Genomic DNA, 71,686 nt, shown 5'->3' with positions numbered 1-71,686 from the left:
CCATGAGGCAGATGCTATTATACATATGTGGGAAAGCTGAGATACAGAGAAATTAAGCAGTTTGTATAAGATCATATTAGTGGATCTGGGGTTTCGATCCCATCATTCTGGTGTCAGTCTGTACTCTAAACCACTGTACTCTAATTGATACATAAACATATTGAAATCTATCTTCAGAAAATAGAGATACAAATCCCGTACCATCTTTGTCAATGAAACATTCACAATAATTGACATGTTCATAGGTTATGCCACAATGAAAAGTTACTAAATTTCAAACACTGGAAATAACAGACACGATTATATCATGTTGTTGTTGTTAGGTGCCATTGGGTCGATTCCAAATCATAGCGACCCAACCCACAACCGAATGAAACACCACCTGGTCCTGTGTCATCCTTACAATCGTTGTTATGCTTGAGCTCATTGTTGCAGCCACTGTCTCAATCATCTTGCTGAGGGTCTTCCTCTTTTCCACTGACCCTGTACTTTACCAGCATGATGTCCTTCTCCAGGGACTGATCCCTCCTGACAACATGTCCAAAGTATGTAAGACTCACCCTCACCATCCCTGCTTCTAAGGAGCATTCTGGTTGTACTTCTTCCAAGACAGATTTGTTCATTCTTTTGGCACTCCATGGTATATTCAATATTCTTTGCCAAAACCACAGTTCAAAGGCATCACATGCATATGATGCGATTGAAAATACCATGGCTTGGGTCAGAGACACCTTAGTCTTCAGGGTGACATCTTTGCTCTTCAACGCTTTGCAGCAGATTTGCCCAATGCAATGCGTCTTTTGATTTCTTGACTGCTGCTTCCATGGCTGTTGATTGTGGATCCAAGTAAGATGAAATCCTTGACAACTTCATTCTTTTCTCCTTTTATCATGATGCTGCTTATTGGTCCAGCTGCGAGGATTTTTGTTTTGTTTTTATTGTGCTTTAAGTGAACGTTTACAAACCAAGTTAGTCTCTCATACAAAAATTTATATACGCCTTGCTGCATACTCCTACTCATCAAGAGTCGGAATCGACACGATGGCACTGGGTCTATATACTCCTAATTGCTCTCCCCCTAATAAGACAGCACACTCCTTCCCTCCACTCTCTCTTTTCGTGTCCATTCAGCCAGCTTCTGACCCCCTCTGCCCTCTCATCTCTCCTCCAGACAGGAGATGCCAACATCGTCTCATGTGTCTACTTGATCCAAGAAGCTCATTCTTTACCATATCATTTTCTATCCCATTGCCCAGTCCAATCCCTTTCTGAAGAGTTGGCTTTGGGAATGGTTCCTGTCTTGGGCTAACTGAAGGTATAGGGACCATTAAGTCTAACCTTTTTACGAGAATTTGAGGCCTGCATCCCACTGCTCTCCTGCTCGATCAGGGGTTCTCTGTTGTGTTCTCTGTCAGGGCAGTCATCGGTTATAGCCAGGCACCATCTGGCTCTTCTGGTCTCAGGCTGTTGTAGTCTCTGGTTTATGTTGCCCTTTCTGTCTCTTGGGCTCATAATTACCTTGTGTCTTTGGTGTTCTTCATTCTCCTTTGCTCCAGGTGGGTTGAGACTTAGATGGCCGCTTGCTACTGTTTAAGACCCCAGAAGCCTCTCTCCAAAGTGGGATGCACGATGTTTTCTTAATAGATTTTATTATGCCAATTGACTTACATGTTCCCTGAAACCATGGTCCCCAAACCCTCACCACTGCTACGCTGGCCTTTGAAGCGTTCAGTTTATTCAGGAAACTTCTTTGCTTTGGGTTTAGTCCAGTTGTACTGACCTCTCCTGTACAGTGAGTTGTCTTCGCTTTACTTAAAATAGTTCTTATCTACTATCTATTTAGTGAATACCCTTCTCCCTCCCTCCCTCCCCGCTCTTGTAACCATCAAAGAATATTTTCTTCTCTGTTTAAACGATTTCTCCAGTTCTTATAATAATGGTCTTATACAATATTTGTCCTTTTGCAACTAATTTCACTCAGCATAATGTCTTCCAGATTTCTCCATGTTATGAAACGTTTCACAGATTCATCGTTGTTCTTTATCAATTCATAGTATTCGATTGTGTGAATATACCATAATTTATTTATCCATTCATTTTTCGATGGGCCCCATGGTTGCTTCCAACTTTTTGCTATTGTAAATGGTGCTGCAGTGAACATGGGTGTGCATATATCTGTTCATGTAAAGGCTCTTATTTCTCTAGGATATATTCCAAGGAGGGAAATTGCTGGATCATATGGTAGTTCTATTTCTAGCTTTTTGAGGAAGCGTCAAATCGATTTCCAAAGTGGCTATACCATTTTACATTCCCACCAGCAGTGTATAAGTGTTCCAGTCTCTCCACAACCTCTCCAACATGTATTATTCTGTGTTTTTTAGATTAATGCCAGCCTTGTAATGGACTCTCATTGTAGTTTTGATTTGCATTTCTCTAATGGCTAATGATCATGAGCATTTCCTCATGTACCTGTTAGCTACCTGAATATCTTAATAGTGAAGTACCCGGTCATATCTTTTGCCCATTTTTTAATTGGGTTATATGTCTTTTTGTAGTGGAGTTTTTGCAGTATTATGTAGATTTAGAGATCAGCTACTGATCTGAAATGTAACAGCTAAAAACTTTTCCTAACCTCTAGGTAATCTTTTTACTCTTTTGGTGAAGTCTGGATGAGCATAGGTGTTTGATTTTTAGGAACTCCCAGTTATCTAGTTTTTCTTCTGCATTGTTAGTAACGTTTTATATACTGTTTATGATATAAATTAGGGCTCCTAACATTGTCACTATTTTTTCTTTCATGATATTTATCATTTTTGATTTTGTATTTAGGTCTTTGACCCATTTTGAGTACTTTTTTGTGCATGGTGTGAGGTATGAGACTTGTTTCATTTTTTTGCCAATAGATATCCCATTATGCCAACACCATTTGTTAAAAAGACCGTCTTTTCCCCCATTTAATTGACTTTGGGCCTTTGTTAAATATCAACTGCTCGTATGTGGGACCTTTACATAGATCAAGAGGCAGTTGTTTGGACAGAACAAGGGGATACTGATTGGTTTAAAGTCAGGAAAGTTGTGCATCAGGGTTGTATTCTTTCACCATACCTATTCAATCTGTATGCTGAGCAAATAATACGAGAAGCTGGACTATATGAAGAGGAACAAGGTATCAGGACTGGAGGAAGACTCGTTAACAACCTGTGTTATGCAGATGACACAACCTTGCTTGCTGAAAGTGAAGAGGACTTGAAGCACTTATTAATGAAGATCAAAGACCACAGCCTTCAGTATGGATTGCACTTCAACACAAAGAAAACAAAAATCCTCACAAACGGACCAATGAGCAACATCATGATAAACGGAGAAAAGATTGAAGTAGTCAAGGATTTCATTCTACTTGGATCCACAATCAACACCCATGGAAGCAGCAGTCAAGAAATCAAAAGACACATTGCATTGGGTAAATCTGCTGCAAAGGACCCCTTTAAAGTGTTGAAGAGCAAAGATGTCACCCTGAAGACTAAGGTGCACCTGACCCAAGCCATGGTATTTTCAATCTCATCATATGCATGTGTAAGCTGGACAATGAATAAGGAAGACCGAAGAAGAATTGACGCCTTTGAATTGTGGTGTTGGGGAAGAATTTTGAATATACCATGGACTGCCAAAAGAACAAACAAATCTGTCTTGGAAGAAGTACAACCAGAATGCTCCTTAGAAGCAAGGATGGCGAGACTGCTTCTTACATACTTTGGACACATTGTCAGGAGGGATCAGTCCCTGGAGAAGGACATTATGCTTGGCAGAGTACAGGGTCAGTGGAAAAGAGGAAGACCCTCAATGAGGTGGACTGACACAGTGGCTGCAACAATGATCTCAAGCATAACGATTGTAAGGATGCCTCAGGACCAGGCAGTGTTTCGTTCTGTTGTGCATAGGGTCGCTATGAGTCGGAACTGACTCGACGGCACCTAACAACACCACCAACAACGTATGTGTATGGATTTATGTCTGGATTCTCAATTCTGTTCCATTGGTCTACGTATCTGTTGTTGTACCAGTACCAGGTTGTTTTGACTAATGTGGCGATATAATAGGTTCTAAAATCAGGTAGAATGAGGGCTCCCACTTTGTTCTTTTTCAGTAATGTTTTACTTATCCGGTGCCTGTTTCCCTTCCATATGAAGCTGTTGATTTGTTTCTCCATATCATTAAAAAACATCATTGGAATTTGGATCAAAATTGCATTGTATCTATAGATTGCTTTTGGTGGAATAGACATTTTTACAATGTTAAGTCTTCCTATTCATGAGCAAGGTATGTTTTTCCACTTCTGTTGGTCTCTTTTGGTTTCTTGCAGTAGTGTCTTATAGTTTTCTTTCTTTAGGTCTTTTACGTTTCTGCTAAGATTTATTCCTAAGTATTTTGTGTTCTTGGGGGCTACTGTAAATGGTACTAATTTGGTAATTTCCTCTTCAATGTTCTTTTTGTTTGTGTAGAGGAATCCAACCGATTTGTGTATGTTTATCTTGTATCCTGATGCTCTGCTGAACTCTTCTATTAGTTTCAGTAGTTTTCTTGAGGATCCTTTAGGGTTTTCTGTGTGTAAGATCATGTCATCTGCATATAGATACTTCCTTACAAATCTGGATGCCCTTTATTTCGTTATCTAGCCTAACTGCTCACGTTAGGATCACCAGCATAATGTTGCATAAGAGTGGTGATAAAGGGCATCCTTGTCTGGTTCCCGGTCTGAAGGGTATGCTTTCAGGCTCTCTCCATTTAGGATCATGTTGACTATTGGATTTGTATAAATGCCCTTTATCATGCTGAGGAATTTTCTTTTTTTGCTGAGTTTTTATCATGAATGGGTGTTGAACTTTATCAAATGCCTTTTCTGCATCAATTGATAAGATCATGTGATTCTTGTCTTTTGTTTATTTGTATGATGGATTACGGTAATTGTTTCTCTAATTTTGAACCATTGCTGCATACCTGGTATGAATCCCACTCGGTCATGGTGGATTATTTTTTTGATGTGTTGTTGAATTCTATTGGCTAGAATTTTGTTGAGGATTTTTGCATCTAAGTTCATTAGGGATATAGGTCTGTAATTTTCTTTTTTTGTGGTGTCTAGGAATTCACTCATTTCCTCTATGTTTTCAAATTTGTTAGAGTACGATTTTTCATAGTAATCTGATATAATTCTTTTAATTTCAGTTGGGTCTGTTGTAATATCGCCCATCTCATTTCTTATTTGGGTTATTTGCTTCCTCTCCTGTTTTTCGTCAGTTTGGCCAACGGTTTATCAATTTTGTTAATTTTGTCAAAGAACCAGCTTTTGGTCTTATTAATTCTTTCAATTGTTTTTCTGTTTTCTATTTCATTTAGTTCTGGTCTAATTTTTATTATTTATTTTCTTGTGGTGCCTGGGGGCTTCTTTTGTTGCTCTCTATTTGTTCAAGTAGTAGGGATAATTCTTTGATTTTGGCCCTTTCTTGTTTTTGTATGTGTGCTTTTATTGATATAAATTGACATCTGAGTGCCACTTTCGCTATGTCCCAAACATTCTGATAGGAAGTGTTTTCATTCTCATTGGATTCTCTGAATTTCTTTATTCCAACCTTAATGTCTTCTATAATCCAGTCCTTTTTGAGCAGGGTATTGTTCAGTTTCCAAGTGTTTGATTTCTTCTCCCTCTTTTTTCTGTTATTAATTTCTACTTATGGCCTTATGGTGAGAGAAGGTGCTTTGTAATATTTCAGTGTTTTGGATTCTGCTAAGGCTTGCTTTATGACTTAACATGTGGTCTATTCTAGAGAATGTTCCATGTGCACTAGTAACTTGACTGCTGTAGGGTGGAATGTTCTGTATACGTCTACAAGGTCAAGTTGGTTGATTGTGGCATTTAGATCTTTCGTGTCTTTATTGGTCTTCTTTCTGTATGTCCTGTCCTTCACCCAAAGTGGTGTGTTGAAGTCTCCTACTATAATTGTGGAGCTATCTCACTTTTCAGTGCTGATAGAGTTTGTTTTATGTATCTTGTGGCCCTGTCATTGGGTACATAAACATTTAATATGGTTGTATCTTCTTGGTGTATTGTCCCTTTAATCATTATATAGTGTCCTTCCTTATCCTTTATGATGGATTTAACTTTAAAGTCTATTTTGTCCGAAATTAATATTGTCACTTCTGCCCTTTTTGATTGTTGCTTGCTTGATATATCTTTTTCCATCCTTTGAGTTTTAGTTTGTTTATGTCTCTAAGTCTAAGGTGTGTCTCTTGTAGGCGGCATATAGACGGGTCGTGTTTTTTAATCCATTGTGCCACTGTCTCTTTATTGGTGTATTTAGTCCATTTATATTCAGCATAATTATGGATAGGTATGAATTTAGTTCTGTCCTTTTGATGTCTTTTTTTGTGTGTTGTAGACTGTTTCTTTTTCCTACTTAATTTTTTCTGCTGAGTAGTTAATCTTTATGTATTGTCTTTTCCTCTTATTCATTGTTGTTGATTTTGTTTTTGTTGAGTCTCAATTTTTTTTTCTTGTATTTTATTTTCATGTGTAGGATAGTTTGTCTCCTTTGTGGTTACCTTAATATTTACCCCTATTTTTCTAAATTTAAACCTAACTTCCATATCTTTATATTGTCTTGTCTTCCTCTCCATATGAAAGATCTACGACTACATTTCTTAGTCTGTATTGTTTAATGTTGTCTTCTTTTACATAATAATATCGCTTTTTCAAACCTGTTTTGAGTGTTTTTTTATCTTGATTTATTTTTGTGATTTCACTGTCTGGATTGACAGCTGATTGCTCTGTCCAGTGTTCTAGTCTTGAGTTGATACCTGATATTATTGATTTTCTAACCAAAGAACTCCCTTTATTATTTCTTGTAGTTTTGGTCCGGTGTTTTACTAATTCCCTAAACTGTGTATTTGGAAATGTCCTAATTTCACCTTCATATTTGAGAGACAGTCTTGCTGGATATATGATTCTTGGCTGGCAATTTTTTTTTCTTCAATTCTTGATATAAGTCATCTCTTTGCCTTCTTGCCTGCATGGTTTCTGCCGAGGAGTCCAAGCTTATTCTTATTGACTCTCCTTTGTAGGTAACTTTTCATTTATCCCTAGCTGCTCTTAAAATCTCTCCTTATGTTTGGTTTTGGCAAGTTTGATTATAATATGTCTTGGTGACTTTCTTTTAAAATCTACCTTTTGTGGAGTTAAATGAGCATCTTGGATAGATTTCTCATCTTTCACGATATCAGGGAAATTTTCTACCAACAAATCTTCAACAATTTCTCTGTATTTTCTATTATTCCTCTCTGTTCTGGTACTCCAATTTCTCATAGGTTATTTTCTCTTGATAGAATCCCACATGATTCTTAAGATTTCTTCATTTTTTGAAATTCTTTTATCTGATTTTTCTTGAAATAGATTGGTGCCAAGTGCTTTATCTTCAAGTTCAGAAACTCTGCCTTCTACTTGCTCAATTCTTCTCCTCTGACTTTCTATTGAGTTGTCTACTTCTGTAATTGTCTTGTTAATCTTCTGAATTTCTGATTGCTGTCTGTCTATGGGTTTGTCCAGCTTATTAAATTTTTCATCATGTTCCTGAATAACCTTTTTAATTTCTTTAACTGCTTTATCTGTGTGTTCCCTGGCTTGTTCTGCATATTCCCTGATTTCCTTCCTTATGTTTTGAAGGGTTCTGTATATTAATCTTTTGTATTCTGCATCTGATAATTCTAGGAGGGCACTTTCATCTAGAAGACCCCTGGATTCTTTTTTTTTGAGAGCTTGTTGAGGCCATCATGGTCTGTTTCTTTATGTGATTCGATATTGACTCTTGTCTCTGAGCCATGTATAAGTTAATGTATTAGTTTATTTTATGTTTGCTTACTGTATTGTAGCTCCTTGCTATGTTTTGTTTTGGTATGCCCAAATGGGTTGCATGAGTGAGCCAGCTTGATTGTTTTCAACTTTGAAGCTCTGACTCCTGTCACCAGATGGCTAGAGGTGTTATCAAGTATATCAGTCTAGGAGTCCATTCACTTTTCTTGTATGGATTCAGCTCAGGTGTTCAGGTGGCTGCTCATCAAGTGTGTGGTACAGGCTCTGTCCTACAGTCTTAGAAGGGCAGGGGTGATTGGTGTCGGTACTGGTATCTGGTTGCAGCAGGGGGTCACACTGCAAACAAGGTAGGGGGCTGAGATTCATCCCCCAAGTGTCTCTGAAGAAAGCGCTCCCTCTTCCTTAGATTGTACAGGTGGGTCGTTTTTGCAGATGGACCAAGGGCACCCAAAGTTTTTGGTTGTAGGGACTGGGAGGTACCCATTATCCTTGGGCCCCTGTTGCGGGTGGCTGGGTGACCTGAGTGGAGCCACCATTCCTTAGGCCCCTGATGTGGGTAGGTGAGGACCCTGTTTAATATACAAAGCAGTATCAAACATCAAACACCCACCTCTTCGCTGCACAGCTGAAACTGTTGTAGTCTGCCTACAAGGGCCTATTCTTCTGAAATAGGTCCACACAGGTCCGTACAGGGGGGAAAGTTACTCAAAGTCAACAGACTGTTTATGCCTGGACAGGAGCCGTTTCTGTCCTGAGCTTCCCATGTTAGTGGAGCTGGCAAATTATCTTTTCCCCAAACTGCGAGTTTATTCCTTCTCCAAGGTTGGGAATGCCGGGTGGATGGCTCTAGGCCTCAAAAGGGCCTATCTCAGGCCCAGGGAAATCAACAGCCACTGAAGCTGGCTTGTGAGCAGGGGGTACGGTAAAATATATGCAGGTGCTTAGCTTTTGCTGAGAGCGCTGTTCTTCTCTGGTTCCAGAGGTGTGAGTAGTCTGTATGGCTGGGCACTTCTGCCTGAGGAAACTGTGGCCGAATGCTAGTACCAGCCCACCACAGTTACTCCTGGGAATGGTGCCTGAGGGCTCCAGGCAATTCAAGGCCAGTAACTCCTCTCTGCTTCTGAACTGTCTCTTCCTCCCCCTGCCACTCAGTTCATTTTCTAACTTTGCCTTTGATGTTCAGGGCACCTAAAAAAAAAAAAAAAAAACTTGTTTCACTTGTTTTTTTGGGTCTTTGTTGTAAGAGGGCTCACTGGAAGTTTCTGTCTATTTTGCCATCTTGGCCCCGCCTCTTTATGTTGAGATGTAATCCATACTGAAGGCTGTGGTCATGGATCTTCATTAGTAAGTGCTTCATGTCCTCTTCACTTTCAGTAAGTAAGGTTGTGTTACCTGCATAACACAGGTTGTTAATGAGTCTTCGTCCAATCCTGATGCCCCATTCTTCTTCACATAGTCCAGCTTCTTGGATTATTGACTCAGCATACAGACTGAACAGGTGCGGTGAAAGGATACAACCCTGACGCACATCTTTTCTGACTTTAAACCACTCAGTATCCCCTGTTCTGTCCAAACAACTGCCTCTTGATCTATGTACAAGTTCCTCATGAGCACAATGTAGTGTCCTGGAATTCCCATTCTTCACAATGATATCCATAATTTGTTATGATTCACACAGTCGAATGCCTTTGGATAGTCAATAAAACACAGGTAAACATCTTTCTGGCATTCTCTGCTTTCAGCCAGGATCCATCTGACATCAGCAATGATATCCCTGGTTCCACATCCTTTTCTGAATCCTGCCGGAATTTCTGGCAGTTCCCTGTTGATATACTGCTGCAGCCTCATTTGAATGATCTTCAGCAAAATTTTGCTTGCATGTGATATTAATGATACTGTTCGATAATTTCCGCATTCGGTTGGATCACCTTTCTTGGGAATAGGCATAAATATGGATCACTTCCAGTCAGTTGGCCAGGAAGCTGTCTTCCATATTTCTTGGTGCAGAGGAGTGAGCACTTCAGCACTGCATCCATTTGTGAAACATCTCAATTGGTATTCATTCAATTCCTGGAGACTTGTTTTTTCACCAATGCCTACAGTGCAGCTTGGACCTCTTCCTTCAGTACCATTCCTTCCCTCCCTCCCTCCCCACTCTTGTAACCATCACAGAATATTTTCTTCTCTGTTTAAACAATTTCTCCAATCCTTATAATAGTGGTCTCATGCAATATTTGTCCTTTTGCAACTCACTAATTTCACTCAGCATAACGCCCTCCAGATTCCTCCACGTTATGAAATGTTTCATGGATTCATCATTATTCTTTATCAATGCATAGTATTCCATTGTGTGAATATACCATAATTTACTTATCCATTCATCCGTTGATGGGCACCTTGGTTGCTTCCATCTTTTTGCTATTGTAAACAGTGCTGCAATGAACTTGAGTGTGCATATATCTGTTCACGTAAAGGCTGTTATTTCTCTAGGATATATTCCAAGGAGTGGGATTGCTAGATCATATCGTAGTTCTATTTCTAGCTTTTTAAGGAAGTGCCAAATTGATTTCCAAAGTGGCTGTATGATTTTATACTCCCACCAGGAGTGTATTAGTGTTCCAGTCTCTCCACAAACTCTCCAATATTTATTATTTTGTGTTTTTTGGATTAATGCCAGCCTTGTTGGAGTGAGATGGAATCTCATTGTAGTTTTGACGGCATTGGTTTTATTGGGTTAATGGCTAATGATCGTGAGCATTTCCTCACGTATCTGTTACCTACCTGAACGTCTTCTTTAGTGAATTGTCTGTTCATATTGCCCATTTTTAATTGGGTTATTTGTCTTTTTGTAGTAGAGTTTTTGCAGTATCACATAGATTTTAGAGATCAGATGCTGATCAGAAATGTCATAGCTAAAAACTTTTTCCCAGTCTATAGGTAATCTTTTTACTTTTTTCGTGAAGTCTTTGGATATCACAGGTTTTTGGTTTTTTAGGAGTGCCCCGTTACGTAGTTTCTCTTCTGGTGTTTGTGCATTGTTACTAATGTTTTGTACACCATTTATGACATGTATTAGGGCTCCTAATGTTGTCCCTATTTTTTCTTCCATGATCTTTGTCATTTTAGATTTTATATTTAGGTCTTTGATCCATTTTGAGTTAGTTTTTGTGCATGGTGTGAGGTATGGGTCTTGTTTCATTTTTTTGCTGATGGATAACCAGTTATGTCTGCACCGTTTGTTAAACAGACTCTCTTTTCCCCACTTTGCCTTTTGCAAATATCAGCTCCTCATATGTGGATGGATTTATGTCTGGATTTTCAATTCTGTTCATTGGTCCATGTATCTGTTGTCATACCAGTACCAGGCTGTTTTGACTACTGTGGCAGTATAATAGGTTCTAAAATCAGGTAAAGTAAGGCCTCCCACTTTGTTCTTCTTTTTCAGTAATGCTTTACTTATCCAGGGCCTCTTTCCCTTCCATATGAGCTTGGTGATTTGTTTCTCCACATCATTAAAGAATGTCGTTGAGATTTGGATTGGAACTTTATTAAATGTATAGATTGCTTTGGTAGAATAGACATTTTCACAATGTTAAGTCTTCCTATCCAAGAGCAAGGTATGTTCTCCCACTTATGTAAGTCTCTTTTGGTTTCTTGCAGAAGCGTACTGTAGTTTTCTTTCTATAAGTCTTTTACATCTTTGGTAAGATTTATTCCTAAGTATTTTATCTTCTTGGAGGCTACTGTAAATGGCATTGATTTGGTGACTTCCTCTTCGATGTTCTTTTTGTTGGTGTGGAGGAATGCAACCAGTTTTTGTATGTTCATTCAAGATAAAATTTTAAATAAAAATCAAGGTGCAAAACAGTATGTAGTGTGTGCCTTCATTTGTGTACAAATTGGGGGGGGGGTGTATTTTTTTCTCTTTATGTGTGTAAGATTCCTCTGAAAGGATATACTAAAAATAGAGAAACCTGTGAGAGAATCGGAGCTTGAAGGGACTGCCTTGTTTTTCCAGGTCTTAGAAGCCTTCTGCCTTTGAAAGTGTGCTGTCTCGCCACTTTTCTATTCCTATTAGTTGAAAATATTTGAGTTTTCCTTCTCTGATAGGTTTCCACCTTTCACAGGTTTTACTGCAATAAATTAGATGTCGGTAGAAGAAAAACCATGTGGCTGAGGAGGGAAAAGTGAGGTTTCACTAAACAACTTTGTGTGTGTTTAGAATTATGACCCATGTATTGCCTATTCAAAAATGATGTTATAAAAATAATAAAAAAAATACGATATGACCTTCCTTTGGGTCTGTCTCACAGAGGAACAAGTGCAGGCAAGGCACACGGGGTGACAAACCACCCTCCTGGTAGAGGTTTTTACACTCTGGGGCAATGCACGAGAGGAAGATGTGAGACATGTTTTGGGTGTTTTAAATGTAAAGTGGAAAAAGCCATTTCTCATCTAGTATTTGGAAAGAGCACCTGTGGAAGCTGAGGGCCTGGAAATTGATTCCTTTGCTTAAACCTATCCATCTTAGCAGCATACCTTTTGCAATGTCCTCATGTACTATGGTTTATTCCATTTTGGAAAGCACTATGCTAAATCATAGACATCATGATACCTTCTTATTTTGTCTTTGTAATTGTTTTAGGTGGGGGGCGGGAGATGCCCAATTAGAGGCAATGTTTTAAAGAGACATAAAAAGAATTCTGTAACATGAGCCAATGAGCAATGAATCTCCCAGTTTTACTCCCTTGTCCTTGGCAATGTTGTTACAAAGCTACGTTATTCTACATAAATGGTATTACATACTAAAAGATTCTCATATTAGACAAAATGCTAGAACTAAAAGGAAAAGAATGTGCACCAGATCGTCTATTATGGATTCTGTACGTGTGGACGTTCAGGATATTTTTGGCTGTTTTGAAGTTGCAGAAATGGAAATAACTCTGAGTGCTATGCTTTTTGTAACACTTGTTCCAAATTTGAACCATGAGGGAAAGATTTTCCACCTAAAATTCTACATAGGGTGTTCCTGAGTATTAATTACCTCTGTATTTATAATAATAATAGCTAAACATTGGATGTGCATTGTGTACCATATACAGTGGTAGGTATTTTACATGGATTATCATACTTAATCTGAACAGTTATCCTATGAAGGTGGGAAATTATTATCTTCATTTCACAGATTAGAAGATAATGGTTTTTTCAACATAAACAGTGAGTATACAAGTGGACCTAACTGGATGGAAGACAGGATTGAAATCAACTACATCTGTGGAAAGAGATGATGGAAAAGCTCAGTATCATCAGTTAGAACAAGGCCAGGGGCCAATTGTGGAACATACCATCAATTGCTCATATGTAAGTTTCAGTTGAAGCTAAAGAAAATTAAAACAGTCCACGAGAACCAAAATACAACCTTGAATATATCTTACCTGAATTTGGAGGCCATATCAATAACAGATTTAATGCATTGAACATTAATGATCAAAGACCAGACAAGGACATCATATATTAAGAAAATAAAAGTTCATTAAGACACAGTGAGTAAAGGGAAGACCAAAATGCGTGTCAGAAGAGACTCTGAAACTTGGTCTTGAACATAGAGTGGCTAAATCAAATGGAAGAAATGAAGTAAAACAGCTGAACAGAAGATTTCAAAGGGCAGCATGAGAAGACAAAATATTATAGTAAAATGTGCAAAGACTAAGAGTTAGAAAACCAAAAGGCAAGACAACGCTCAGCATTTCTCAGCTGAAAGAACTGATGGAAAATTTTAAGCCTCGAGGTGCAAGTTTGAAGGATTCCATGGACAAAATATTGAATGACACAGGAAGCATCAAAAACAGATGGGAGGAACACAAAGAATCACTGTACCAAAAAGAATTGGTCAAAGTTCAGTCATTTCAGGGAGTAGCATATGATCAAGAACCAATGGTATTGAAGGAAGAAGTCCAAGCTGCTCTAAAGGCATTGGCGAAACACAAGTCTCCAGGAATTGACAGAATATCAATTGAGATGTTTCAACAGATGCAGCATTGGAGGTGCTTACTCATCTGTGCCAAGAAATTTGGAAGACAGTTATCTGGACAACTGACTGGAAGAGATCCATATTTGTGCCCATTCCAAAGAAAGATGATTAATATCATGTGCAAGTAAAATTTTCCTGAAGATAATTCAAAAGCAGTTGCAGCAGTACATCGACAGGGAGCTGCCAGAAATTCAAGCTGGATTCAGAAGAGGACATGGGACCAGGGATATCATTGCTGATGTCAGATGGATCTTGGTTGAAAACACAGAATACCAGAAAGACGTTTACTTGTGTTTTAATGACTATGTAAAGTTATTTGACTGTGTGGATCATAACAAATCATGGATAGCATTGTAAAGAATGGGAATTCTAGAATACTTAATTATGCTCATGTGAAACCTATACATAGACCAAGAGGAAATTGTTCAAACAGAAGGGGATACTGCATGGTTTAAAGTCAGGAAAGGTGTGTGTCGGGGTTGTATCCTTTCACCATACTTAATCTGTATGCTGAGCAAATAATCTGAGAAGCTGGAATATATGAAGAACGTGGCATCAGGACTGGAGGAAAACTCATTAACAACCTACGATACACAGATGACATAACCTTGCTTCCTGAAAGCAAAGAGGTCTTGAAGAACTTACTGCTGAAGATCAAAGACTACAGCCTTCAATATGGATTATACCTCAACATAAAAAAAAAAAAAAAAAAAAATCCTTGCAACTGGACCAACAAGCAACATCAAGATAAGTGGAGAAAAGACTGAAGTTGTCAAGGATTTCATTTTACTTGGATCCACAATCAACAGCCATGGAAGCAGCAGTCAAGAAATCAAATGATGTATTGTATTGGGCAAACTTGCTGCCAAAGACCTTTTTAAAGTGTTAAAAAAACAAAGATGTCACTTTGAGGACTAAGGTGTGCCTGACCCAAGCCATGATATTTTCATTCACCTCATACATATGCAAAAGCTGAACAATGAATAAGGAAGACTGAAGAATTCACGTCTTTGAATTATGCTGTTAGCAAATATTGAATATACCATGGACTGCCAGAAGAATGAACAAGTCTGTCTTGGAAGAAGTACAGCCAGATTGCTTCTTGGAAGTGAGGATGGCGAGGGTTCGTCTCACGTTCTTTGGGCGTGTTATCAATCCCTGGGGAATGACAGCATGCTTGGTAAGATAGAAGGTAAGAGAAAAAAAGGAAGACCCTCCAAGAGATGGGCTGACACAGTGCTGCAACAATGGCTCAAGCATAGCAACGATTGTGAAGGTGGTGCAGGACTGGGCAGTGTTTTGTTCTGTTATGCATCGGGTCACTATGAATCAGAACCAGCTCGATGGCACTTAACAACAACAAAGTTGTACAGCTAGTAAATCAGGGTTCTGAATTCTGACTCACTGCCTCGTGGTGTTTGAAATGAATTTTTAAGCAAGTATTTGTTCCATCCACCCATTACTTTCAAATTCGAAAATTGGTATGTATTTCATTGCTCCAGTTTGGTAGAGTGAGCACCTCTAGGGTTAGAGTGAGTGCCTCTAGGGTAGACAAATATGCTTCCTATGACTTCTATTTTTCCATAGTAAGAGTTTAAATATTGAGATAAGAAGTTAAATGATAAAAAGTAGCAATAAAATATGTAAACATTATATTGCATGATCACTACAAATAAGATTACAAAACAGCCCTTGCTCATCCCTTTAGGTTGGGATTTGCTTTGTTTGTTTCACTTGAAAATTTTTCATCCATTTCTGATACAGGCATACCTCGGAGATATTGCAGGTTCACTCCCAGCCCACTGCACTAAAGCAAATATCGCAATAAAGTGAGTGACATGAATTGTCTAGTTTCCCAGTGCATATTCAAGTCATGTTTACACTATACTGCAGTAAGTAGGAATCAACCGCATGGCAACGAGTTTGGTTTGATTTTTTTTTTTTTTTTTTGGTAGACTATTAGGAGCCCTGGTGGTACAGTAGTTAAGAGTTTGGCTGCTATCCAAAAGGTCAGCAGTTCAAATCCACCATCCACTCTTTGGAAACCCTATGGGACAGTTCCATTCTGTTCTATAGGGTCACTACGAATCACAATTGACTCGATGGCAATGGGTTTTTTTTTTTTTTTTTTGGTAGTCTATTAAGTGTGCAATAGCGTAATGTCTAAAAAAACAATGTACATACCTAAATTTAAAAATATTGCTAAAAAATGCTAAACATCATCTGAGCCTTCAGATGTGGGGTGTTGCCTCAAAGTTGACGGCTGCAGACTCATCAGGGTGGTGGCTGCTGAAGGTTGGGTGACCGTGACAATTTCTTAAAATAAGACAACAATGAAGTTTGCTGTATCGATTGACTCTTCCTTTCACGAGAGATCTGTAGCATATGATGCTGTTTGATAGCATTTTACCCACAGTAGAACTTCTTTCAAAATTAGTCAGTCCTCTCAAACCCTGCCATTACTTTATCAATTAAGTTTATGTAATATTCTAAATCCTTTATTGTCATTTCAATAACATTCACAGCATCTTCACCAGAATTAGATTCCAGCTCAAGAAACCATTTTCTGGGCTCATCCATAAGAAGCAACTCCTCATCCATTAAAATTTTTTCATGAGATTTCAGCAATTCAGTCACATCTTCAGGTTTCAATTCTAGTTCACTACATCTGCAGTTACTTTCTCCACTGAAGTCTAGAACCCCTCAAAGTCATCCATGAGGTTGGAATGAACTTCTTCCAAACTCCTGTTAACGGTGATATTTTGATCTTCTCCCACGAATCACAAATGTTCTTAATGGCATCTAGAATGGTGGATCCTTTCCAGAAGGTTTTCAATTTACTTTGCCTAGATCCATCAGAGGAATCACTATCTACGGCAGCTATAGCCTTACGAGATGTACTTCTTAAATAATAAGACTTGAAAGTCAAAATTACTCCTTGATCCATGGGCTACAGAATGGATGTTATGTTACCAGGCATGACAACATTAATCTCCTTGTACATCTCCATCAGAGCTCTTGAGTGAACAGGTGCATTGTCAATGAGCATTAATATTGTGAAAGGAATCTTTTTTTTCTGAGCAGTAGGTCTCAACAGAGGGCTTAAAATATTCAGGAAAACCATCTTGTAGACAGACATGCTGTCATCCTGGCTTTGTTGTTCCATTTATAGAGTGCAGGCAGAGTAGATTTTGTATAATTCTTAAGAGCCCTAGGATTTTCAGAACAGTATGTGAGTATTGGCTTCAACTTAAAGTCACTGGCTGCATTAGCCCCTACCAAGAGCCAGGCTGTCCTTTGAAGCTTTGAAGCCAGCATTGACTTCTCCTCTCTAGCTATGAAAGCCCTAGATGGCATCTTCTTCCAGTATAAGGCTGTCTCATCTACGCTGAAAATCTGTTGTTTAGTGTAGCCGCCTTCATCAGTTATCTCAGCTAGATCTTCTGGATGAACTTTTTGCAACTTTTACACCAGCACCTGCTGTTTCACCTGGCACTTTTATGTTGTGGAAATGGCTTCTTCCTTAAACCTCATGAACCGATATCTGCTAGCTTCAAACTTTCCTTCTGCAGCTTCCTCACCTCTCTTAGCCTCCATAGAATTGAAGGGAGTTAGGGCCTTGCTCTGGATTAAGTTCTGGCTTAAGGGAATGCTGTGGCTGGTTTGATCTCTCCAGACCACTAAAACTTTCTCCACATCGGCAATAAGGCTGTTTTACTTTCTTGTCATTTGTGTGTTCTCTACAGTAACGCTTTCAATTTCCTTCAAGAACTTTTCCTTTGCATTCACAACTTATCTCTTTGGTGCAAGGAGCCTAGCTTTTGGTCTGTCTCGGCTTTCTACATGCCTTCCCCACTAAGCTTAATCATTTTTTGATTTAAAGTGAGAGACATGCGACTCTTCCTTTTGCTTGAACACTTAAAAGGCCGTTGTAGGGTTATTAATTGGCCTAATTTCAATACTGTTGTGTCTCAGGGAATAGGGAGGCTGGAGAAGAGGGAGAGAGATGGGGGAACAGCTGGTTGGTGGAGCAGTCAGAACACACACATTTATCGATCAAGTTTGCCATCTTATATGGGCACAGTTCGTGGTGCCCCAAAACGATAAAATTAGTAACATCAGAGATCACTGATTACAGATCACCCAAACCCATTGCCTTTTAGTCAATTTCGACTCATAGTGACCATATAGGACAAAGTAGAACTGCCCCATAGGGTTTTCAAGGAGCAGCTCGTGGATTCAAAATGCTGCCTTTTTGGTTAGCTCTTAACCACTACACCACCAGGGCTCCTAGATCAGTATAATAGATGTACTATTAATGAGTCTGAAATATTGCTAGGATTACCAAAATGTGACACAGAGACAATAGGCAAGCGCATGCTTTTGGAAAAACGGCACCGAAAGACTTGCTCGACGTGGGGTTGCCACAAACCTTCAATTTGTAAAAAATGCAGTATCTGCGAAGCGCAATACAGTGAAGCACTGATTAAATAAGGTATACCTGTATTTGTGTTTTAAATCCATTGCCATTGAGTCGATTCTGACTCATAGCCACCCAATAGGACAGCATAGAACTACCCTCATAGTTTTTCCAAGGCTCTAATCTCTGCAGAAGCAGACCGCCATGTCTCCTGCAGTGGCTGGTGGGTTCAAACCATCAACCTTTCAGTTAGCAGCCCAGTGCTTTTACCGCTGTACCACGGGGGTTCCTTAATTGCATATTAGTTAGAATGAAATATGTTTCTGTGTAGTTTCACATTAATGTAGTTGACTCGAATCTTCTACACCAGGTGAACTGGCCTCTAATGAGATAAAGGAATGTAAGGCGGGTAAGCCTTTAGAAACATTAGAGACTGCCTAGGCGAAGGCCTATCGGTTCGAAGACTTGATAGTGTTTTTCATACATTTCCCAAGGAAAATCTGACTTACCACAGGCATTTAGTAAATACCTAACATAAACTAGGATTAAAACACGCAGATAATCTGTTTGCTTGGATTTGCTAAAACAATTCTTCAGTTGACTTCTGGGTTCTAAAAGGGCTTCAATCACTATTATTTGCTTGAAAATGTCCTTGGCTTTTTGTAATCTTTCAGATTCTATCACTTTACCTTATTACATTTTATATTGCTATTTTACTCTGTCCCTTTTCAGTGAAGCTTCTGAAACGAGCCTAAACATACTTTTCTCCTGTTCTCACTCTTTCCTCAACCTCCAGGAAACAGACTTGTCTTTATCCTGAAATTGCTCTTGAAAAGGTCACGCGATGTAATGGATATTTCTGAGCCAGCACTGTTTCCTCAGATTTCTCTGTAGTGCCTGGAATTGTTGACCATTGAGCTCAGGAGCCAGATGGGCTAGGTTTGATTTCAGCTCTCCTGCTTACACCTGTATGGATGTGGGCAATCTACTCAACCATCCTGCCCTTAACACTCGGGGGTGATAGGAAGTACCCACCATGCTCTCAGTGGATAGCTGTAAGGCTATTACTACTATACCTAAAATTCCATGCCACTCTTTTCATTTTCTTACCTCTGGGGCTTCAACTCTATCCACTCCTTAAATGATTATTCCCTAAGATTCCATCCTTGATCCACTGCTCCTTATTCCCCCCATGGGTGTTTTTTAATAATACAGAATCATGTTCTGATTGAATGTTCTAATGTAAATTCATTGGATGCTGATCATTCCCAAATCTGTCCCCAGGCCTTTTCCTGAGTTTCAGGGTGAGATCACCCCCCTCTCCCCAGCAAACCTTTTGTCCTTCTTATAAATATTGATAACAATATCATCATTCATTCAGTCACAAAACAAAAAAAGCCCAAGTCATACGAAATTTCTCTACTCGCTCTAACCAATGAAGTCCTATAAAATCTACTTCCTAATATTTCCAAAGTCTGTCCCTTCTCTGTCCCTGATAAACATTAGTTTAAGCTCCATACTACTGATTCCAATCTTTCATTTAAAGCTGTTGTCTACTCTAACCAATATTTTATGTAGAACTCAAACATGACCATGTCACATCCTTTTATTGGTATACTATTACACGTAATAGGGTCGTTATGAGTCAGAATCGACCTGGCAGTAACATTTTTTTTTTTTTTTACAAATAAAATAGGTCTATTTTTTTCTATGGAAGGCACATAGAGCCGTCTGTTACCTGACCTTGGCAACCTTCCCAATTTCTGCCCACTGCCCCCATCTGCCCCCATCCAAACACCACCAAAACACTGTGCTATCCTAGATTCTGGCATAACTTTCATTGTTGATTATATTACGGTACAATTTAATTCTGTGTTTCTGGCTCTGCCACTAGACATTTTCCAGGGAAGGGTCTAACTTATCTTTGTATCTCAGATGCCCTAACACAGTGCCCAGAATATAGCAGGTAATCATTAGTGTTTATTAAGTGGAACTGCAAGCCTTTTTCTTTCTTCTTCAAAAACAACAAATTTAACAAACACTGGTCGCTTTAATAGATTTTTTTTCAAGGTTTCCCTCCAAAGTCCTACTTCTACCCCAAGTTCCTTCATTTACATTTGATGAGCATTGAATGATTTACTGTGGGAGGTCTCATGACAATAGTTATGTTTATGTAGCCATGGTTTTGCAGGCGAATAAGTGAGTTCAAACGATGACATGCATGCCTCCTTTAGTCAGTGATTTCAACTTTAGGGATACATTAATGTATACAAATGTGGAAAGTAGCACTCAACAACAACAAAAGAGTATTCTCGTGATTATAATCACACTAGTGAGAAATAAGAGAACAAGCAAGAAAAAAAGTCGTATATAACATTGGATACCCTGTGACAAGACATACATATCTTTTTCCCTGGGTAAATCCAATGGTCCTTTCTGTTAAAAATACCACCTGAATTACTTAATGGGAGACCATTAAATAATACACACACACATTTAAAACCTACAATTGTAATGTATTGAAGGTAGATTTTAAATGTGCGTGTGTGTATTATTTAATGGTCCCCAATTTTTTTTTCATTAAGAAATTTGGGTGGTATTTTGAAGAAGTGTCCAGAAGGGTAGAATGGGCGCAACCTAAAAAATCTTAAGTACAAGGATACAGGTGTTTTGGGCAGTGGAAAATAAGTACATATAGAGATGTTTCCCTAAGCAACAATTTATTTACCTCTATTCTATGTCCTGCACAGGTGGACACGAACTCAGTCTGAATCTAGAGCAAGAAATGAAAATGATGGTGGCATATTTTGAATGATGTTCATAAGAATGATGATATCTCGTTCTATTTCCTGGTAACAGGAGGAAAACAAAGCACTGAGTCCGTTTAAACAGACAATACTTTAAGATTTTATATGAAAAAAAAAAAAATCCCTCCTAAAATTTTTTTATCTTGTTTCTCCAAGAAACTCTACACATTCTTTACTCCAATAAAACATTATTCACTACAATCTAAGGTTAAGAATGTGCCTAAGATCAAGAAACATCTCCATAAAAAAATCTAAGAACTTTAATATAGTAAAACTAGCTGGTGGTTTGGAGTAAATATCCTTTTTCTACAGAACTTAATCTGTTAAAGAGGAGAAAGTAAAAGTCTAATTCATGGTTTCATAATATGGGAAAAAATGCAGTTTCAGGCACAGAATGAAGATGCAAATTTTAGAGACATCATAGAGAGATGTTATCATTTGCTTTCTAATATGCTCTAACTTGAAACATTTGTCAAAAGAATTAAATACATTCATCAGGTATATCGTGGAGTACATGGCTGTAAAACATTAAAGCAAAGGCTAAGGTAAATGTAAATACACTCTAGGATATCATTTTAAGGTATGAAATCTTGATCACTTTACTTCTAATAGGAAACTGCTATACACACCAAACATACCTATTAAGAGCATAAAGAAACCAGCACTTTTTAAAAATTTTACCTTTAGTAATAAAAAGCATTCCAAACTGTCTTCAAATCTGAACAGTTCAGACTAAAAATCTAATAAATTTTTGTAAAGTTAACAAAAAGACCAAGGCAGATTTAAAAAATGGTTTTAGCTATTAGAAGAATGTGCTTATCTCAATAAAAACAACAACAACAAAAAAATGCAAACCCAAACCCATTGCTGTAGAGTTGATTCCGACTCATAGTGACTCTAACGGACAGAGTAGAACCGCCCCATAGGGTTTCCAAGAAGCACCTGGTGGATTCAAAATGACTTTTTGGTTAGCAGCCAAGCTCTTACCCACTATTCCACTAGGGTTTCCGCTTATCTCAATAGCAAGTAGGATATTTTTAGTGGGAAGACATGAGTTGGTTCTTTAAAAAGCCTAATTTGGTAGGAAAAAACTCCACTATTTTTCTTTTTTTACAAACACATATTTATATTTTCAATTCCCTTACTCTTAAGAGGAAAGTCCTCCATTCTTAGGAAGAATGGAAAAACAAAACAAAATACCCAGAATCGGGCATAAATTGATCTATGCTTAATATGTGTAGCAATAGCGACACCCAATGGCCAGAGATGAGTAGTGACGTTTTCTAGCTATTACAGTAAAAGGTGGATTTGGAAACAGGCATTTTTTGAATTTATTTAAAGTTTCAGGGTAGGGGTTACCTTTCACTATAAATTATATGTTAAGTAAATACTTAAGAATCTTTGGGAAACAAAGACCTTAACCTTTATAAGCTTGAAGCAAGTGTCAGAAAAATGCAGTTAAAACAAGTAGCTAAAATAAAACTCAAACCACAGAGAGAACGTACAGATACTTTATTGCTCACCTTTCACACAAAGCACACCTCCAGCCATTTCTTTCACAGCTTGACAATGTTTACGTATACAAAAACCCAGCAAGAAGCGTCATGAAGATTTCAGTAAAGGAGAATGTAAAACATCAACTCAGCCAGGCTTTTGTTTTCTGCAGCAATAATAAAGGGCCTCCTGCACTAGGCAAAAATCCGTCTTCTTACTTGGTAGTGCATTTCTTTCATTACAAAAAGAGTCTCCTGCCCAAAGCAAAATAACTTGTATTTGCTGAGCCAGTGGTATTAACTCGTGCATAAAACAAAATTCAGCTTGCTGTTTCTTCTAGCAGATTTCAAGTAAAAACAAGGTTGAAGAAAGAACTTGTTTTGGAAGGATGCAGGTCAGTTTGAATTGCTATACTTAACTAGATGCCTACATGGACTATAGTTTCACAACATGGTTTGCCTGTATAATCTTCACGGTTCTGGCCGTGTTCAAGGTTTTCAGAGTTGAGCATAAGATACAGTATTCCATCAAGAGGATAAGGCTACTGAGTGTGCTATCTGCAGAAGAGCTCATTTAATAGGAACAGACCTAAAAGTCCTATCATGAAGATGTGGCAAAACCTCAGAATAAAACCCAGCCCGGGGCAGAACTGTGCTTGGAAAATAGGCATTAGAATACTTCAGGCAAAATACATACAAATGGATTGTTAATATGAGGAAGGCTTCCTAGCTGTAGATCTAAAAAAATCTAGGAAAATCCTCATTTCAAAACTGCATATTTAAAACAGGAGAGCTACTTATTCAAGTAATTTCTTCAAAAAAAGTAGCATTTTCTGATTGTGGAATTAGTCTACTGGTCAAAGATTAAAGGCAACTTTTACCACCTTTTAAAAAATTCTTTATACAAAGGAGAGATGCTGTATGTGTTTCTCAAATAAACAGCATTATGTAAGCCATTAAAAAAACTGACAGAACTGAATGATGACCTACAAATGCTTATGCTACACAGGAATCTGCCTGCCACCTGCGGTCTCACATTAATTCAAAATAGATTCTGGGTTCAGGGTTCTGAAACTAAGTTTCTATTACTTGAGCTCTAGCAAAATACAAAACTCTGTAGCCTCAACTAGTATAATGTCTTCCCTGTCCAAATCCAGAATGATTATACTGGTAACCTCCATGCTGGAAATGCTGTTCAAATTGACCCCCTTGGTGATAATTCTGGCTCCCCCTTCCTCCCCAACCTCCTCCCTGGCCTCCGCGACCACCTCGCCCTCCACGACCACCTCTACCTCCACGACTACTGCCTCGATCAACTTGGTGCCCACCATCTTGGTATCTATTGTCCTGCTGGTATCCACCACCCTGGTATCCACTTCCTGTATACGAAGATGTTTGGAAGCCACCATAACCACCGCCTTGATAGCCACCACTGTGGCCACCATGATAGCCACTGGACTGGAAACCCGAATCTCGATAACCACCATCTTGGTAGCCACCTCCTCCTCCACTCGCCCCATCTGTCCAGCCTCCTTGATGCTTATTTCCTCTTCCTCCCCCTCGACCACCGTGGTCATAGCCACCACGTCCACCTCTCCCTACTCCTTGTTCATGACTGCCTCGTCCTCCATATGAGGAATGTTCATAACCACCTCTCCCTCCTCGGCCTCCTGTTTGCTGCTGAGGGCCATCTTGCCTTTTCTGCCATGGTGGCATCTCTGGGGGTGGAGGTTCAATTTCATTGGGTCTACCACCTCTGTCAGGCACCCTGCCCATCAACACCTGTGGGAGAAGAAAGACATTTTAAACTATTTTATTTCATAAACAGAAAGAAATGTATTTGAAACAAAATTACATGTACTCTACCTTATTGATGGCACAGGCAGTCTTTTCTCTAATAGAGCCACTGCTTGTTCTTAAAATCTTTGACAAGTCTTGTCTTGCAGCCAAAAGATGTGCAACAGAAATAGTACTTTTAGGAGATAAGACTGAGCGTTTCGGCTGGTAAACTTTTGCTAATTTTTCTGTCTGACTCTGTTGAAAGAAAAGTGTTCAAAGACAAATACCAGTTTTCAAAATGATGTAAGAAACACTCACAGTAAATAAGTTGAAGACGTCCAAAATGTTTGATAATATTTGTCTGATAATGATAATGTTCACTAGATTCCAGTGACACCATGGACTGCCAAAAGAACAAACGAATCTGTTTTGGAAGTATAATCAGAATGCTCCTTAGAAGCAAGGATGGCAAGACTACGTCTCACATACTTTGGACATGTTGTCAGGAGGGATCAGTCCCAGAGAAAGATATCACGCTTGGTAAAGTAGAGGATCAGTGAAAAAGAGGAAGACCCTTGATAAGATGGACTGACACAGTGGCTGTAACAATGGGCTCAAACATAGCAACAACTGTGAGGATGGTACAGGACCGGACAATGTTTTTGTTTTGTTCTGTTGTGCATGGGGTTGCTATGCGTCATGGATCGAATTATGTCCCTTCCAAAAATGTGTGTATCAAATTTGGCTGGGCCATGATTTCCAGTGTTGTGTGGCTGTCCTCCATTTTGTGATTGTAATTTTATTTTAAAAAGGATTAGGGTGGTATTGTAACACCCTTACCCAGGTCATAATCCTGATTCAATGTAAAGGGAGTTTCCCTGGAGTGTGGCCTACACCACCTTTTACCTCTCAAGAGACAAGGAAAGGGAAGCAAGCAGAGAGTTGGGAACCTCATACCATCGAGAAAACAGCACCAGGAGCAGAGCACATCCTTTGGACTCAGGGTCCCTGCGCCTGAGATGCAACTCGACCTCGGGAAGATTGAGGACAAGAACCTCCCTCCAGAGCCAACAGAGAGAGAAAGACTTCCCCTAGAGCTGACGCCCTGAATTTGGACTTTTAGCCTACTTTACTGTGAGGAAATAAATTTCTCCTTGTTAAAGCCATCCATTTGTGGTATTTCTGCTACAGCAGCACTAGATAACTAAGACACTGAGTCAGAATCGACTCAACGGCACCTAACAACAATAGATTTAAGATGGGAGGAAAAAGTTAGATTCACCATTGCTCCTACCTAGTCAAGAACTATCTTACAGTACAGTTGCCAGACTTGCTGACACATCAAGGAATGACTGGGGGGCAGGAAGGGAGTGGAGGCGGGAGTGGGGTTAAGTGGAAGGCATGGGGGGTCTTCCTTCAGGATTGTGGGGCTAAACTGGTGAAAAGGTTCCTCCTGTCATTGATCTCAGTTCAAACACATTGATTTTATCTATTTAAATATAAGAACGGAAGCTTGTTTCAACAATTTTACTTTTTAATTTTCTCATCTTTGATTTCCATGAGATAATAAAATGTTGTTGTTGTGTGCCATCGAGTCGATTCTGACTCATAGTGACCCTGCTGTTAGCTGTAACTAGTTTGTACTAATTATATTGTTAGCATACATACTTCTTATCAAAGTGCTCCCCTCATTGAATACTTTGCTCTATTATAAATAGTTAAAAAGGATCTACTTTAACCATATACTAGGAGCATAAGTTAATGATTATTAGAGAGGCAGATCACTGAGCAATTAGGAAACTTGGGCAAGTCACTATACTTCTGTTTCTCAGTTTCCTGACCTGGGTAATGGGAGATACCCAAGCAGCTCACTTACAGGGTTGTATGAGAGGATCATATGGGACAAACAGTATAAAATACTTAGTAATACGTAGCAGTCAATAAAATGCTGACAGTTATTATTTCTCAACAACTTAATGAAAGTATGCTTGATGACAAAATTTGCCAAATCTACAAGTGGAACTGGTGAATGGTCAGTGGGATAGAATATCTGAAATTCAGAATAAGGAAATCTGGAATGTGTGATTACTAACCCAGTGATTACTAGAGGTATAGATTTATTTAAAATGCAGTTTGTTGAATTCAAGAACGTAAATCCAATTATAAAAATTTTTACTGGAAAAGGAAGCAGGCTAAATAGGACCTCATTTTCAATGTGTAAAAGAGACTCTTGACTCTCAAGTCATTTATCCATAACTATATCTAAAAAAATAATATCAAGAAACCTTATTGGGTTTTCTTGGTTATTTTCATCACCCTCTGAGCAGGCTTATTCTAGTGAATTGGCTGCAATGGTGGAGGTAAACTTCGTGCCATTTAAGACTAACCTATTTTATTTCATTTTATTTTATTAACCTGTTTTATTGCATAATATGCAATAATATATTTGGTTTAGGATAGTCTATTTAGTGGCTAAATAACTCTAATTTAAAAGCATATATAGCTGTATCACAGTGGTTAAGAGCTTGGCTGCTAACCAAAAGGTCAGCAGTTTGAATCCACCAGCTACTCCTTGGAAACCCTACGGAGCAATTTTTTACTCTGCCCTATAGGGTCACTATGAGTCAGAACTGACTCAATGGCAACAGGTTTTTTTTTTTTTAATAACTCTGTCAAAGATTACAAAAGGTTTGTAGTTACATAAAAAATTCATTTAAATGTATATGAAAAACAGGACCACAAAAAATAAATGCACAAACGGTATAAAGAAAATGTTCACATAAAAGAAAATATGAACAACTACAAAAAAAAATCCTAGACAGGAAACAATAAATGCAAATTAAAGTAACCTAAATTTGGGAGACAACAACAATCTTCTACCTATGAAATTCTGGAAGCAACATCTACAATAAAGAGCTAAACAGCATAAGAACAAAAATAACTGGCAAATTTGCTGGTTATGCGCAGGTCCTCAGATATTGATGGTGGAAGGCATATGTTGCTATAACCCATTTATACAATGTGTCTCAAGAGGCACAGGACTGTTAAAACTCTTGACTTAGTAATCTTACTTTTATATAACAGAAGGATGAAAGTGACCACATAAGATTAAAATTAATGTGCTCAAAGATTAAGAGAAAAAAAAAAAATCTGCATAAAAGTCTAACAGTAGGGAAAACATGATGGAATAAATTATGGTGCAGTCCTTAAATAACTGAAAATTATGACTGTGCAGAAACATGGAAAATGTTTAGATTATGTGAAAAAATAGAATGCAAAGTTATATTTACTACGCTTGTACATACAAAGTAAGGAAGAAAATACTAAAAATCAAACAGCTACTGTGATATGATGATAATGTGATTTTTTTATTTAAAAATTTTTTTTAATAATTGAAAGAATGAAGGGACTGTCATCACATAGCTTGTCTGGGAAATGTTTTCTGAGTATGTCTTACATTTCTTTTTACTGTAGTTATTATAGTACCTAAAATAAGTGATCAGTGCTTGTTCAATGGAAACAAAACACCTTTAAAAAATGGTTTGATATATACATCAAATAAAACTGAAAATTAAAAGGAAATTTCAAAGTCAGCTGTAAGTACTTTATTTTCATTACAAAAAACAAAAGATCACTTTGTGCATGTAAAAGTAATTTGTATAGTCTTTTCTGATTCCCCCCAATGTATGTTTCATAGAATCATTGCACATCTTGCTTTAAATGGATCTTAAGTACCATCTAGGCTAATCAGGTTGTTTTAAAGATGCTAAAAATGAGAGAATAAACGGAAGCACAGACACAGTGGTCCGAGCTGTTCAGTCCACTACAGGCAGTGCTGAGACCAGAACCTCCATCTGTTCACCCCTCATTCAGTACACTTTCATTCATCGCTGCATGTTTTTCTAACTGAGAGCTAAAGTTTATTATTTTTGAAGGATACTAACCATGCTAAGAGTGAAATAGTTTTTAAATTAAAGGTAACTTAACCCATGTGTGCTCATGGGTACCTCTAGGGACCAAGCACTCTTTCTGCCTCTGAAGGTTTACTAGGAAGGGGCTGCATTATGACAGTGTGTACTGCCACAAAACAGGGGCCTTTGTGGCTGTTTGAAACCAAAGAAACAGGCCTGTGCCACAAACTACTGTTTTTACAGGGTATTGTATGAGGCGTCTGAATTTTTGGTAGAAAAAATGGAAATTTTGAAAATTTTTATTTGTTACACATATGTACCAAGAGACTCCGGTAGAGACCTGGGAATATAATTAGCATACTCCACATGCACCACTAAATACTTGGTAGGCTTGTGGGAGGGGCAAGGAAAGAAAACCCACACTGCCTACCAAAAATTCAGACTCACTCAATGATTCAGCGTATTTCCATTAATGGTATCAACAAAAAATTCAAAGCAGAAATTAACTGGTTCTCGAAAGGGTTAAGAAAGGACTAGTATTTCCTAAATCACAGTCACAGAAGACAACATAATTTATTCCTGGTGTTTACTGTTACTATGTGAGATCTTAGGCAACGTCTCCATTTATCTGGGTCTGCATTTTCTTACATGCAAAACGAGGAGGGTAATGATTGATTTCCAAGACACCGTTCCAGCACAAAATATTTTAGCTTAAGTATCTACCCCAACAATTTAACAGATAACCAAATATAACTGAGCTAAGGCTTAAAAGGTTTTAGACGAAATGAACAGAATAGTAACATAATTGGAAAACTAAATACTTTTTTTTCTGAGTCAATTAACAAAAAATTCACAGGGTAAGTCTATTTTCAAAGATGCATGGATTATTAAGGGAACACCTAATACTAATCCATCTGGACCAACCTGAACATAAATTCAGGGAACAGTTCCATTACAGGGATCTAAGGCAATACAAGTAATGAAATGTGCCAATTAATTCCCACTTACTAATCACGAACAAAACAAAACATCAGCTGCTGTGGAGTCTATTCCAACTCATGGCAATATCATGTGTAGTAGGCATTTAATAAATATTTGTTGGATGAGCAAGGCCTCTACCTGGATTATCTTATTTAAGGTAAAACAAAATTTGAATCTTATCAAATTCTTCAATTCTCTATAAATAAATCCTAATATTTGGTCATACTAAATCCAGGATTTCTAACTTCATCAACCAAATTAAACTGTTAGCTTACAGTATAGTAAACAAATAATATGAAAACAGAATTTGTTATTTCAGTAACTTTCAGATACTGTTTCTCTCACAAATGGGTACATGTCTATTAAACAAAAAAAACCAAACCCAGTGCCATCGAGTCAATTCCAACTCATAGCGACCCTACAGGACAGAGTAGAACTGCCCCACAGAGTTTCCAAGGAGCGCCTGGTGGATTTGAACTGCCGACCCTTTGGTTAGCAGCTGTAACACTTAACCACTACGCCACCAGGGTTTCCACACTTCTATTCCCGTTGCTGTCGAGTCAATTCTGACTCACAGCAACCCTACAGGACAGAGCAGAACTGCCCCATAGAGTTTCCAAGGAGCACCTGTTGGGGACAATAAAATTCAGTGTTCTTGAAAAATACCAATAATTAAAAATGAATGTTTTTATTATTGCTGAATCAAAAACCCAAAAGCCGTTCAGTCGATTCCGCCTCATAGCGACCTTATAATAGGACAGAGTACAATTGAATAGTTGGAAGAATTGCTACGCAGCAACTCACTAAGAAAACATTTCTATGCGTGTCTTCTGTGTATTTTTCTTTTAGTCTCCACTGCACCTAAACTGTGCTTTTAAATTATTTAATGTGTACCTTAGCTCTGTCAGACCAGCCAAAGGACTGCACAGTGACATCCAAACGTTTTATTAGCAGCTTTCTCCGAACTTCATATTCATTGGCTATGGCTTGGTTAATTGCTTCAATCTTTTCCTGAAACAAAAAAGACAAGGTAGAAATTAAATGAGTTTGATTTCCCTGCTATAAAAACGCAGAAAAGGTGTCTGTTTTATTCATAATTGAGTCCCCAGCACTTTGCACACAAAATCCCTTCCACATAATAAATTAACAGTTAATGCAATGATAGGCAAAATAATGCTAAGTCTCAAAACATAAAAAAAGAACATATAAAGTACATAATTCATATTTAGCTTGCCTATAATGCACCACATGAAGCTCAGCCCAATGCAGTTTTTGGCTTATAGGCAACACATTTGGCAATTTGAGACATGCTTATACCAATCTTCAATTTATATTAATTATCTGTGTGAAATATTTATAAATTATAAGTGCTTCTAATCTTATAAAAATAAAATTATCCTCCATAAATCATTAGACTGGCAAAAACAATACTTCCTCTAAGAATTTGCACCAAGAAAACTACATATTAGAAAGCATCACTTAAGAAGAACAAATATAAATGTTGACATAAAAATTATGAAAAAAAATATGATTCCTTACAAATTTTACTGAAGGCGACTGATCACTACTTACCCAGTGGGCTGGTCCCATTGGCTTCTTCAGTAAAGGCTTTCCCACATGATTAGGAGGAACTTTTGCTAATGTCTCCTTTAACTGACACAAAACATAAATATATAAATTAATAACTCTAAAAATAAAACATATCCTCCTATCTTCCCAATTCCCATCACATCTTGCCATCAAAGGAAGATTTCTGACAAAGGCAAAGGTAGAGAACGTTCTGAAATGCAGAAGATCCACACAAAAAAGGCAGTCACTCGTCCCACTTCTTATGTGCCCACAGAAGCATGATTTCTTCACTACACCTAGAAGAGTGCTTAAAAACAGTAGGCACTCATGAGTATTTATTGAATGGATGGATGAACACACACAGAAAACCTGGACTATGGATACACTGCTGCTCCCTTGAGGTGGTCAGCCAAATTTGTGCATCATGGTGCTGATCCACCCCACAATGTAAATGTACCAATTCTTAGAGTCCAGCAGACGTGCACACGGAGAATACTCCATCTGCTATGGCAAATACTATTCTTTTCTACCCATTCTTTTTTTTTTTTTAATTGAGACTACTTGTTCCTAATCAATTATATAAAAGATCTTAACTGTTGATAATACATGGTATAAAAATAATTCTGATTTATTTTCATATACTAGATGATGTCAGTATTCAATAAATCTAGTTTGCCAAGTCAAACTATTAAAGATCTGAAGTGACTGAATTAAAAACCACAAATGAAAACATCATTAACATCCTTTTCTGTCTAGTCAGTGGGGAAGAGACTGGTAACATTTAATGCTAAAAACTTTAAAAAATACTAACTGTATTAAAGTTCAATGCTAAAATATTTTTTTAAAAGGATTGGAATCTTTTTTCTTTTTTTTACATTATATCTACCTTATTGGAGCTCATAAATCAAAACAGTAAGACTCGTTTTTCAAAAGGAAGCAGGCTAACATGTTTAAAAAAAACTAAAATATTAGCTTATCTTTAAAATATCTAGGATTTAAAACCCAAAACTCATTTTGTAACATAATATGCACATTAGGTTCCACTAAGAAAAATTAACAGAATTGTTTCATTTCAAACAAATGCAGGACTAGGCCTTTAATACACTACAATCTGGTACTAAAGGTCTTACTTTTTTTTCAATCCCGCTGAAGAATTGGAACATAGTTATATTGGCTGGAGGTTTGGACATTCCTAGAGCAATACATATGCCTTTCAACTCTTGAAAGACCTCACTACCGCCTCCTTCTTGAGCTTTTTTTGGAGGAGCATTCACACAGAGCATTCTGGCAGCTTCTAGTTCTGAGATGAGGTATGCTGAAGTAAACAAAATAAGATTTCAAAATGAGGTAAGTCTTGGGTCACAACTCTACAGATCTAACGATATATAATTTTTAAAGCTGCAAGAATGGCTAAAAACAAGAAAGTAAAACCACTGTTACCTGCAAATAGCGTTAACACATAAATCAATTCTATAATTTAGGTATTCAAACCAAGACATAGTCTTTTAGGACTGATTTAAAAATAATCAATTCTTTGAAACCAAAGGCTCATAACATATCATGTCTAAAAGTTTGGATTCTTGAATCACACTATTAAGAAACCTCCAGAACAGGGGGTGACATCTGTCAATACATTTGCTAATGGTAGAAGTTGGCCACTTTTCAGTGACAGTTATAAAGGCTACTTGTTTTAACTTGTAACCACTTGTGAGCACCAGTGATAAAACCATCCAGCCCTTTTTCCTCCTAATACTCAGGTAACCCATCTAGAGCTGGCTTGCAACAACATTTTTAAAATTTCACTGATGTAAGACACATAAAGAGAAATGGGAAGGCATTAAACTCCGAAAACTTCCTTTCCACAACCCAGTATCCTAATGTGTCACCCTCTGCCTGCTCCTTTTTCATTTACATTCTTCCCAGAGCTGCCTCCTCCCAACTGCCCCTTCCCCTTCCCTAAAAAAACCTCTCTTTGAAATAATTTCTTGGTAGAGTCCCTTTTTATCAGTATTATCCCCCTGGGTGTTGGTTTCAACCAGATGAGGGCTGCAATGTGCTTCGAGTAATTCAGTTTAAGGCTTAACTATTCAATCATATTCCTTTAACCTGCCCAAGGACATTTATATTTTTATAAAAGATTACTAGTCATTTGACTCTCAGAATTTCAGGTGATATGATAGAGTGAGATGATTCAGACAATACAAACAATATAGTTTTAGAAAAAAAATATTTTCCAGGCCCTTAAATTCAGTTCGAAGTACAAAAGTATAATCAGGTTGAATATCTCGTTTCCTACAACAAAGGTGTAATGCTCCTGGCAAGTGCAGGGGTCACAATTTTGGCAAATAATTTTTAAACAGCTGCCAACTCCTATTCTCAAATAATAAATATAGGTAATTTCTGGAAAGAGCATTCTATAATGGGTTTGACAAAATCTTAACATGTTTGATATAGCAAACTATTAATGAGTTAAAACAATACGTAGACATCAAAACAGTACAACCTCACTGGTTATGAAAATAAAAAAAAAACAAACCCACGCTGTCGAGTCGATTCCGACTCATAGTTATGAAAATAGTCACTGTTTTATCTGTAAGTAAAGTCTGAATGGAACATTGCCACATTCATTCATGTAAGCATAGTCTATGGCTGCTTCTGCACTACAATGGCAGAGTGAGTAGTGGGAGATGTGACAGAAGCCACATGTGGTCCACAAAGCCTAAAATATTTACTATCTGGTCCTTCAAGAAAAAGTTTGCTGATCCTGTTCTAGAACATATGAGATTTAATAAACAGGTTTTCTAAATTTGGAGCATGATAGCTCAGGCATTCACAAAATGACCGTCCAAAAATTTTAACCATAACCCACCTGACAATCTAGGTGAGAATAAAGAACACAGGCAGTCCTCAGGTTTCGTCTGACTTACATACAACTCATAGTAAAGCCTATCATATTAAAAATTTGAGGCACACACAATGATTTGTAATAACAGGCATTACTTTGTGCCACGTAGCAAAACATTATTATTGCTGCGTTATGTTAAAGGTGTTCTAGCGTATCTGGAAGTGTTTAATTCTTTTTATGCATAGAAAGGTACAGTATATACTATGATAAACATCTAACTGACATTAAATGTAAACTGTACCTAACTGTTCCAACTTACATATAAATTAGACTTAAGGACAGACTTAAGGCTAGAACTTGTTTGTATGCATCTGAGAACCACAAAGACCAGTGAACAGCTAAAACACAATTCTTAAACTGATGCACAATTTTTTCAGCTACTTGCTCAAAAAACTATTCTATTTTTCTAACAATTCTAATGAAGTTGGTTTATTATTTACCCAAAACATAATGTATTAAAAGAATCAAATTAGTGAGGTAAGGGTGCTGGAAGGAGTACAATTATAGCATCAAGATGTGGTAATGAACACTTGGATAGATGTGAAATATTTACACAGATTAAATAGAAAATGAGTGTTTATGTATGTAAATACTAGAATGAAAGAGAATACAGACTGAGGGAAATAATTAGAAAGCAAAGATGAAGAGGGGGAAAGAGGAGCAGTGTGGCTGTGTTTATGTATGAAGAATTTAAAGCACAGAGTAACCTTTAGTTGAGTTAGTCATTTGGTTGAGAGACAAATGGCTGCATATTCTTGAAGAGACTTTAAGATTATTAAAAACTCATTGCCGTTGAGTTGATTTCAACTCATAGCGACCCTATAGGACAGAGTGGAACTGCCCCATAGAGTTTCCAAGGAGTGCCTGGTGGATTCAAACTGCCAAACCTTTTGGTTAGCAGCTGTAGCACTTAATTCCTACGCCACCAGTTTCCACTTTAAGATCATAGTACATTAAAATAAAGTATGTAATTGTAACCCTGAGTGCAAAATAATGTTCAGTACAGTCTGCTTAAAAACAGAAAAGAGTTGAAGGTATTTAAGAAAGATTCACATTCAAACTGGTTTCAAAAATACCAATGCTAAAATGACTAAACTATGCCTTCTTCAGATGACTTAGCTATTCAGCATCATTTCTAAGAGTTCCTGACAGTTGATATCTGCCCATGTAAGAAAACATATTCCAAGTGCTAAATATTATTGTAAAGACAAGCTGTATTACATAGGAAGAATTAGTGAGCACACTGAGATGGTTATGGAAAACATATAATTTGAAGAATACTGAATGAGTTTAGAAGAACTATGAGCAGCATTCCCCAGAAACAATAATTTGACAGATACGGGGAAGTTAAGAAAGTCACCCTGGAATAACTCAGCCTAAGTATAATAGCTACAAACACAATTATTATTATTATTTTTTAGCTGAACTTTCAAAACGGGAGTTGGGTTTTTCTTCAGAAACGATAGTATGGTGATAAAGACAAACATTTAAAAATCCTCTGAATTGAGTATGTCATAAGGACTATAATATTTAGTTAATCAGAGCTTAATTTAAATATGTTTCAGAATGCTAGAAAAAATTCTGAGTCAAGACTATTGGAGTGTTTATGCAGAGCAGTAACATTTGTGAGTCTTACTGTTTTTCAAGGTGAAGAGAGAAAGTGGCTAGTGTATAAAGAGCATGGAAGAACTTTTCACAAAAATTTATTTCCCAGAATGATCAGTAAGTACAGAAACAATCCAAATATTATTCTAGAAAAACTTTAATTTGACTTTTTTACAAAATCAAGACCCCAGACAATTACCCAACCAAAGAAATATCAATAACACAACATGCTTTAAATAATCACATTTACCATTTACTGTCTTTAATAGATACTTATTCTCTTCAAAGAAATTAATTTAAAAAACAAAAAGCTTCATTATTCCCACACTATCTTCCCAGTTCATTTTAAAATATGCTTCTAGTCTGGACCCTAAGGTTTAATGATCACACACTTGAACAACACACCAGCACTACCATTGGTTACGTTAGGTGAAACTCAACAGGTGGAGTACCACCAAAGTCTAGTTACAGAAAACACACATAGAAAACAACGGCTACGCTCTTGTAGCCAGGAACTTACTGAGCAAAAGGAGGCAGTTCTTCTGGACAAGAAGGCGCTTGGTCACATCCCCTGATGTCAGTGAAAGATACGGACAGTTCATTTCCCCTAGAAGCCCACTCACCTCAAGCTGGAATTCTTCAGCTTCATTCGGGCCTTTTAAGAATTAAAATGAATCAATCTCATTTAATAATACTGATTGTTTCAATTAGTATATAATTATTATTAGATGTAAATTGAAAATTTTAATAGGATTTTCCTACCTGGAGTTCATTTCCCTTAATTTATTCTTTCCTACACCACTGCCAATTTTATTTCTTAAACACTGTTTTCATTACGGTATCCCCTTATATTTGGGAAACCCTGGTGGTGTAGTGGTTAAGTGTTACGGCTGCTAACTAAGAGGTCGGCAGTTTGAATCTGCCAGGCGGTCCTTGGAAACTCTATCGAGCAGTTCTACTCTGTCCTATAGAGTCACTATGAGTCGGAATCGACTCGACGGCAGTCGGTTTGGTTTTTTTTTGGGTATCCCCTTATTTGACAATCTTTAATGGCTCCCTAATTTCTACTTCATCTAATCTAACTTTTTCTCTCTGCCTTTAAGGATTCTTTACAGCCCTTATAGATTACCCTTCCCAGCATGTTCAATTACTGTCACCAACCACCATCATAAATATTCCCTCTATTCATGCCAGGTCAGTCAATCTCATTGCACTTCTGTGCCTTTAAGTTATTCCCTGTGATTGATATGCCCTCTGCTTTCTCCTTCTCTCTCAAATACCACCCATCCATCAAAGCCCAGTTGTCTTGCTCCATGACAAAACTTTCTCCAAGTACTGTTGCACTCACTGATTTCCTCCTCCTATGAACCACAAGAGCATTTAATCACCTTACTAACCTCAAGTTGCTTCATGTGTGCCTAATACTCCCAGTTAGGCTAAATCTAAGGACAGCAAACATGACTTATAGTTCTGTATTACTGTAACATCTAAAAACACACAGAGTTCATTAGGTTAGCCAAGGAAAAAACAACACTTATTTAACTATTTTCATGGTTCCTTATTCATTATCATAAATCAAGAAAACCAAGCCAGTTGCCATCGAGTTGATTTTGACTCATGGCAATCCCATGTGTGAAGAGTATAACTGTGCTTTGTTGGGTTTTTAAGGCTGTGGCTTTTTGGAAGCAGATCACCAGGCCTTTCTTCCAAAGCACCTCTGGGTAGGTTTGAACTGCCAATATTTTAGTTAATTAAAAAAACCTGTTGCCATCGAGTCGATTCAGACTCACAGCAACCCTATAGGACAGAGCAGAGCCGCCCCATGGAGTTTCCAAGGAGCGCCTGGTGGATTTGAACTGCCAACCTTCTGGTTAGCAGCTGTAATTCTTAACCACAATACCACCAGGGTTTCCTTTAGTTAACAGTGGAGTGCTTTAACCATTTGTACCACCCAGGGACTCTGGTTCAATATCAAAGAGGGTAAAAATGAACTGACAAACTTTGGGTGAGTCACCGACCTGAGTCCATTTTCTCATCTGTAAAATGAGAAGACTGCATTATCAACGTTTTACAAATTGTGTTCTGTGAACTTCAGAGTTCCACAGGGCTCCTTCGTGTGCAGGTAGGGAGGATGAAGAGGATCGAAATATGCTAAAGATACTTCCTCTCAACTTCAACTAGAACAGCTACACTTTTACCTGTTTTGTATGTTGGCTTCTATATAATGCTTCGTTTGAACAGAGAGGCCCCAGGTTAAAAACAGTTATCATCTAGTAGAGGTATTTTCAAAGGTAACTACCATCTTTGAACTGTTAGATCAGGAGCCAGTAGAACACAGTGGTTAAGAACTAAGAGCATCGGCCCCCTACCTGATTGCTGGGTTTAAATTCTGGCTCTACTAGTGGCTGTGTGACCTGAGGCAATGGATGTATTTAACTTCTTGGTGCTTCCTTGTTTAATCTACAAAAAGGTAACAAAATCTACCTCATAGGTAGTGCTTATAGTGAGTGCTCAATAATTGTAAACTGCTGCTTTTATTATGGAAACCCTGGTGGCATAGTGGTTAAGAGCTATGGATGCTAACCAAAAGATCGGCAGTTCGAATTCACCAGGTGCTACTTGGTAAGCCATATGGGGCAGTTCTACTCTGTCCTACAGGGTCACTATGAGTCAGAATCAACTCGATGGCAGTGGGTTTGGTTTTGCGGTACTCTCCGTATTATAATTAGATACAATAAAAATACACCCATTAAATACACCAAAAAAAAAAAAAAAAAAGTGGGGCTCTTCAAACCGGGATTATGTGTTTAACTCTTCTTAAGGGTAGGCTCACTCATAGTGACCCTATAGGACAGAGTAGAACTGCCCCATGGAGTTTCCAAGGAGCACCTGGTAGATTCGAACTGCCAACTCTCTGGTTAGCAGCCGTAGCACTTAACCACTACGCCACCAGGGTATAGGGTCATTATGAGTCGGAATCAAATCGAAAGCAAAGGGTTTGGTTTTGGTTTTTTTTTTAAGGGTAGGTTAACAGGTGGGCATTTTCCTTTCTCTCCTGTTATAGATTTATCTATAGTAGGAGGGAACCAGATGGTGGAGTGTCAGATTCCAAGCTTTTGTCTCTTTTGCAGAGTTGATAAACTAGTGTTAAAGTGATAACAAAAATGGCAAACTTTTAACCCCATCAATCTGGCTGTGTTTAAATTTCAGTCATATTCTCTATGTATCTATTGATAGATTCTTATGATACAGAAAGCTTTTTAACAAATCATTCTTTCTTTCCATGTACAACAGAACTGTAATGCATTTACATTACAGTCTATATATGCTTCTGGAATCTGATAGCCCTAAGAGAAAAACACTCCAATTTCTAGTTCTTGCCACCAAACTAGGATCTCATAAGCCATGTTTTACAAAGAATGGAAAGTTCATATATTCCATATTTGTGGCCTCCATTTTTCTACATCCCAAGGTTTTTTTAACCTCCAGAAATTTTTAATGTGACTATTTCAACTTCTGAATCTTCTTGTCTCCAAATACAGTGGAGGGAAAAAGGTATCTTAGCTTCTTTACAATTTTTTTTTTTTTATATTTACAGGAAGCTTGATATTTTAGCTTTTAGTAAGGATAATGTTGAATCAACAATACCCCAATTTTAATCAATATTTTGTACCTAAAAGTGAATGTTTACTTACTGTTAGTTGCTTGCACATTTTCCTCTAGTTTACAGAGCATTCTTAATTCAGACACCAGCCAAGCACAGAGTTTGGTAAATTCCGGGCAACTGGCTCCACCAGAGACGGCCTGAGACAGCGCACCATCATCTAACAATGGACCCTTGTAACTGGTGAGTAAGAAATCACACTTCAGAAGAACATAAAACCACAACGTATTTATTATAGATAAAATGCATCTATGTACTAGCTCCATAATTAAGCAATAATTTAATAAAGAAGTTATTAGGATCAATTTCTAGACTTACAAATATAAAGAAAATTTAGAACTCTACTAAACCATCAGAAAAATAAGCTAAATGGTAAATACATTTTAGCTATTCACAATATATGTGAATACATAATAGAATCATATACTACTAAATTATGTCAACTTCTACATATTTACTGAAACCTCTTATTATATGAAGGTTTATTTTCTTACTTTAACTGAATTGACTATTAGATCCAGATTAACAAATGATAGCTATGGCTTACTATTTCAGAAATAAAACTCTGGTCATCTTTTCTAGAATTTTTTCCAAAAATCAATTAGCTTATATTTTTAATGGCCTTCTTGAAAAGTGAAAACTTTCCAATTAATCATTTATTTGCTTTTACTATATTTGATGACATTTAGTCACTGGTATTTTAATTAAAGATTTTGTTAAGCTCTCGAAGTAATTTTAAAGTATATATTCTTTGGAAGATTATTTTAACTTCTTTTAAATGAAACCTTGATAACAATACTGTAATGAAAGATGACACATTAAATATATTTAAGATAATTTGATGTTCAGACGTACACATTATGTTAGATGGCAATACTCGGTCCTTTTAAACATCAATTAGACATCTAATTATGGAATAGAAAAAAATCATACGCCAAAAAAATGAAACTATATGTAGTCTGGCATTAAGATTTTAAAACCACATATTATTAAACACGGAAACCCTGGTGGCATAGTGGTTAAGAGTTCGGCTGCTAACCAAAAAGTCAGCAGTTCGAATTCTCCAAGTGCTCCTTGGAAACCCTATGGGGCAGCTCTACTCTGACCTACAGGGTCCCTATGAGTCGGAATACCACTGTACCCTGAGGGTAGGGTTACAGGAGGGGGAAAAAAATCCATACCACCTACCAAAAATTCAGACACACTCAATGATTCAGCATGCTTCCATTAACGAAAACCCATGGTATCAACAAAAAATTCAAAGCAGAAAATAAGTGGGTATTGAAAGGGTCAAGTCTAATATTTCTCAGTGAATCCTTCAAAGGTACACATCAAACAGCCACCCTTTAAAGCTGAATTTTAACATATGGTTGTCACCAAACTAAGTAGTTAAGGTTAAAATTGATAACAAAGTTTTCAGAAAGGTTGTGGTTTATATCAACCCATCTCAATTATTTATTACATTTAATACACAGTAATAATTACCTTTACAGTAGCCTAGAAAAGAAGGATGCAGTTAAAAGAGGGTAAAAGAACAAGAATACTGGGAAGAAACAGCATCCATCACCAATTCTTAAGTGACCTCTATCACGGTCTGGGTTTATCCAGAGTATGACATTAGTAAGTTCTATTTGGAAACCCTGGTGGCATAGTGGTTAAGTGCTATGGCTGCTAACCAAAAGGTCGGCAGTTCGAATCCGCCAGGTACTCCTTGGAAACTCTATGGGGCAGTTCTACTCTGTCCTATAGGGTCGCTATGAATCGGAATCAACTCGATGGCAATAAGTTTATCATTTCTTCCCGGAAGCTCCTAGGACTTCATTTCCTTTCCCAGTAAAGTGGGCCCTCCTCTGTGCTCCTCACGGATTATTCTCAGTGTGAATTTCTATTCTACCTCACCTGTACCTTTAATGGCCAGACCAATTCCAACCACAGAACAAATGGTCCTCAAAAATATTTGTTGAATGAATGGTATCATGTGTGAGTAAGCAATTTAGTCTGGGAGTGTTCAGCAAAAAAAGCAATTTTGCTGAATATGACTTTTTACTTGTGCCCTAATTAGGGGCGGATTAACCAGTAAGCCAGGTACGCACTGGCTTCTTGTGCTTACTTATTAATCTGTAGTGTACAATTTCACCTGTTTTTCACCATGTCAGAAAAACAGGTGAAATTGTGCACTGCAGATTAATAAGTAAGCACAAGTAAGCCAATGCATACCTTGCTTACTGGGTAATCTGTCCCTGGCCCTAATCAAAGAAGTAAGCCCCCCAAAGTCTGGAATGTTCAAGAAAATATTCAGGTTACAAAGAAAAGAACAATGGTATTCACTTTGACAAAGAAAAATGATAAGCACTACTTCCTTTCCTAAAAATTTCTACCAGGATGGCAAATTAGTACTTAAGTGGGCTAGCTTTGGGAACCCTCAAGGTATCCTTTTCTAAAGAAGAAAAGTTTTCCCCAAAGGTCTCCACGTCATGAAAAAGGGTGAGGGAAGGGTTTGACAAAGCACTTGTTAGTTTATAAATACAGCTAGCTAAATGTGTAGTTTTTGACTGCATGTATTTGGTTTATAACCAAATATTTAGTCATACAACTTGTTTCTGGAACCACATTTAGCAAAGGGATTCTAGGTCCTCAAGTTTTCATAGAGTGTGCTGATCTGGACGACCCAGTGAGATAAGCCCTATTTCCAGCTTCTGGACACTGGTGAATTATGGTTGGGTTAGCTGTCAGGAGGAGGAGAAACAAAATGCAAAACAAATATGCAGGACCTTGGTGCAGGAAGACGACCCTGAGGGCTATTAAACCCACTGCTGTAGAATCGATTCCGACTCATAGCGACCCTATAGGACAGAGTAGAACTGCTCTATAGAGTTTCCAAAGAGCGCCTGGCGGATTTGAGCCACTATGCCACCAGGGTTTCCAGGGGCTATTATGGTGGCTCAATGAAGCGAAGTGTCAGAGAGCCCAGGGAAACTGTCAGTGGTTCACTTTGAGGTGGTGACAGGTGAGGTACACCAGCAAGCTGGCTAGCGGAACGGATGCAGAGCAAAGACGGGTGGCTTAGGGATGCATGCTGAAGAGATGACTGGGCAAAGGAGAGTTTTTTGTTTTTTTTTTTGAGAGAAGGGAGGTGGAGTAGGAAGGAGCAGGGGCTCAAGAGTAGACCGACAAGGGCAGGAAGTTTGGAGAACAAGTAGGGAAAGCAGGGAACCAACTCTGGCCACCTTTGGAGCGTGGAGCTCGAGCAGGTGGATTGGGAGCAGGAAAGAAGCTGGGGGAGGGGAGGTGAGGACGAGAGCCAGACAATGACACGCATGACTGACAAACGCTTGCAGGGAGGATCACAGGGAGGACCTATGGGCGTCGGAGTTGGGGGGCCCCGAGCCGGTAAGAGAAGCAGCGGACGTGGCATTGGGTCCCGGGGCGACAGAGAGGCGACAGTAAGGAGCCAAGGGGTACGGCGTGGAGAGGCAGCAGTGCCTCCACTGGAGCGGAGAAGGCGTAACCGAGGTCAGGCAGTGTGGGGCTTGAGAGACCCGTGCCCTGACAGCCTTACCCTAGATCTTCCAACGACTCCAAGATGTCAGTCTCCATGAGGTCACACTCCATGCTACAGTGCTATTCAAATTTCCGAGTCGTCAGGCTCCCCACTTCGCCGGCAACGCGTACACTTGCGCATGCGCTGTCTCCCCGGAACTTCCACAGCGACAGCTGGCGCCTCAGCCGCTGTACTGCGCATGTCCCGAGCGTGCGCAAGAAGCTTGGTCCCACCTGCCGCCCCGCCCCTGCCAGCCTGAAGAAGGCCTGGAGGCAGAGTTGTGCACATGCGTATCACGTGAATAGTGAAGCCAGCCGCCAGAGAAGGGCAGAAGGACTGGCTGCGTGGCAGCTGGGCGTGGAGACCGGTGAAGGGGGAGCGCGCTAACCTGTCTTTATTGGATGTGCGCATGTGCGGATCTTGGGGCGAGGCACGCGGGCAGGGGAGGAGCTTGGCTGTTTTAGAACTTGGGTGGGTGTGTTCAGAGAAACGCGGTCTCTGAAGCCTTGGCAGGAGCGCTGGCAGCAGCTGTGGTGGCGCAGTGCTGGGCTTCTAACTGAAAGGTCAGCGCTTTGAACCCACCAGCCACTTCCCTGAAGAAAGATGTGGTGCTCTACTTTTGTAAAGGCGTGTAGCCTTGGAAACCCTATGGGGCAATTTTACTCTGTCCTATAAAGTTGCTGTAAGTTGGAATTCCGTTAGACAGCTCTGGTTTTGGTTTGGAGCCCCAGCAGCTGTGATACTTCTTGGAGCTTTAGTTTGTGGGTCATGGAGAATGGGAAAATTCACACGCTCACGTCTTAATTGCCTACTACATGCATAGATGAGTCAGCTGCCGAGAACTGCCAGACAGTGTGTGCTTTTGGACTTCCTTGTGGCTGCAGTATTTGTATTTCACGGTCAGGGAAGAGACAGCTTTTCTTTGACACAGGTGTGTTCACAAAGTCTTGCAGTTCTTCTATGGGCTATCTACTTCTTAAACCTTTCCCAGGCCCCGAACATTCTTATTTTAAAAGGAGGAGGGGTGTACTTCATCCCATGTCAAGTAGTATACATTTAAGTGCATCTACTTTAGTACTTTTGTTGTAATGGCATTGCTTTTGACATTATTTGGCTAAGTGTAACATTCAATTCTTGCCAGTTGTTGATTGCGTATGTGCTTAGAAATTACTGAAAAATCAGAAATTATTTTCAAAGTGATGGCATATTTAGAAAATCATATTTACAATAAATTGTCATAATGTTATATTGTATAGGCATTTAATTACAGGGTTTGCAAACTGGTACCACTAGGTTTTTGTAGTTCTCAAACATCCACCTCTCCTTAATAGTACTTTCTTAAACTTAAATCCATCCTATCCTTAATATTTCCTTTTAGTTCTTTGTTTTGTATTATCTGGAGGGAGGGGGGAGGAATTAACATTATAATATACTAAGGAACCGTGGTGCACAACAGTTACGCTCTTGGCTACTAACAAAAATGTTGCCAGGTTCCAACTCACCTGTCATCTACACAGGAGAAAGACCTGGTGATCTGCTCCCATAAAAGATTACAGCCTGTTTGACCAGGATCTCAATAGAGGGTCCTGGACAATGTGGGAGAAAAATGTAGAACAAAAATCAAATCCATAAAAAAGACCAGAGTTACTGGTCTGATAGAGAGTGGAGGAGCCCCCCGAGACTACAGCCCTGAGAACATGGAACTGAAGCCATTCCCAGAAAATCTTTCAGCCAAATGATAGACAGGCCTACAAAATAAATAAGAGTACTCTAGAGAAAGGAGTTCCTTAGAACAGTTAATTATGTGAGACCAAAAGAGTAAAATCTGCCTAAACGCAAAGATGAGAAGGCAGGTTGTTGTTGTCAGGTGCCACCAAGTAGGTTCCAACTCACGCTGACCCTGTGTGAAACAGAACGCAGCACTGCCCTGTCCTGCACCATCCTCACAAATATTGCAAAGCCCATTGTTGCAGCCGCTGTGTCAGTCCATCTTATTGAGGGCCTTCCTCTGTTTTGTTGACTCTCTACTTTACCAAGCATTATGTCCTTCTCCAGGAAATAGTGCCTTTTGACAACATGTCCAAAGTATGCAAGACAAGTCTCCCCATCCTTGGATATAAGGAGCATTCCAGCTGTGCTGCTTCCAAGACAGGTCTGTTCTTCCTTCTGGCATTGCAGTGTGAAGGATCACTTTTATGTGGCCTTTCTAGCCATGGTCTTGTAAATTCCGCCTGAGTGATTGTGCAGAACTGTGCAGATATGGTAATTGTGGGCCACCAGACGGATTGGTTAGTTTTGCCATTCCACTGGGCTCGAAATGAGCCACCCCAGAGGTGGAAAGGAAGAGAGAATCCCACCACCACCACCAAGGAAGAATAGCCAAGAGCCAGCATGTCCTTTGGACCTGGAATCCCTGTGCTGAGAAGATCCTGAAATCAGGAGACAGAGAACTGTAATACTAAAGGCAGCAAGAAGTGACAATGAGACCAGGCAGCAGGAGATAGTGTGGTGGGCTTTCTGGCCCACAGAGGGAGAAAGCTGAGTGCCTTTGGGCAAAGGTTTAGGGCCGGGAAGAGGCGTGCCCGTGAGCATGGCTGGGAAGAAGCTGTCCTGATAGAACTGTATCCTTGAGTGTTCCTGAGTCTGAATTTTAACCTGTTACTTCCTTAATAGGAAACCCAGGTGGTGTAGTGGTTAAGTGCTATGGCTGCTAACCAAAAGGTCGGCAGTTCAGATCCACCGCATACTCCTTGAAAACTCTATGGGGCAGTTCTACCCTGTCCTATAGGGTCACTATGAGTCAAAATCAACTCAGTGGCAACAGCTTTGGTTTTTTCATTTTACTTTCCTAATTTTTAATAAGCCCCATAATCGTGAGTATGGGCTGTGAGTTTCGTGTGGCCATTGCAATGAATTATCGAACCCAGCAGAGATACAGAGACTGCTGTGGGAGGCATGGTTTGTGTCAGAATTGGTAAAGATGGTGTAGAGAGGAGGCATGTCTGATCCCTACTTCATAGAAATCAGCCTTGGGCCGTTGATCTTGATGCTCCTTCCCACTTGTGAAGTTAAAGGAGGTCAGACAGTGCCCTATGCCATTTTTATAGGCAGTCTGTGGTATATTCAATATCCTTCGCCAATACCATAATTCAAAGGCGTCAGTTCTTTTTCAGTCTTCTTTATCCGTAGTTCAGTTTATGCATGCATATGAGGTGATTGAAGATACCATGGCTTGGGTCAGGCACACCTTATTCCTTAAAGTGACATATTTGCTCTTTAGCACTTTAAAGAAGGCCTTTTGCAGCAGATTTGCCCAATGCTTATTTGTGGTTTGATTTCCTGACTGCTGCTTCTATGGGCATCAGTTGTGGATCCAAGTAAATGAAATCCTTGACAACTTCCATCTTTTCTCCATTTATCATGATGTTGCTTATTGGTCCAATTGTGAGAATTTTTGTTTTCTTTATGTTGAGGTATAATCCACAGTGAAGGATGTAGTCTTCGATGTCCATCAGTAAGTGCTTCAAGTCTTCTTCACTTTCAGCAAGCAAGGTTGTGTCATATGCATATGGAAGGTTGTTAATGAGTCTTCCTCCAATCCTGATGCCACGTTCTTGTTCACATAGTTCAGCTTCTTGGATTATTTGCTCAGCATGCAAATTGAAGAAGTATGGTGAAAGGATACAACCTGATGCATACCTTTCCTGATTTTTAAACCATACAGTGTCCCATTTTCTGTTCAAATGACTGTCTCTTAGTCTGTGTACATGTTCTACATGAGCACAATTAAGTGTTCTGGAATTTCCATCTCTCACAATGTTATCCATAATTTGTTATGATCCACTCAGTCGAATGCCTTTGCATAGTCAGTAAAACACAGATGAACATTTTTCTGGTGTTCTCTGCTTTCAGCCCAGATCCATCTGATATCAGCAATGATATCCCTCATTCCTCATCCTCTTCTGAATCCGGTTTGAATTTCTGGCAGTTCCCTGTCAATGTACTGTGGCAACTGTTTTTGAATTATCTTCAGCAAACTTTAATTCCATGTGGCATTAATGATATTTTTTGATAATTTCCGCATTTTGTTGGATCACCTTTCCTTGGAATGGGCACAAATATGGATCTCTTCCAATTGGTTGATCGGGTAGCCTTCTTACAAATTTCTTGACATACACAAGTAAGTAGCTGTAGCACTGCATCCATTTGTTGAAACATCTCAATTGATATTCCGTCCATTCCTGGAGCCTTGTTTTTTACCAATACCTTCTGTGCAGATTGGACTTCTTCCATCAATATGATTGGTTCTTGATCATATGCTATCTCCTAAAATCCTCACAACTGGACTAATAAGGAACATCATAATAATTGGAGAAAATGTTGAGATTGTCAAGGATTTCATTTTACTTGTATCCACAATCAACACCTATGGAAGCAGCAGTCAGGAAACCAAGTGATGAACTGCATTGGGCAAATCTGCTACAAAAGACCTTCTTTAAATTATTAGAAAGCAAAGATGTCACTTTGAGGAGTAAGGTGCACCTGATGCAAGCCATGGTATTTTTTATTGCCTCAGAGGCATGTGAAACCTGGACTATGAATAAGGAATACAGAAGAATTGATGCCTTTGAATTTTGGTGTTGGTGAAGAGTATTGAATATACCATGGACTGCCAGAAGAACAAATATGTATTGGGCGAAGTACAGCCAGAATGTCCCTTAGAGGTGAGGATGATGAGGCTTTGTCTCACACACTTTGGACACGTTTTCAGGAAGGTCTGGTCTCTGAAGAAAGACATCATGCTTGGTAAGGTAGAAGGTCAGCGAAAAAGAGGAAGACCCTCACTGAGATGGATTGACACAGGGGCTGCAACAATGGCCTGAAGCCTAGCAACGATTGGGAGGATGGCACAGGACTGGGTAGTGTTTCTTTCTGTTGTATACAGGGTTGCTATGAGTTGAAGCTGACTTGATGGCGCCTAACAACTAGAATGTGTGTGTGTGTATAAACCAGTAAAGTGTATAAATATATATAAAACCAAACCCACTGCCATTGAGCTGATTCCAGCTCATAGGGACCCTACAGGACAGAATAGAACTGCCCCATAGAGTTTCCAAGGAGCACCTGGTGGATTTGAACTGCCCACCTTTTGGTTAGCAGCCATAACACTTAACCACTATGCGACCAGAGTTTCCATAAATATATGCAGAGAGAGATTTATATCAGGGAAATGGCTTACGTGGTTTTAGAGACTGAAACATTCTGAGCCTGTGGGTCAGGATAGAGGTGTCTCCTGATTCACATAGCTCCAGTGGCTGGTGAACCCAAGATTGGCAGGTCACAGAGCAGGGCCCTTGCTCACAGGCTGCAAACATCGTTGAATCCCAAGATCGGCAGGCAAGACCACATGTAAGCTGCTAGCTCAAGTCCAGAGAATTGGAGGCCAGACCAATAGGAGGCAGCTGCAGGATCCAGAGCAAGCAAAAGCCCCTGAACCTTGCCAGAATGTCCATTTAGATTCAATGCAGGTCACATGCCCAAGGAAAATCCCTTTCAACTGACTGGTTATTTACTGCAGATCCCATCATGGAGGCGATCACATTATATTAAATCTCATCATGGAGGTGATCACAACATCATACAAATGCCAAACCACTGAGAATCATGGCCTAGCCAAGTTGGATCACAACCGTAGCTATCATGTATATATGTATTGAAAACCGATACATCTAGGTCTTTCAAGAGTAAAAACTCCACACTTGATTTTTGTTGTTTCCTCCAACAAATTGTTAGACTAGTTGCCATGTTCTGCCAAACCATGAAACAGACATATAGTAAACTAGATAGACACTAGCCGAATTTGGATGCAGTAATAGTTTATTATACTTTAGCCCAAAGGTGATAAGGCCACATCAGGCCAAGAGCTGTGGGTTTTTTTTTTTTTTATACTTTTATTGTGCTTTAAGTGAAAGTTTACATATCAAGTCAGTCTGTCACACAAAAACCCATATACACCTTGCTACACACTCCCGATTACTCTCCCCCTAATGAGATAGCCCGCTCTCTCCCACCCCTCTCCCTTTTCGTGTCCATTTTGCCAGCTTCTAACCCCCCTACACCCTCTCCTCTCTCCTTCAGGCAGGAGATGCCAAGATAGTCTCAAGTGTCCAACTGATCCAAGAAGCTCACTCCTCACCAGCATCCCTCTCCAACCCATTGCTCGGTCCAATCCATGTCTGAAGAGTTGGCTTTGGGAATGGTTCCTGTCCTGGACCAAAGAAGGCCTGGGGGCCATGACCAGTCTCAGTCATACCATTAAATCTGGTCTTATGAGAATTTGGGGTCTGCATCCCACTGCTCTCCTGCTCCCTCAGGGGTTCTCTGTTGTGTTCCTTGTCAGGGCAGGCATCGGTTGTAGCCGGGCATCATCTAGTTCTTCTGGTCTCAGGATGATGTAGTTGCTGGTTCACGTGGCCCTTTCTGTCTCTTGGGCTTGTAATCACCTTGTGTCCTTGGTGTTCATCATTCTCCTTTGATCCAGGTGGGTTGGGACCAATTGATGCATCTTAGATGGCTGCTTGCTAGCATTTAAGACCCCAGATACCACTCTTATAAAGTGGGATACAGAATGTTTTCTTAATAGATTTTATTATGCCAATTGACTTAGATGTCCCCTGAAACCATGGTCCCCAGACCCCTGCCCCTGCTACGCTGGCCTTCGAAGCCTTCAGTTTATTCAGGAAACTGCTTTTGGTTTAGTCCAATTGTGCTGACCTCCCCTGTGTTGTGTGTTGTCTTTCCCTTCACCTAAAGTAGTTCTTACCTACTATCTAGTTAGTGAATGTTACTCTCCCTCCCCACCGCTCATAACCACGAAAGAATGTTTTCTTCTTAGTTTAAACTATTTCTCAAGTTCTTATAATGATGGTCTTATTTGTCCTTTTGCAACTGACTGATTTCACTCAGCATAATGCCTTCCAGGTTCCTCCATGTTGTGAAAGGTTTCACAGATTCCTCACTGTTCTTTATTGATGCATAGTATTCCCTTGTGTGAATATACCATAATTTGTTTATCCATTCATCCATTGATGGGCACCTTGTTTGCTTCCATCTTTTTGCTATTGTAAACAGTGCTGCAATAAACATGGGTGTGCATATATCTGTTCATGTAAAGGCTCTTATTTCTCTAGGACATATTCCAAGGAGTGGGATTGCTAGATTGTATGATAGTTCAATTTCTAGCTTTTTAAGGAAGCGCCAAATCGATTTCCAAAGTGGTTGTACCATTTGACATTCCCACCAGCAGTGTAGAAGTGTTGCAGTCTCTCCACAGCCTCTCCAACATTTATGATTTAGTGTTTTTTGGATTAATGCCAGCCTTTTTTTCGTTGTTGTTGGAGTGAGATGAAATCTCATTGTAGTTTTGATCTGCATTTCTCTAATGGCTAATGATCATGAACATTTCCTGATATAAGTGCTGGCTTCTGAATGTCTTTAGTGAAGTGTCTATTCATATCTTTTGCCCATTTTTTAATTGGGTTATTTGTCTTTTTGTAGTTGAGTTTTTGCAGTATCATGTAGATTTTAGAGATCAGGCGCTGATCAGAAATGTCATAGCTAAAAACTTTTTCCCAGTCTGTAGGTAGTCTTTTTACTCTTTTGGTGAAGTCTTGGATGAGCATTAAAAAAAAAAAAAAAAAAAAAACCAAATTTTTTAGGCGTTTGTTATTTAGGAGCTCCCAGTTATCTAGTTTTTCTTCTACATTCTTTATAATGTTTCGTATACTGTTTATGCCATCTATTAGGGCTCCTAACGTTGTCCCTATTTTTTCTTCCATCATCTTTATCATTTTAGATTTTATATATTTAGGTCTTTGATCCATTTTGAGTTAGTTTTTGTGCATGGAGTGAGGTATGGGTCTTGTTTCATTTTTTTGCATATGGATATCCAGCTAAGTCAGCACCATTTATTAAAAAGACAGTCTTTTCCCCAGTTAACTGTTTTGCGGCCTTTGTCAAATATCAATTGCTCATATATGGATGGATTTATGTCTGGATTCTCAATTCTCTTCCATTGGTCCATGTATCTGTTGTTGTACCCTTATCAGGCTGTTTTGACTACTGTAGCGGTATAATAGGTTCTAAAATCAGGTAAACTAAGGCCTCCCACTTTGTTCTTCTTTTTCAGTAATGCCTTATTTATCCAGGGACTCTTTCCCTTCCATGTGAAACTGGTGATTTGTTTCTCCATCACATTAAAGAATGTTCTTGGGATTTGGATCGGAGTTGCATTAAATGTATAGATCGCTTTTGGTAGAATAGACATTTTTATAATATTAAGTCTTCCTATCCATGAGCAAGGTATGTTCTTCCACTTATGTAAGTCTCTTTTGGTTTCTTGCAAAAGTGTACTATAGTTTTCTTTATATAAGTCTTTTAAATCTCTGGTAAGATTTATTCCTAAGTATTTTATCTTCTTGGGGGCTACTGTAAATGGTACTGATTTGGTGATTTCCTCTTCGATGTTCTTTTTGTTGGTGTAGAGGAATCCAACTGATTTTTGTATGTTTATCTTGTATGCCGATACTCTGCTGAACTCTTAGTTTCAGTAGTTTTCTGGAGCATTCCTTAGGGTTTTCTGTGTATAAGATCATGTCATCTGCAAATAGAGATACTTTGACTTCTTCCTTGCCAATCTGGATACCCTTTATTTCTATATCTAGCCTAATTGCTCTGGCTAGGACTTCCAGCACAATGCTGAATTAGAGTGGTGATAAAGGGCATCCTTGTCTGGTTCTCGATCTCAGTGAGAATGTTTTCAGGCTCTCTCCATTTAGGGTGATGTTGGCTGTTGGCTTTGTATAAATGCCCTTTATTACGCTGAGGAATTTTCCTTCCATTCCTATTTTGCTGACAGTTTTTATCATGAATGAGTGTAGAACTTTGTCAAATGCCTTTTCTGTATCAATTGATAAAATCATGTGATTCTTGTCTTTTGTTGCATATATGTGGTGGATTACATTGTTTTTCTAATCTTGAACCATCCCTGCTTACCTGGTATGAATCTCACTTGGTCATGGTGAATTATTTTTTTGATATGTTGTTGAATTCTATTGCCTAGAATTTTGTTGAGGATTTTTGCATCTACATTCATGAGGGATATAGGTCTGTAAATTTCTTTTTTGTGGTGTCTTTACCTGGTTTTGGTATGTGGGATATGGTGGCTTCATAGAATGAGTTTGGTAGTATTTCATCCTTTTCTATGCTCTGAAATACCTTTAGTAGTAGTGGTGTTAACTCTTCTCTGAAAGTTTGGTAGAACTCTGCAGTGAAGCTGTCAGGCCCAGGGCTTTTTTTTGTTGGGAGTTTTTTCATTACCTTTTTAACCTCTTCTTTTGTTATGGGTCTATTTACTTGTTCTACCTCTCTTTGTGTTAGTTTAGGTAGGTAGTGTGTTTCTAGGAATTTATCCATTTCTTCTAGGTTTTCAAATTTTTTTGAGTATAGTTTTTCATAGTAATCTGATATGACTCTTTTAATTTCAGTTGGGTCTGTTGTAATATCACCCATCTCATTTCTTATTCGGGTTATTTGCTTCCTCCCCTGTTTTTGTTTTGTCAATTTGGCAAGTGGTTTATCAATTTTGTTGAGTTTTTCAAAAAACCAGCCTTTGGTCTTGTTAATACTTTCAATTGTTTTTCTGTTTTCTATTTCATTTAGTTCTGCTCTAATTTTTTTATTTGTTTTCTTCTGGTGCCTGTGGGTTTCTTTTATTGCTCTCTTTCTATTTGCTCAAGTTGTAGGGATAATTCTTTGATTTTGGCCCTTCTTTTTGGATGTGTGCATTTATTGATATAAATTGGCCTCTGAGCACTGCTTTTGCTGTGTCCCAAAGGTTCTGATAGGAAGTGTTCTCATTCTCATTGGATTCTCTGGATTTCTTTATTTCATCCTTAATGTCTTCTATAATCCAGTCTTTTCTGAGCAGGGTGTTGTTCAGTTTCCAAGTGTTTGATTTCTTTTCCCTGCTTTTCCTGTTATTGATTTCCACTTTTATGGCCTTATGGTCAGAGAAGATGCTTTGTAATGTTTCAGTGTTTTGGATTCTGCTAAGGCTTGCTTTATGCCATAATATGTGGTCTATTCTAGAGAATGTTCCATGTGTACTAGAAAAGCAAGTATACTTGGTTCTTGTTGAGTGGAGTGTTCTGTATATGTCTACAAGGTCAAGTTTGTTGATCGTGGCATTTGGATCTTCCGTGTCTTTATTGAGCTTCTTTCTGGATGTCCTGTCCTTCACCGAAAGTGGTGTGTCGAAGTCTCCTCGTATTATTGTAGAGCCGTCTATCTCACTTTTCAATGCTGATAGAGTTTATTTTATGTACCCTGCAGCCCTGTCATTGGGTGCATAAATATTTAATATGGTTGTCTTCTTGGTGTATTGTCTCTTTAATCATTATATAGTGTCCTTTCTTATCCTTTCTGATGGATTTAACTTTAAAGTCTATTTCATCAGAAATCAATATTTCCACTACTGCTCTTTTTTGATTGTTGCTTCCTTGATATATTTTTTTCCATCCTTTGAGTTTTAGTTTGTTTGTGTCTCTAAGTCTAAGGTGTGTCTCTTGTAGGCAGCATATAGACGGATCTTGTTTTTTAATCCATTCTGCCACTCTCTGTGTCCTTATTGGTGCATTTAGTCCATTTACATTCAGGGTAATTATGGATAGCTATGAATTTAGTGCTATCATTTTGATCTGTTTTTTTGTGTGTTGGCAGTTTCTTTTTCCCACTTGATTTTATGTACTGAGTAGATTTTCTTTATATATTGTTCTTTCCTCATATTTGTTGTTGTTGATTTTGTTTCTGCTGAGTCTGTATTTTTCCCTTGTATTTTATTTTGATGGGTAGGATAGTTTGTCTCCTTTGTGCTTAGCTTATCATTTACCCCTTTTTTTCTATATTTGAAACTAAGTATTATTTCTTTGTATTGCCGTATCTTCATCTCCATATGGAAGGTATATGATTACATTTCTTAGTCCTGATTTGTTATTTTAATGTTGTCTTCTTTTATATAATAACATCGCTGTTACCCTGAGTTTGGCTTTTTTTTTTTTTTTTTAATGTTCCTTTGTGTTTTTTTGGATTTCCCTGTCTGGGTTGACTTCTGGTTGCTCTACCCAGTGTTCTAGTCTTGGGTTGATACCTGATATTATTGATTTTCTAACCAAAGAACTCCCTTTAGTATTTCTTGTAGTTTTGGTTTTGTTTTTGCGAATTCCCTCAATTTGTGTTTATCTGGAAATGTTTTAATTTCATCTTCATATTTAAGAGACAGTGTTGATGGATATATGATTCTTGGTAGGCAATTTTTTTTCTTCAGTTTTTTAAATATGTCATCCCACTGCCTTCTTGCCTACATGGTTTCTGCCAAGGAGTCTGAGCTTATTCTTATGGGCTCTCCTGTGTATGTGACTTTTTGTTTATCCCTCGCTCCTCTTATAATTCTCTCTTTATCTTTGGTTTTGGCAAGCTTAATTATAATATGTTTTGGTGACTTTCTTTTTCAGATCTACCTTATGTGGAGTTCAATGAGCATCTTGGATAGATATCTTCTCATCTTTCGCAATATCAGGGAAGTTTTCTGCCAACAAATCTTCAACAAATTTCCCTGCATTTTCTGTTATCCCTCCCTGTTCCGGTACTCCAGTCACTCATAGGTTATTTCTCTTGATAGAGTTCCACATGATTCTTAAGGTTTCTCCATTTTTTTAATTCTTTTATCTGATTTTTCTTCAAATATATTAGTGCCAAGTGATTTATCTTCGAGTTCAGAAATTCTAGCTTCTACTTGCTCAGTTCTGGTACTCTGACTTCCTTTTGAATTGTCTAATTCTGTAATTTTATTGTTAATCTTCTGAATTTCTGATTGCTCTCTGTGTATGGGATTTTCCAGCTTACTAAACTTTTCATTATGTTCCTGAATAATCTGATTTCTTCAGTTGCTTTATCTCTGTGTTCCTTGGCTTGTTCTGTATAATGCCTCATTTCCTTCCTGATGTCTCGTAGGGTTCTGTATATTGAACTTTTGTATTCTGCATCTGGTAAATCCAGGAATGCACTTTCATCTAAAAGATCCCTGGATTCTTTGTTTTGAGAGCCTGTTGAGGTGATCATGGCCTGTTTCCTTATGTGACTTAATATTGACTGTTGTCTCCGAACAATCTATAAGTTAGTGTATTAGTTTATGCTGTTTTACTGTGTCATAGCTGCTTGCTTTGTTTGGTTTTGGTATACACCTATGGGTTGCTTGAGTGAGGTAGCTTGATTATTTTTGCCTTTGAAGCTCTGGTGTCCTGTCCCCAGCTGGCTAGAGCTCTTATCAGGTATATCAGCCTAGGAGCCCATTCAGTTTTCTTGTATGAATTCAGCTCAGTTTTCCAGGTAGCTGATTATGAAGTGTGTGGTACAGGCTCTATCATACAGTCTTAGAGAAGTAGGGGTGATTGGCATATATACCTGTATCTGATTGCAGTAGGGGGTCACACCCAGAACAAGGCAGGGTGCTGAGAACTGACCCCCAAGTGTCTCTGAGGAAAACATGTATCTGTTCCCTAGAGCGTGCTGGTGGATGGGTTCTGCAGAGGGACCATGGGCACCCAAAGTTTTTGTCGTAAGGACTAGGAGGTACCAGTTATCTTTTGACCCCTGTCGCGGGTGGCTGTGCGACCTGAGTGGAGCTACCAGTCCTTAGGTCCCTGTTGTGAGTTGGTGAGGACCTTGTTTAATAGGCAAAGCAATGTTAAACATCAAACACCCACCTCTCCACCGCACAGCTGAAATGGTTGAAGTTTGCCAAAAAGGGCCTATTCTCCTGAAATGGGCCCACACAGGTCCATGCAGAAGGGAACGGTGCTCAAGGTCCACGGACGGTTTATGCCTGGACTGGAGCCGCTTCTGTCCTGACCTCCCCCGGTTAATGGAGCTAGCAAATTATCTTTTCCCCCCATTTGCAAACTTGTTCCTTCTCCAAGGCTGGGAGGATGGCTCCCGATGCTCACCAGGGTCTATCTCAGGCCTCGGGATTCAGCCGCTGAAGCCGGTTCGGGGGTGGGGGGAGGCATGGTAAAATATACGCAAGTACTTAGTTTTTGCCGAGAGCACTGTTCTCTTCAGGTTCTGGAGGTGTGAGTGGGCTGCGTGGCTGGCTGCTTCTCCCTGAGGAAACTGTGGCCGAATGCTAGGGCCAGCCCGCCACCACCGCCGCCGCTCTGGAATGATGCCTGAGGGCTCCCCGAGATTCAGGTTCGGCAACTCCTCTCCGCTTCTGAACAGTCTCTTCCTTCCCCTGCCCCTCAGTTCGTTGTCTAAGCTTGCGTTAGATGCTCAGGGCTCCCAGCTTGTCACAAATAAACTCGTTTCACTTTTTTTTCTGGTCTTTGTTATAAAGAGGGCTCGACGGACGCGTCTGTCTATTCTGCCATCTTGGTTCCGCCTCTTGTTGGGAGTTTTTTGATTACCTTTTCAATCTCTTCGTTTGTTATGGGTGTATTTAGTTGTTCTACTTCTGTTTGTGTTAGTTTAGGTAGGTAGTGTGTTTCTAGGAATTCATCCATTCTAGGTTTTCAAATTTGTTTAAGTATAGTTTTTCATAGTAATTGGATATGATTCTTTTAATTTCAGTTGGATCTGTTGTAATATCGCTCATCTCATTTCTTATTCGGGTTATTTGCTTCCTCTCCTGTTTTTCTTTTGTCAGCTTGGCCAGTGGTTTATCAATTTTGTTGATTGTTTCAAAGAAGCAGCTTTTGGTCTTGTTAATTCTTTCAATTGTTTTTCTGTTTTCTATTTCATTTAGTTCAGCTCTAATTTTTATTATTTGTTTTCTTCTGGTGCCTGTGGGTTTCTTTTGTTGCTGTCTTTCTATTTGTTCAAGCTGTAGGGATAATTCTTTGATTTTGGCCCTTTCTTCTTTTTGGATGTGTGCATTTATTGATATAAATTGGCCTCTGAGCACCGCTTTTGCTGTGTCCCAAAGGTTCTGATAGGAAGTGTTTTCATTCTCATTGGATTCTCTGGATTTCTTTATTCCATCCTTAATGTCTTCTATAATCCAGTCTTTCCTGAGCAGGGTATTGTTCAGTTTCCAAGTGTTTGATTTCTTTTCCTGTTATTGATTTCCACTTTTATGGCCTTATGGTCAGTGAAGATGTTTTGTAATATTTCAACGTTTTGGATTCTGCTAAGGCTGGCTTTATGACCTAACATGTGGTCTATTCTAGAGAATGTTCGATGTGCACCAGAAAAGAAAATATAGTTGGTTGCTCTTGGGTGGCGTGTTCTGTGTATGTCTATGAGGTCAAGTTGGTTGATTGCGGCATTTAGATCTTCCATGTCTTTATTGAGCTTCTTTCTGGATGTCCTGTCCTTGACCGAAAGTGGTATGTTGAAGTCTCCTAACTATTATTGTGGATCTGTCTATCTCACTTTTCAGTGCTGATAGAGTTTGTTTTATGTATCTTGCAGCCCTGTCATTGGGTGCATAAATATTTAATATGGTTGTATCTTCTTGGTATATTGTTCCTTTAGTCATTATATAATGTCCTTCCTTATCTTTTCTGATGGATTTAACTTTAAAGTCTATTTTGTCAGAAATTAATATTGCCACTCCTGCTCTTTTTTGATTGTTGTTTGCTTGATATATTTTTTTCCATCCTTTGAGTTTTAGTTTTTGTCTCTACGTCTAAGGTGTGTCTCTTGTAGGCAGCATATAGACGGATCTTGTTTTTTAATCCATTCTGCCACTCTCTGTCTCTTTATTGGTGCATTTAGTCCATTTACATTCAGGGTAATTATGGATAGGTATGAGTTTAGTGCTGTCATTTTGATGTCTTTTTTTGTGTGTTGACAGTTTTTTTCCCATTCGATTTATGTGCTGAGTAGATTATCTTTATATATTGTCCTTTCCTCATATTTGTTGTGGTTGATTTTGTTTCTGCTGAGTCTCTATTTTTCCCTTGTATTTTATTTTGATGAGTAGGATAGTTTGTCTCCTTTGTGGTTACCTTATTATTTACCCCTATTTTTCTAAATTTAAAACTAAGTATTATTTCTTTGTATTGCCGTATCTTCATCTCCATATGGAAGGTGTATGATTACATTTCTTAGTCCCGCTTTATTATTTTAATGTTGTCTTCTTTTATGTAATAATATTGCTGTTACCCTGTTTTGGGCTTTTTTTTTTTTTTTATAATCTTTGGTTTTTTGGATTTCCCTGTCGGGTTGACTTCTGGTTGCTCTCCCAGTGTTCTAGTCTTGGGTTGATACCTGATGTTATTGATTTTCTAACCAAAGAACTCACTTTATTATTTCTTGTGGTTTTTGTTTGATTTTTACAAATTCCCTAGTCATGTGTTTATCTGGAACTGTCTTTTAATTTCACCTTCATATGTAAGAGACAGTTTTGATCGATATATGATTCTTGGCAGGCAATTTTTTTCCATCAGTTTTTTAAATATGTCATCCCATTGCCTTCTTGCCTGCATGATTTCTGCCGAGTAGTCAGAGCTTTTTCTTATTGGCTCTCCTTTGTAGGTGACTTATCCCTCACTGCTCTTATAATTCTGTATTTTTGGTTTTGGTAAGTTTGATTATAATGCATCTTGGTGACTTTCGTTTAACATCTACCTTATATGGAGTTCGATGAGCACCTTGGATAGTTATAGTCTCATCTTTCACAATATCAGGGAAGTTTTCTGCTAGCAAATCTTCAACAATTCTCTGTGTATTTTCTGTTATCCCTCCCTGTTCTGGTACTGCAGTCACTCAAAAGTTATTTCTCTTGATAGAGTTCCACATGATTCTGAAGGTTTCTTCATTTTTTTTAATTCTTTTATCTGATTTTTCTTGAAATATATTGGTGCCAAGTGATTTATCTTCGAGTTCAGAAATTCTAGCTTCTACTTGTTCAATTCTGTTCCTCTGACTTTCTATTGAGTTGTCTAATTCTGTAATTTTATTGTTAATCTCCTGAATTTCTGATTGCTCTCTGTGTATGGAATTTTCCAGCTTATTAAACTTTTCACTATGTTCCTGAATAATCTTTCTAATTTCTTCAGTTGCTCTATCTGTGTGTTCCTTGGCTTGTTCTGCGTATTGCCTCATTTCCTTTCTGATGTCTTGAAGAGTTCTGTATATTAAACTTTTGTATTCTGCATCTGGTATTTCCAGGAATGCACTTGGATCTAGAAGATCCCTGGATTCTTTGTTTTGAGAGCCTGTTGAGGTGATCATGGCCTGTTTCTTTACGTGACTGAATATTGACTCTTGTCTCCAAGCCATCTATAAGTTGTTGTATTAGTTTATGCTTGCTTACTGTGTTGTAGCCTGTTTTTTTCTTTTGTTTTGGTATACCCCTATGGGTTGCTTAAGTGAGCTAGTTTGATTATTTTTGCCTTTGGAGCTCTGACGTCCTGTCTCCAAATGGCTAGAGCTGTTATTAGGTTTATCACTCTAGGAGTCTATTCGGTTTTCTTGTATGAATTCCTCTCAGGGTTCCAGGTACCTGATCATCAAGTGTGTGGTACAGGCTTTGTCCTACAATGTTAGAGGGGCAGGGGTGATTGGCGTATATACTGGTATCTAATTGCAGTAGGGGATCACACTCTGAACAAGGCTGGGGGCTGAGAACTGACCCCCAAGTGTCTTTGAGTAAAATGCATCCCTGTTCCCTAGAGCGTCCTGGTAGATGTGTTCTGCAGAGGGGGACCATGGGCACCCAAAGTTTTTGGTTGTAAGGACTGGGAGGTACAAGTTATCTTTAGAGCCCTGTCGCAGGTGGCCGGGTGACCTGAGTGGAGCTACCAGTCTTTAGGTCCCAGATGTGTGGAGGTGAGGACCATTTTTAATAGGCAAAGCAATGTTAAACGTCAAACACCCACCTCTCCGCCGCACAGCTGAAATGGTTGGAGTCTGCCAACAAGGACCTATTCTCCCGAAATAGGCCCACACAGATCCATGCAGACAGGAAAGGCACTCAAGGTCCACGGACGTTTTATGCCTGGACAGGAGCCGCTTTTGTCCTGAGCTCCCCTGGTTAATGGAGCTAGCAAATTACCTTTTCCCCCAGGTGCAAATTTTTTCCTTCCCCAAGGCTGGGAGTATGGCTCTAGGTGCTCACCAGGGCCTATCTCAGGCCCAGGGATTGAGCCGCTGAAGCCGGCTTGGAGGTGGGGTGGAGCGCAGTAAAATATACGTAAGTATTTAGCTTTTGCCGAGAGCACCCTTATCCTCAGGTTTTGGAGGTGTGAGTGGGCTGTGTGGCTGGCTGCTTCTCCCTGAGGAAACTGTGGCCGAACGCTAGGACCAGCCCACTGCCGGCGCCGCTGCTCCGGGAATGGTGCCTGAGGGCTCCCCGCGATTCATATCTGGTAAGTCCTCTTAACTTCTGAATGGAATCTTCTTCCCCTGCCCCTCAGTTTGTTGTCTAAGCTTGCCTTAGATGCTCGGGGCTCCCAGCTTGTCACAAATATACTCGTTTCACTTGTTTTTTCAGGTCTTTTTTGTAAAGAGGGCTCGCCAGAAGCGTCTGTCTATTCTGCCATCTTGGCTCCACCTCTGGGTTTTTTTTTTTGACCTGGCTAGTAAAAGAGTTTTGTGTCAACATCTAAAAGTTTGGAGAGTTTACTTAAAATCTGGATTTCTGGCTCTATTTGGAGGAAAAAAATAAATAAAGTAGGTAATTTGGTTACACTGAACCTGGTTAGCAATGATGGCAACAATTGGCTTGAGTTGGCTAGACCACCCCTTCTAGATGGGACATGAATCCTCCAGTTTTGTATGGTCCCTGGGTCCTATCACTCATATAGTATATCTATATGCATGTACACCCAGCAATTTACTTGCCCTCTGTGGGCTTGAGAATCCCCTCTTTAAGTCTTTTACTTCTTAAATGCATTAGTCATTTTTCCTACCCTATTGTTCATGGGCTTTTCCACCTTTCTTCTTTCCTTATTCTAGTCACATGAAGCTTCTGTTATTCACTCAACACAACTTGCCCTTTCGTGCTTTTATACTTTTGTACAAGTTGTTTCCTTTGCCTGGAATCTCTTCGCTCATTCCCTGCTTGACAGGGTCCTCCTGTTCAATCCTTAAGACTCAGTTTCTGTTTCCCCTTCCCTGACTCCCTTAGGTACTCATTCTCTACCACCACGTAGGCTTGCCTAGCATGTGGTCAGGTGTAGCATACCTGCTCCAGGCCAGTGTACCTGGAATGCCGTCTGCACTGTTTTATTCACATTCTTCCCTGTCCTGATGGCATAGCTCAGCTTGTGCTACTCCACAAAGGAGGTGTTCCCTGATTATACTAGTTAAAATTAATCTTCCTCTCTTCTGGATTTCTCAAGTTGTAGTGCCCCACTTGACTGATTATTATAACCATCTTCCCATTGCCATGGAGTTGATTTCGACTCATGGTGACCCCATGTGTTACAGAATAGAACTGTGCTCCATAGGTTTTCTTGGTTGTAATGTTTATGGAAGCAGGCAGTAGCCATAGGTAGGTTTAAACTGCCAACCTTTAGGTTAGTAGTGGAGCACAAACCGTGTGCACCACCTAGGGACCTTATCATCACCACCTGGGGAACTTAAAGAGAGATTCAGGGACCTGCCTATGATGAATGTATGTCAGCATTTCTGGGGCTGGGTTTAGAAATCTATTTTTCTTAAGACCATCCCAGATGGTTTCATAATTAGTCCCTTATAATTTCACATTTATTAATGTTATATTTTTATGTTGTTTCATATGTACTGATCTTTTCTGTAATTACTGTAAAACTAGGCACTTCCTACATATTGCCTAGTACATTGGTGCACACACAATAGGCATAAAAAATGTTGATTAGTTGATTTACAAGGAAAACTTCCCTTTCTCATAGCCAGATTTCACTTTCTTCTAAAAGAATAAAGTGATTCTGCACAGGGAATAAATAAATATACAATAGGGAATTATGCTCTGAGCTCAGATCAGCCTGGAACTCAGTCAATGCCTATTTAAAACTAGGCTACTCTGGTAGGATGTTATGTTCTCTGCTGACTTAGATTGTTATTAGCAACTTTGTCTTTTATCCTAGTGCAGCGATTCTGTATGGTGTAGGGGTTTAGGCTCCTCAAGGGAACTTTTCAAGTTCTCCACCCTCCCCAACCTCATGAAAATCACAGTATTGTAAGGAGAGAGATTACTAATTGGGAGTGTGCTGTGAACAAAACTGGACTAAAGCAGAATAAAGACTGAATCGCTGTTCTAGGGAGAGCTTGTAAATATGACCATGGTGATTAGATAAATGAACTAGAGGTTGATTTTGAACATCCTCAGCAAGTCTTAGTTTCTTAGTTACTGGTGTCTATACTTTATCATCATATGAGGTTTATTTTTGACAAACACAATAGAGATAAGAAGCAAAAATGTTTTAAGCAGAAACAATTATATTGCAGTCCTTGTATTGGATTACTTTATGTTTTAGAAACCTTGGGTAAAGTCACATAAATTTAACTTTGAAGAGAACCTTGGAAGGTTCTTTCTCATCCAGTTCCAAGGTAGAATTAAGCCCTATTGCCCATGGGCATACATTGTATGTAATGAATTAACTTCTTTCCTATGCATCTAGAATGCTACTATCTATGTATTGTACTTGGGAGAGATGAGAAAATAGTGAAATAATTTTCTCTAGGGTTTAATCTCTCGGGATTGAGAAAGGCTATAGTGTCTAGAAACTGGTGTTTTTCAAACTTTTATGTGCACTAGAGTCATATGGAGGCTTTTTAAAACACAGATTGCCAGGCCCAACTCTAGAACTTCTGATTCAGTAGGTCTGGGGTGAGGTCCAAGAATTTGCATTTCCAGTGAGTTTTCAGGTTCCAAATGATAGCTGATGCTGTTGGTCCAAAACTAAAACCAAACCTATTGCTGTCACGTCGATTCAACTCACAGAGACTGCATGTGTTAGGAAGTAGAACTGAGTTCCACAGGGTTTTCTTGGCTGTAATCTTTATGGAAGCAGCTTGCCAGAACTTTTTTCCATGGAGCCACTGGCTGGGTTTTTTCCAGTTCAAATCCCTGCTGAGAATTCACATTTCTAACAAGTTCCCTGCTGATGGTTTGTGTTTCTAACAAGTTCCCAGGAAGTTTTACATTAAGGATCACCTGGGCATCTTGTTAAAATGTAGATTCTGATTCAGTATATCTGGGTGGTGCAAATTCTCAGCAGGGAATAGTTGGAAATGCAAATTCTTGGCAGGGGTTTGAACCAGAAGGAATTGGTTAGAAGCCATGGTTTGAAAGGCCAACATTTAGGTTAGCAGCTGATTGCCAACAGCTTGCATCTCCAGGGACCACAATTAGAGAACCACTGATCGAGACCAGCTATTACATGAGTCAGAAGACTCATGTCAATGAGTAAGAAACTGATTTTACATTATGACCCAGTGCACATAGGGCACACACACACCTGAAACAGTTTTGTGATACAAAGCACACATCTCAGTATGTGCTGTGCGCTGTGATTTTTTTCTACTTCAGTCCATTAAAAAAAAAAAAAAGTGTTAGTTGGGACCCACTAAATTGATTTCCCAGGCCACTAATGGGTTGTGTGCTGCTGTTTGCAAACCAGTGGATCAGGCCATATCAAAGTCATTTCTGGCTTTAGCATTTCATCACCCTTATTTTATAGAGAAGTACAAGAGGATCCCAGCATGAGAGCCTAAGATGGCCACAGACTAAGAATTCAGGTACGTCTGGGGAGGATTGTAGGAAGGTATTAGGGGTCCATTGAGCAAATACTTGAAGCAAAGTCTTGCCTTCAGCATCGTTTAGCAGTGAAGAAACAACTGCCAGCCACTTAGCCAGACTGGGTAAAGAACTCAGGCTGAGCAGAGAGCATGTCTCTGTACAGTCTTAATGAGGGGCACTGACTAGGTCTTATCCAGTAGGAATGGTTCTGAGCATATTATAGGGCAATGACATGTAAGTGGACTTCTTGCCTGGCCCAAAGGAAAATTGGACTTAATTCCTAGATCAGGAAAAGTGAGAGTGTGGGAGAAGTTGAAGTAAAAAACAAAAACTTAACACTTAGACTACAAGGAAGCCTCACTTAATGACCTGAAAATCTAGAGAAAGATGAAAGGCACCAAGTTGACTTTATTTTTTTAAGTAGAGAAATGCTCAAGCTTATAATGCATAAACTCGTTTAGTTTATTGCAGGGTAGTCATGGCAAGGCACAGAGGGGAGACCAAAAGACATTCAGTTATGGCCAGAGAATCAGGGTTGACAATTACAATGTTAGTCCAATGGTTAGAGTCCAAATCTTTAGACTTCAGGCTTTTCCCTTTAATGAGAAGTCTTGGGGTATAAGCTTAACCAATGGCATGTCCTCAACAGACATCCCTGGTTCTGTGGTTTGAGGTTGGTAGAGGGTTCAGGCCCTCTGGGCAGAGTCTCTGGCAGTACTGGGTCTTTGGAGAGCTCAAGAGACAGACCAATGTGGAGACTAGTTACCCCTGACTTGCTTTCGGTGAAAGGGTGAAAGCCTGGGATTTTTATGTGATTTTAATCCCTTTGGTCTTGCGGTCTGTCAGGGTAGTGCCTGATTTACATGGCATCAGGGTAACCTCATTCATAGGTCCATAATCAGGGGTGCATATCTGAGATATCTTAGCATAGATAAACTGAAAGCTATGGCACACCTTATCAGAGCGAAGCAGTTGTCTTACAGTGAGGTAGCCAGCTATAATATCCGACCTTACACAAAAACCACAGAAGTTTACTTGTCAGTTTTGAAACGTAAACTAAATGTCTAAGTCACACATTACATGTTTCACACATATTTGATTTAGGATCATTACATCATAAGCGTACATAACAAAAAGCATTTGTTGTCTTTGCCCGCTTTACTGCCGTGACTTTGGAACAGAAGACTATGAGTGACAGAATGTCAGAAGCTATGTGATTAGAACAGAGGTTGGCAAACAGTGTTGTTGTTGTTGTTACCTGCCATCGAGTTGGCTCTCACTCAAGGTAACTCCATATACAACAGAACGAAGTGTTTCCCAGTCCTGCATCACCTTCAGGAGATCATTGGTATGCTTGAATCCATTGTTGCAGCCAGTGTATATTTTGAGTGCCTCTCAACCTAGGGGGCTCATCTTCCAGCAGTATATCAGACAATATTCCATTGTGATCCATGGTTTTTCATTGGTTAATTTTCAGAAGTAGATCACTCCGCTGAAGCCTGTCCAGCACAGGTGACCCTGCTGGTATTTAAAATATTGGTGGCATAGCTTCCACCATCATAGCAAGACAAAAGCCACTACAGTACGACAAACTGAGAGACTGGTGAAGGTACATATAGTAATCTCTCAGAAAATATTAGTTTTTATTATTATTTTGCTGAAATGTAAAAAAAAAGCTTATAGTTCTTTTCTATAAACCATGTAAAAATGCATTTGAATAAGAAAAGAAAGAAAAAAATTTTGCCTCCTTTTACAGTTAAAACCCTGAAGCTCAAGGAGATACTATTCTATGTTTAAGTGGGGTGCCATCACGATTCCTTCCTAAAATAGTAATTTATAGTGAAGAGTTACTATTCTTAAATAGCACAAAGAATTCCCCTGCCCAACTTATATGTCAGAGAAATTTGCCAATAAAAGAATTAGTTGGTAGAGTATCTCATTGGATTATATTTTTTCCCATAAAAATATTGTTTGAGGTGGGGCCAAGATGGCGGAATAAACAAATGCTTCCAGCAAGACCTCTTACGACGGACCCGAAAAAACAAGGGTAACGATTATATTTATGACAAGCTAAAACCCTGAAAATCAAAGGCAAAGTTAAAAAACAGACTGAGTGGTAGGGGGAGGGAAAGGCTGTTCAGAAGCGGAGAGGGGATACCAGACCTGAATCACTGGGAGCCCTCAGGCATCATTCCCGGGAGCGGCTGTGGTGGGCTGGTACTAGCGTTCAGCTGCAGTTTCCTCCGGGAGAAGCAGCCAGCTGCACAGCCTTCTCACACCTCTGGAACCAGAGAACGGCACTCTCAGCAAAAGCTAATACTTGAGTATATTTTACCTCACTCCTTCACCCCCAAACTGGCATCAGTGGCTGTTGATTTCCCTGGGCCTGAGATAGGCCCTGCTGAGCACCTACAGCCATCCCCCAGGCCCCGGAGAAGGAATAAATTCACAATTGGGGGAAAGATAATTTGCCAGCTCCACTTACCTGGGGAGCTCAGGGCAGAAGCGGCTCCTGTCCAGGCATAAATGGTCCGTGGACTTTGAGTACCTTTCCCCCCTGCATTGACCTGTGTGGACTTATTTCAGGAGAATAGGCACTTGTTGGCAGACTACAACCGTTAAAGCTGTGCGGTGGAGAGGTGGGTGTTTGATGTTTGACACCGCTTTGCCTATTAAACAGGGTCCTCACATACCCACCTCAGGGGCCTAAGGACTGGTGGCTCCACTCAGGTCACCCAGCCACCTGTAACAGAAGTCCAAGGATAAATGGTATCTCCCAGTCCCTGCAGCCAAAAACTTTGGGTGCCCATGGTCCGTCTGCAGAACCCACCCACCTGTACGATCTAGGAAACAGGGACATGTTTTCCTCAGAGACACTTGGGGGACGGTTCTTAGCCTCTGCCTTGTTCAGAGTGTGACCCCCTGCTGCAACCAGATACTGGTACCTACACCAATCACCCCTGCACCTCTAAGACTGTAGGACAGAGCCTGTACCATACACTTGATGAGCAGCTACCTGGACACCTGAGCTGAATTCCTGTGAGAAAAGTGAACGGACTCCTAGGCTGATACACTTAACAACTCTAGCCATCTGGTAACAGGACGTCAGAGCTTCAAAGGTGAAAATAATCAAGCTAGGTCTCTCAAGCAACTCATTTGACCATATCAAAACAAAACAAAGCAAGAAGCTAGGATACAGTAAGCAAACATAAAATAAATTTTTTTTTTATTAACTTATACGTGGCTCAGAGATAAGAGTCAATATCGAATCACATAAAGAAACAGACCATGATTGCTTCAACAAGCTCTCAGAACAAAGAAGGGATCTTCTAGATGAAAGTGCCCTCCTGGACTTACCAGATGCAGAATACAAAAGATTATATACAGAACCCTACAAAATATAAAGAAGGAAATCAGGCAATATGCAGAACAAGCCAAGGAGCACACAGATAAAGCAGTTGAAGAAATTACAAAGGTTATTCAGGAACATAATGAAAAATTTAATAAGCTGGAAGAAGCCATAGACAGCAATCAGAAATTCAGAAGATAAACAAGAAAATTACAGAATTAGGTGACTCAATAGAAAGAAGAGCAGAATTGAGCAAGGGGAAGGCAGAATTTGTGAATTTGAAGATAAAGCATTTGGCACCAATATATTTGATGAAAAATCAGATAAAAGAATTTAAAGAAATGAAGATACCTTAAGAATCATATGGGACTCTATCAAGAGAAATAACCTATGAGTAATTGGAGAACCAGAACAGGGAGGAATAACAGAAAATACAGGGAGAATTGTTGAAGATTTGTTGGCAGAAAACTTTCCTGATATCATAAAAGTTGAGAAGATATCTATCCAAGATACTCATTTAACTCCACATAAGGTAGATTTTAAAAGAAAGTCACCAAGACATATTATAATCAAATTTGCCAAAACCAAAGATAAAGTAAGAATTTTCAGAGCAGCTAGTAATAAACAAAAAATCACCTACAAAGGAGAGTCAGTAAGAATAAGCTCAGACCACTCAGCAGAAACCATGCAGGCAAGAAGGCAATTAGATGACATATAAAGCATTAAAGGAAAAAAACTGCCAGCCAAGAATCATATATCCACCACAACTGTTTCTCAAGTAGGAAGGTGAAATTAGGACATTTCCAGATAAACAGAAGTTTAGGGAACATGTAAACACCAAACCAAAACTACAAGAAATACTAAAGGGAATTCTTTGGTTAGAAGATCAATAATATCAGGAATCAACCCAAGACTAGAACACTGGACAGAGCAATCAGATGTCAACCCAGACGGGGAAATCACAAAAATAAATCAAGATAAAAAAAACTGAAAACAGGGAAACAGTGATGTTACTTTGTAAAAGAAGACAACGTTAAAAGAATTAAGAGGGACTAAGAAATGTAGTCATAGATCTTTCATTTGGAGAGGAAGACGAGGTGATATAAAGAAATAAAAGTTAATTTTAAATTTAGAAAAATAGGGGTAAATATTAAGGTAACCACAAAGGAGACAAACTATCCTACATATCAAAGTAAAATCCAAGAAAAAATAGAGACTCAGCAGAAACAAAATCAACAATAACAAACAAGGGGAAAAGACAATATATAAAGATAAACTACTCAGCAGAAAAAATTGTGGGAAAAAGAAACTCAACAACACCCAAAAAAAGACATCAAAATGATAGCACTAAATTAAAAAAAAAAAATTAATACCTATCCATAATTGCGCTGACTGTAAATGGAGTAAGTGCACCAATAAAGAGACAGAGAGTGGAAAAATGGATAAAACAACATGATCTGTCTATATGCTGCCTACAAGAGACACACCTTAGACTTGGAGACACAAACAAAAGCTCAAAGGATGGTAAAAAATAAGCAAACAGCAATAAAAAAAGAGGAGCAGCAATATTAATTTCTGACAAAATAGACTTTAAAGTTAAATCTACCACAAAAGATAAGGAAGGACACTATATAGTGATTAAAGGGACAGTATACCAGGAGGATATAACCATATTACATAATTATGCACCCAATGACAGGGCTGCAGGATACATAAAACAAACTCTAACAGCATTGAAAAGTGAGATAGCTCCACAATAATAGTAGGAGACTTCAAAACACCACTTGCAGTGAAGTACAGGACATCCAGAAAGAACCTCAATAAAGACACAGAAGATCTAAATGCCACAATCAACCAATTAGACCTTATAGACATATACAGAACACTCCACCCAACAGCAGCCGAGTACACTTTGTTTTCTAGCGCACATGGAACATTCTCTAGAATAGACCACATGTCTGGTCATAAAGCAGGCCTTAGCAGAATCCAAAACATTGAAATATCACAAAGCACCTTCTCTGACCATAAGGCCATAAAAGTGGAAATCAATAACAGAAAAGATAGGGAAAAGAAATCAAACACTTGGAAACTGAACAATACCCTGCTCAGAAAAGACTGGATTATAGAAGACATTAAGAATGGAATAAAGAAATCCAGAGAATCCAATGAGAATGAAAACACTTCCTATCAGAACCTTTGGGACACAGCAAAAGCGGTGCTCAGAGGTCAATTTATATCAATAAATGCACACATCCAAAAAGAAGAAAGGGCCAAAATCAAAGAGTTATCTCTACAACTTGATCAAATAGATAGAGAGCAACAAAAGAAACCCTCAGGCACCAGAAGAAAGCAAATAATAAAAACTAGAACAGAATTAAATGAAATAGAAAATGAAAACAGTTGAAAGAATTAACAAGACCAAAAGCTGCTTCTTTGTAAAAATTAACCAAATTAATAAACCATTGGCCAAACTGACAAAACAAAAACAGGAGAGGAAGCAAATAACCCAAATAAGAAATGTGATAGGCCATATCATAACAGGCCCGACTGAAATTAACAGAATTAGATTACTATGAAAAATTGTACTCTAACAAATTTGAAAACCTAGAAGAGATGGATGAATTCCTAGAAACACACTACTTACCGAAGCTAACACAAACATAGGCAGAACAACTAAATAGACCCATAACAAAAGAAATGATTGAAAAGGTAATCAAAAAACTCTCAACAATGACAAAAAAGTCCCCGGCCTGGACAGCTTCACTGCAGAGTTCTACCAAACTTTCAGAGAGGAGTTAACACCACTCCTACTAAAGGTATTTCAGGGCCTAGAAAAGGACGGAATACTCCCAAACTCATTCTGTGAAGACAGCATATCCCTGATAGCAAAACCAGGTAAAGATACCACAAAAAAAAAAGGAAAATTACAGACCTATATCTCTCATGAACTTAGATGCAAAAATCCTCAACAATATTCTAGCCAATAGAATTCAACAACATCTCAAAAAAATAATTCACTGTGACCAAGTGAGATTCATACCAGGTATGCAGGGCTGGTTCAATATTAGAAAAACGATTAATGTAATCCATCATATAAATAAAACAAAAGACAAGAATCACATGATTTCACCAATTGATGCAGAAAAGGCATTTGACAAATTTCAGCACTTATTCATGATAAAAACTCTCAGCAAAATAGGAATAGAAGGAAAATTCCTCAGCGTGATAAAGGGCATTTGTGCAAAGCCAATAATCAACATTATCGTAAATGGAGAGAGCCTGAAAGCATTCCCCTTGAGATCGGGAACCAGACAAGGATGCCCTTTATTACCACTCTTATTCAACATTGTGCTGGAGGTCCTAGCCAGAGCAATTAGGCTAGATAAAGAAATAAAGGGCATCCAGATTGGTAAGGAAAGAGTAAAATTATTTCTGTTTCCGGATGACATGATCTCATACACAGAAAACCCTAAAGAATCCTCAAGAAAACTAGTGAAACTAATAGCAGAGTTCAGCAGAGCATCAGGATACAAGATAAACATACAAAAATCAGTTGGATCCCTCTACACAAACAGCAAGAAAGGGGAAATCACCAAGTCAATACCATTTAAAGTAGCCCCCAAGAAGATTAAATACTTAGGAATAAATCTTACCAGAGATGTAAAAGACCTATACAAAGAAAACTACAAGACGCTACTGCAAGAAACTAAAAGAGACCTACAGAAGAGGAAAAACATACTTTGCTCTTGGATAGGAAGTCTTAAATTAACATTGTAAAAATGTCTGTTGTACCAAAAGTGATCTGTAGGTACAATGCAATTCCTGTCCAAATTCCAACGACATTTTTTAATGAGATGGAGAAAGAAATCACCAACTTCACATGGAAGGAAAGAGGCCCTGGCATTAATCCAAAAAACACAAAATCATAAATGTTGGAGAGGATGTGGAGAGATTGGAACACTTCTACACTGCTAGTGGGAATGTCAAATGGTACAACCACTTTGGAAATCGATTTGGCGCTTCCTTAAAAAGCTAGAAATTGAACTACCATACGTATGATCCAGCAATCCCACTCCTTGGAATATGTCCTAGAGAAATAAGAGCCTTTACACAAACAGATATATGCACACCCATGTTTATAGCAGCACTGTTTACAATAGCAAAAAGATGGAAGCAACCAAGGTGCCCATGAGTGGATGAATGGATAAATAAATTATGGTATATCCACACAATGGAATACTATGGATCAATAAAGACAGTGTATAAGTGTTCCAGTCTCTCCACAGCCTCTCCAACATTTATTATTTTGTGTTTTTTGGATTAATGCCAGCCTTGTTAGAGTGAGATGAAATCTCATTGTAGTTTTGATCTGCATTTCTCTAATGGCTAGTGATCATGAACACTTCCTGATATATGTGCTGGCTTCTGAATGTCTTATTTAGTGAAGTATCTATTCACATCTTTTGCCCATTTTTTAATTGGGTTGTCTTTTTGCAGTAGGGTTTTTGCAGATTCATGTAGATTTTAGAGATCAGGTGCTGATCAGAAGTGTTGTTTGCTGTCAAGCCGGTTCTGACTCATGGTGACCCCAAATGTGCAGAATAGAACTGCACCATAGGGTTTTTTAAGGCCAAAAGTTTGGCAGTTCGAAACCACCCAGAGGTACCTCAGAAGACAGGCCTGGTGATGTACTTCTGGAAAGTTGCAGCCTTGCAAACCCTATGCAGCAGTTCTACTCTACATGTATGAGATCACCATGAGTCGGAATCAACTTGATCGCAGCTAACAACAACAGTGTATTGAGCATTTACTATGTGCCAAGCCCTGTTCTAAGAGCCTTACAAGTATTATCTCACTCAGTGCCTAGAAAAGATTGGTATAATTATTATCCTGTCAAAAGTTCAGTGGTTCGAACCCACTAGCTCCTTCGTGGGAGGAAGATGTGGCAGTCTGCTTCCTTAAAGATTTACAACCTTGGAAACCCTGTG

General features: G+C 38.9%; 1 protein-coding gene across 1 annotated transcript; it reads right to left on the bottom strand.

Moving 5' to 3' along the window:
* Positions 1–22,564: 22,564 nt before the first annotated feature.
* FAM98A (family with sequence similarity 98 member A) lies at positions 22,565–42,748 on the bottom strand. The gene is made up of 8 exons (XM_049870557.1): positions 42,583–42,748; positions 39,055–39,203; positions 35,880–36,014; positions 31,980–32,164; positions 30,853–30,933; positions 30,175–30,291; positions 24,476–24,643; positions 22,565–24,391 (listed from the first exon to the last, which is right to left on the bottom strand). Exons 1-8 carry the CDS (start codon positions 42,633–42,635, stop codon positions 23,732–23,734), a joined length of 1,548 nt encoding a protein of 515 aa, XP_049726514.1. The 5' UTR covers positions 42,636–42,748; the 3' UTR covers positions 22,565–23,731.
* Between the last annotated feature and the right edge of the window lie 28,938 nt (positions 42,749–71,686).

The sequence above is a fragment of the Elephas maximus genome, chromosome 26 (genome assembly GCF_024166365.1).
Source record: "Elephas maximus indicus isolate mEleMax1 chromosome 26, mEleMax1 primary haplotype, whole genome shotgun sequence".
Lineage (NCBI taxonomy): Eukaryota > Metazoa > Chordata > Mammalia > Proboscidea > Elephantidae > Elephas > Elephas maximus.
Note: the sequence above shows the minus strand (reverse complement) of the source record. Positions and strands in the feature narration are given on the sequence as shown.

Coding starts and splice junctions, on each gene's coding strand:
- FAM98A (XM_049870557.1), bottom strand. CDS start 42,635: ATGGAGTGTGACCTCATGGAGACTGACATCTTGGAGTCGTTGGAAGAT. Junction 39,204..42,582: donor GAGTCGTTGGAAGATCTAGG/GTAAGGCTGTCA, acceptor CTTACTCACCAG/TTACAAGGGTCCATTGTTAG. Junction 32,165..35,879: donor GAACTGCCTCCTTTTGCTCA/GTAAGTTCCTGG, acceptor TGTTTACTTCAG/CATACCTCATCTCAGAACTA.